A 72,089-nucleotide genomic window follows, 5' to 3' on the forward strand; every position below is an offset into this window, starting at 1 on the left:
GGACTGTATCCACCTTTTCCAGCCCACCGGAGCACCTGAAAGCTGAACTAATTTATGCAGGAAAAGTCATCAACTGCCGAGCCGAGAAGTTCGCTCATCTCTATTACACATCTTGCCCCCAAAACATTGTTGAATAGTTAATGCTTTTTGTGTAATCGATAAACAAGTGATGGCCCTGACCCAACTTTTCATTTTTTGCAAAACTTTTTACCGGTGTTTGCAGCCTCAAAGTGGGGCTCTTGCGTGAACCCTGATTTGAGCAATCAAATGTGGACAGCAAGGTCAACATATTTTTAGTTCGGAGATCGAATTGATTTTCCCTTCCAATACTTTGCATCTGATATCTCCTTTTCTCCCATTTAGATTTTCTCGGTGTTATCTATAATCTGCTAAGTAATGATTATGTTTTGTTTTTGGAATCTAAATTTTCCCGACTCAGAAAGGTTTTAATTGTAATAAAAATAGAAACACAAGAAGAAAACTTTTACGTTGGTTAATTTACATTAACCTCTTAGCTAATATCCAAAGGAGAGTGGCCAAGATGCCTAATTATGTGTGTTTGCAAGTTTGTGCCACAAGGAGGTCACTAACCCGGACTCACCTGATTCTCATCTGGCTTGTTGCAATTGCCACTAACACTTGGCTCCTCCTCATCTGTACATTTTGCCTGCAACTGTGTGTCTTCCTTTGGCTCATGTTCTGAAAATTAGGATTGTGGATTATATATTATTTAGTTGAAAGGATTGATTGACTAACCACTTAAAAGATTGGCAAAATACGTTGCCAAAATTCATATGCATTAATGTTTAAGCCATGTTGATTTTTCTGAAATACGTTAACCATTTCTGGGAATGTTTTTTCGCCTTAGTCTCAGTCAGATTTCCACACTGTGAAGGGTGGTTCATCATCAGGCATTACATCATCTCAAGCCATAGAAGGGAGAAATTCCTCACTTACTATGATACACCCAGGCCAGACCAGTTCACTGTGAAATGAGATAGGATTGGCTAAGGCTGCACACACCATCTCTGCACTAATAGCTTTTGGACTTCTGCGAGGCAAGCAGGAGTCCAAAGTCAGGACAAGAGATGTGTGGAAATGTGCTCGGGACCTGGAGGGAGACACCTGTTGTTCCATTTCTTAAATAGGTCAAACATATGTCCAATGTTTTGTGCCTTAAAAATAAGGCATTGCTACTAAGTAGAAGTGACCCAAAGGCTTTGAATCCCAAACATTTTGTGCCGCAAAGTTAACCTTTTAATTAATATAATTGTTCCCATCCAAATTCGATTGGCGGGTTTATCACCTGTAGGGCACACTGCTATCCTGTACATGCCACTGGAAGTCTGCATGAAGTGTTGTTTGAACTTTCTCACTGGAATTACCAGCCAACATACACCCTACATGCATCTATCTGGGATATACTTCAAAAGAAGCTTCTTTGTTTCCAGCAGCGTGAGTGAACATACAAAATGGTGCAGGTGCCCAGACAACCGCACGAGCAACGCCCGTTTTGCACGTAAAGTGCTTCTTCCAGTTTGTTGTCATACTCCCATATCCTCCCTTAATTACCTGACCCTAATCCTGACGTAAAACAGAGGTGGGGACTAGCTAACAAGCATCCGCCGCCCTAACATTCCTCATATATTACGTCATACAAGTGCGCTCACGATGCTCCGTTGCCGTGGATACTAAAGGGACGCACACGCTGGTGCCGGAAGTGACGTGGATAAACACTCCGTCAGCTAACCTGTCGTGGCTTCCCCCGTCTCCACAGCAACTCTGCATCATGTGACATTCTTCGCACTGCGGGAAAGGAAAAATAAGAAGGGGGATACATGGTGGGGGTGTGTTGGCCGATGGGGGTGTGTTGTCCCTTTGTTGGAACCCTTAATGCAGACTTACCTTACATGACCCTGTACAGGAGCTAGCGGGGTTAGCAGGATTGGAACACCCACAATCACCTACTTAACCTATCTACTTTTGGGAAATTCAAAAGTGTGGGTTTTCCTGACAAACTCCTTTAAACTTAAAGATTTCTTTTGACACCTTAACTCCACGAACATGGCCCCATAGTTCAGAAAACAAAGTAATCCTAACTAGTTTCCCCAACCCAACAAAAACTTGGCTTACTTACTTTTTAACAATCACATATGAAATTAAAAGAGTGCGTCAAATTTGTGCTTATGGGCAACATATCCTTTTCACATGTTTTTAACAAACTCCCCTAGGCTTTACTTCCCTGTTTTGCCTAATTTTCATTTTTTTTATTCAGTGTTACTTAGCATAATATATGTACTTACCTTCAGCAATCTGTCGGCGAATAGACCCCAGTCTCCGAGTTTCGCGAACCTTTAAGTCGGAGAACCGTTTTTTTACTTGTTTGGGAGTGTGGAATGTTCCATATTTTTCCTTAAGATAGCTGGCTACTTGAGACATTATGTCATGTTTTTGCTGGTTCACCTGCCCTCTTGGGGCACGTGTGGCACTCAGCTCATCAATGAGCCGAACCATATCCACAAGTTCTTTATGATGGAAGGTTTGCCCCCGTTGTCTGGCATTTGTGGACTGTCTTTTCTATGAAAGAATGAAAAGTGGAATCATGAAATATCTGGTATATATGTTGTGCTTCTAATTTGTTACATATTTTTCTAAGCTTTTTAAAAGCCAAAATACCCACACGCAGAGGAACAGTGTTGCACTTGCCAGTAGCAATTTTTGTGCAGACCACCAACCCAAATGTTGCAATGTCCAAATGAAATACTCTTGCTCTGCACATGTTTAAAAATTGTCAAAAGAATAGGTCCAACACATATTTTACTCCCATATCATGTACAGTAACCCCCCGACATGCGATGGCCCCGACAAATGATCAAATCGACATACGATGGCCTCTCAGAGGCCATCGCATGTTGATGTCAGCATCGACATACGATGTTTTTAGATGTCGGGGCCATTGCATTAACTGCTATCCGACAGCGCAAAATGCTTAAGCTGCTGTGGGATAGCAGTTTAAGCATCCCCGGCAGCTTCACTTACCTAGCCCCGCTGCTCCAGGTCCTCTTTGCGATCCTCCGGCGTCTCCTGCATCTTCCCCCTGGTCCGAGCCTCGCTTTCTGGTGTAGTTATTACGTTGCTGCGCATGCCGCATGCAGAAAGCGAGGCACGCACCCCGTAGAAAATGCCGGAGATGCCGGAGGACCCCGAAGAAGATGCCGGAGCAGCGGGACAGCAGCGGGAACCCATGGGACAGCATCAGGAGCGGCGGGGACAGGTGAGTATATAATGTACTTTTTACATTGCAACAATCCCTCAACATACGATGGATTCGACACACGATGGGTAGTTTGGCTAAAATTACCATCGGATGTTGAGGGACCACTGTACTGTTTCTACACTTGTTACAATTACTTTCTCTGTTTTTGAACACAGCCACATTCCATGTTAAATCTGAGTGTTCGTTCATCTAAATGGATACCCAGCAGATTTGATGCTGTTTAGATGCCAATTAATGACCACTGTATGCTGCCTTTAGATGTGCCTGCTTGGATTGTAACGGTATGTTCCCACTACGGACTTTGTGCGGAATTCCGCAATCGTAAGTCCGTGTTGTGAACATTACATTATTGCAAATGGGTCTCCCCGAGACCTGTTCACACTGTGGAATTTCATTTGTGCAATATTTTGCCGCTGAATGTAAAGAGCATCAATAACATGTTATTACAGTCAATGTTGATGGGGCAGTGTGGCGCGGTCCTAAAGCGGCTGCCTGGCAGTCTGAATCTCCGCTGGCTCAATTAAGCTATTGGAGATTCTGTTCACACTCTGAAGAGGGTGAACATAACCAAAATAGGTAGCACCAAGCAGACCCACTGCAATGTGCGAGCTGCTGTGTGCATGTGCAGTAGCCTCAAACATTGCCTCAGCCATCTGCCTAGCTACACATTGTTGTAGCTTTTTACAAACCGGTACAGAGTAGAAGTTGACCCATTTCTAAGCACCACCAACAGATTGCAGTTTTCATTTTAAACAATGCCTCCACCAAATTCAACCATCCCGAACATTTTTTTCTCCGTCAACCTGCGAAATTGGACATCTAGGCAGGTTTTTAGTCATCTCCATCTATGTGTGCGAGATTTTGGCATGTGCCTTGCCTCGCACATTGGTAAAGTGTGTCAGCTCATCGTGGTCATTTTAGGCTTCAATCAAGCACTTCCAAATGCAGCATGCTGCGTAACATCACACGACCATTTGGAGTTTTTGTTTTGTGTTGTATGAAATAATGTTCTCATCTCAGTATGGAATGTAGCCTACCTGACGTGACACTTTTGGACTGCTCAGTGCGTGGTTGTTTGGACATCCTCACCCATGTTTTTGAATTCTTGACAGATCTGAAATATGATACCAAAGAAGATCAGGCATGGATTTATCTGACTTAAAGGGAAGTAAGAAACATCACAGTGTTCTATGTCTGAAAACATGTCTCCATTAATATTTGTAAAATTTACCCTAGCCATATGTAAAAAATTTTTAGGGTGGGTCCAAGGCATTGGGCCAACTGGGCAAAATTTTATGTTAGAAATTATTTTAGATGGCCATGTTTGCACTAATAAAGGTAATGTATCCTTAACCAGCTTGAGGTCTGTTTCCCAAACCACCACCCACCCCACCTGGAAGAAATGCTTCCCCCGCCCAGCCAGCACAAAAATTTGGGATCCTAAATAGTTTTACAGAATTACATTCCATTAAACTACAGGGCAGTCAAATAATGTGTTGCTAATTATTTGATGTGCATGCCAAATGACATAGGGCTACTCACAAGTGACGTCTTCTCTGAGTTGACAATCAGCTTTTCGGTTTTGGTAAACACCGAACCTGGGAGAGCACACCACAAACATTTGGTTTAAAATTCACACACAAAATGCTGCCTCTTTACCAAACCTACATGTTTTTTGCCAAAATACCTAGTGACCCTTTGTGCACAACTATCAAATTGTATGGCAACATAGGTAGCTGTATGCCGTCTATCAGGGTCTTTCTAATTAATTTTGGGCCAACAATAAAAATAAAACATGGAGGCACCCCCTCACCACATGTGTCATTATATGTGAAGGTCACAGGACAGGGGTTATTCGAAGTGATGGGCACATCAGGGTGGCGTTAGATGTGAGGGTCACATGTAAGGGGGGGCATTATGTGGGAGGGGCACATGACAGGGGTGAATTCTAAGTCATGGCCATTATATGGGCAGATGACGGGGGAGGCCCTGTCATGTGCCCCTCCGAGCTAATACCCCCTGTCCTGTGCCCCATGTCCTCTGCCACTCACATCTAATGGTACCATCATGTTCCCCTCCCATATAATGCTTCCTTTCCTGCTTCCATTCTACACAAGTGGCACAGGACATGGGCCATTCTAGGTGAGGGGCAAATGTCAGGTGGTCATTCTATGTGAGTGGAACATTAGTGCCCGCATGCTCATTGCGCAGCAAGGGCCTGGGACATCCCTGCATCATGAAGATCTAATTTATGACGCAGGGATGTCTCTATTACACTGTCCGCCAGTGAGTGACATTGTTGACTGTACCAGTGCTCCTTCCAGGTGTCCCGCCTGTCTCCCCCCTGATGGTCTCCCTGCTTCAAACTGTCTTTAACGGACCTCCTTACTTGCATCCTGGACCATGGGATAACGAGCAGTAGGTTTTTATAATCTAACTTACCTAAGTTAATGTTATGGAGAAATGTTGTTTGCTTTTGGCTGAAACATACCTTCCTTTCGGTTGCAGCTCCGCAGTGGCGTTCTTTACTGTGTCCCAGCGGCGTCGTTGCGATCACATGTCCCCCAGGCATGATAGGCATTGGTTAACTGGTTTGGGCTCTTGCTATTGGTTGGCGCCGTGCATTAGTTTGTTTTTTTTGCGCAACTGCGCAATTTTGAAACGGACTTGCGCCAAAAATAAAATTACCAGGGACCAAAACCCCGCAAAAAAAACAAGAAATGGCGGAGCTACTCACACTTACACCGAGCAACCTGGAGAGACTGAGGTAAGGCAGCCTTCAAATGGTATAATGGGGAATCAGGCCAAAAATTGCAAACATTAACAACAATGTAAATGAGGTTTAATGTTATAACCTGTATGTATTGCTAGGCAGGGCTGCCATCCCAAATAGTGGGGCCCCTTAAACAGCTAAAGGCCTGCCTGCCCCCCCAACAAAATCAACTTATTATGCTTTTTATCAAATGGTGATTAAATCAATAAAACTAATTTGATTTGGGTTGTGGAAGGGGGTGCTGATTAATTTACAGTAAGACGGTAAGGCAAAACTACAACTCCCAGCATGTGGGACTATATAGTAGGAGATCGTATATATCAGTGTTTCCCAATTAGGGGTGCCTACAGCTGTTGCAAAACTCCAGCTCCCAGCATGTGGGACTAAATAGGAGTATGTAATATAGGCTAGACTAGATACTAATATATAGTCCAACATGCTGGGATTTGTAGTTTGCCAACAGCTGGAGGCACCCCTGGTTGGGAAACATTGACCTATACTATATATTACTGCAATTTCATCAGCAACCACCCACCCCCCTCCCCAAACCAAATCTAATTAATCTGGATTCGATCTAATTATTTTTAGCTAATTTAGTAGTTTGCTAAATTTTTCAGATAATGTTGGGCCATGTAAATGTCTGTTCATTTTTGGCGATTTTGTTATAGGCAATTTTGCGGATACATTTTTTTTTTGCTGTGGTTAAAGTTTCGGCAACATACCTTGCAATGTCCAGTAGGTCAGTAGCGTATAGGCTTTTTGAGGCTTACATTCAAGTGTTACGGCCATTTTTTTTTTTTGGTTTCCTTCGCCATAACTTGGTGTATTCCACAAAGATTAACATTTTTGTTTAGGGAATCTTCTTTGTTGACATTTTGTAATAGTGTAAATGCTTTTTAACATCAGAAGCATTCCAAACTTGTTTTGCACTTAATTTTTTGGGGTAACACATCTTGACCAAATTGGGGAGAACTACTAACAGCATGGAACACACAGATTTGGCCCTGGGGTCAGTCCAAACACCCAATGCGAGAATCCATAATAGAGCAGAGATGCATAGCGACTGGATCGAGTGCGCGCATTATTTTTACAATATTGGTGTTTGGCTTGTGCAGGATAGCAAAGGAGGAGTCTGGACCTTGAAATCCTCATGTTAGATAAAGATTTAAGTGATATGTAGATTAGGTGAAAATGGAGTACCCCTTTAAGAAATGTTGGATCTAGCTAACCTTTTTTGATTTTTTGTTTTCTTACAGTCTCACTAAAACAAGATTACAATGGAGGCACACTTACCCATAATGATGATGTGGCAGAATGAGGAAACACAACCTCAGTCCTTAATCACAAAACGTCGTCAGGCAAGAGTGTTCAGAGAGCGTGTGGCACTCAGTTCTTTTTCTGAAATGGAGACAAGACAGCAGTTTAGATTAAGTCGACAAGCAATTGAACTCTACAGCAAAATCCAACCTAGTTTGGAAAGAAAGACAAAACGTAGTCAAGCCATTCCTGGAATGACAAAGTTAATAGCTGTGCTGCATTATCTCGCATCGGGCTCCTTCCAATATTGTGTAGCTTCCAAATTTGGAATTAGTCAGTCAGCTTTCTCAAGGATTGTTCACGAAGTGGTTGAAGCCCTTTACAATGTTGTAAATGATTATATTAAATTTCCGCTAACCAGTTTGGAACAGAGGCAAATGATGGCAAAATTTTATGCAAAGGCTGGATTCCCAAACATTCTTGGCCTTATCGATTGCACACATGTGGCATTGATTCCTCCGGCTCAATTTGAGGCAATTTACCGCAATCGTAAACTTTTCCACTCCCTCAATGTCCAAATTGTGTGTGGGCCCAATTTTGAAATTCTGGATGTAGTGGCATCATACCCAGGCTCAAACCATGATTCCTATATTTTCCAACAGAGCTCGTTAGGAAACAAGTTTGCAAATGGTTCCTTTGGAGATGGCTTGCTTCTAGGTGGGTTCCGGCACATTTCTTTACAATCATGTAAAATGATGTTCATTCATTCATGTGTGTTTGGTGTAAAGGGACTAGTTCCCTGTTTTTAGAGAGCCCCTCTGTATTCTGAATTTTGGGCCAGTTGCACACATTCAAACACGGATAGCTTACTTGCATTGGCCGAAAGTTGTCCATCGCATCTTAGCCCCTTTCCAAAGGATAGGGGATAAGATGTGTGATTTCATGTATGGTGATGCAGTTAATCCCCAGGATCTCTCCTTCAGCTACCCAGGTCATCTTATGCAGCTATTGTGTGGTTTGTTGATAAGTAGTATTTGGAGCCAGATGGCCTCTACCGTTTCCACATTATTATCCTTTTTGAAAATAGCAAAAAAGGGGGACAGGAATTAAAATGTTTTTACTATGGAATTATTATATTCTTGCAGGTGACAATGGGTATCGTTTTCAGTCTTGGCTGATGACCCCATACTTAAATCCTTCAACAGCTGCAGAGAAAAAGTACAATAGGGCACATGTTAAAACACGAACCCAGGTCGAGAGGCTTTTTGGCATACTAAAAAGCCGTTTCCGGTGCCTGGATATCACTGGTGGTGCCCTACTCTACAAGCCAGAATTTATGGGTAAACTTGTTATTGCATTCTGTATTCTACATAATATTGCAAATACTCATCAAATTCCTATTGAAATAGCATCAGATTTACGCGAACATATAGCATGTCAAGGGGAATATAGACAAGAAGGCACGCATGAAGGTCGGGCAAGACAGCAGGAAATTACACATCGGTTCTTTAGAAACTAATTTTTGCAAAATTCTTTTGGAAATGTGTTAGAGCCTTTTACATATTTAATTTTACAGTAGTGTCTTTCAGAATAAATGTTACCTTGGAAACTCAGTTGGCCAGATTAAATGTTGTATTTTCCTGCTGTGGACTACTTGTTTTGTTTTGTGTTAACTGACTCCTGATTGTTCCCCCCCACATTTAATTTTTGGGATTTTCTTGGTATAATTGAGCCAAAAATGGCAATCATTTAGGAATACACAACTATGAGAGACAATTAGGTAAACCTGGATATTATACTAAGGAGTTTACCTTCCCACACATTTGTTTTAATTATTTATATTTTATCAAAAAAATAACACACCACACAAGTTAAGACTCAAATCAGATTAGAGTTGTACATATCTGTATATATTTACATATGGTATTATCTTCGCCAAAAAAAAAACATAGCAGTTATATGTTTGTGCGATTGTTTCACATTTATGGAAGCAAAAACAAAAAAAAAAAAAAAAAAAGGAGGAAGATGCCTTTCTGTCTTTTTTTTTACATGTTGGTAAAATTTTTAAAAATAAGAACATTACCTAAATTTCCAAGGAAAACAAAAATGCACATGGGATAGGTAAAGTGTCATGTTTAAAGGGACATAATCTACGCCTTTTTTTTTAAACAAACTAGAACAAGTCCACAACAACTAGATGTAAACACAAAACAAATTGTTAGCTAACAATCAAAATTTGGAAAAGATTTTAGCCTTTTTTTAGGTGGAAGGGAAATACAGAGAACTGACCCCATTTCTGTCTTAACATCCATCAAATATTCAGCCCTAGTAGAGGAAGGATTATTGGTCTGTTGTGAGGCAAGAACTGGTGGTGTGGGGCATGTTACCCTGTGTGTGGACAAATCTAGAACTGAGGACTGAGGAGAGGATTGAGCAAATTAATCGGACTGAGTATTTATGTTTGGTGTTAATGAGCGAGAACGGGGGAATAAACCAGAACAATTTGAAACCGAATGTAAAGTGAACCCAGATGAGGTTGAGGCCACATCTCCTTCAACAGACAAGTTTAATGAGGCAGGTTGTGGTGACACACTACCCAAACTAGTGCTTGGATGTGTCTCAACATTAGTGTTAACAATGGTGGGTGGGTCAACTGCTACTTGGCTGACACCTTGGCTTTGTAGACTTTGGGCATAGAGTTGACACATTACTTTCAAGGAATGATCAATATTTACGACAGTGTTAGCAATCACCTTAAGATTCGCATGGTTTCGCTCAGTATAATCATTTAAGAAGCGAGTTTGAGCTGGAGTGAACCCCTATGTCATTGCTGATATCTTCCTCAATTGACCCAGTCTCAATTTCTTGGGGAATTGTCTCCTGTGCTATGTCCGCAGTTGGTGGTTGATCAGCTGGTCTTTCGGGCTCCTCAACTGGTGGTGCTATCGGTGAAGTATTGTCTTCTCCAAAGAACAACACCCAAAAAAAAAAATTATGAACACTAAAAAGAGTTAGTACAAAAAAGGACAGCAGTAATAACCGTAACGCAATATATACGCCCAGTGGGGGAGCTTAGTAAAAACCTGTCCAGAGGCAAAGTTGCTGAGTTGCCCATAGCAACCAATCAGATTGCTTCTTTCATTTTGTCAAGGTCTTGTTAAACGTGAAAGAAGCAAGCTGATTGGTTGCTATGGGCAAGTCAGCCACTTTTTGCGGGACAGGTTTTGTCCAATCTCCCCCTAAGTGTTTGTTAAGGGGATATCAGGTATGTAACACACTTTGGTATGTGCATAGTGAGGAGCCCTTATTGTAACATATGTTGTAGTATGTCTGAATTTGGAGATCACACATGTCGTGAGTTTTACTTTGGTGCTCCAGTACGTTAAATGTTTAGAAATAATCTTTTCACTTGTGTTTACGGACTTTAGGTGTGTTTGTGTTACATTTTGCTAAATCATCATTTATATTTTAACAGACTTAATAAAGGTTAATTGAAAATTTGACTTTGTGTCCACAATTTTGGAGAACACAAGGGGGGAGATTAGCAAATACCTGACCCAAGCTAAATGAGGACATTTTCTTGGGGGGTCAAAAACAGATCACTGTAGTGATTTGTCACATGCATATTTTAAACTTAAATAATGTCTGTGATTGTTTGCTATGGGCAACTCACAATTTAGAGGGTTACACGTTTGGCAAAATAGACTACAACATGTTGGAGAAGCCATTTGTGTATTAAGACACTGTTTTTGCAAATGTTTGCATGAGCATTAACCCCTTAAGGACCCAGCCATTTTACACCTTAGGACCCGGCCATTTTTTGAACATCTGACCACTGTCACTTTAAACATTAATAACTCTGGAATGCTTTTAGTTATCATTCTGATTCCGAGACTGTTTTTTCGTGACATATTCTACTTTAACATAGTGGTAAAATTTTGTGGTAACTTGCATCCTTTCTTGGTGAAAAATCCCAAAATTTGATGAAAAATTAGAAAATTTAGCATTTTTCTAACTTTGAAGCTCTCTCCTTGTAAGGAAAATGGATATTCCAAATAATTATATTTTTTAATTCACATATACAATATGTCTTTATGTTTGCATCATAAAATTGACATGTTTTTACTTTTGGAAGACACCAGAGGGCTTCAAAGTTCAGCAGCAATTTTCCAATTTTTCGCAAAATTTCCAAAATCACAATTTTTCAGGGACCAGTTCAGGTTTGCAGTGGATTTGAAGGGTCTTCATATTAGAAATACCCCACAAATGACCCCATTATAAAAACTGCACCACCCGAAGTATTCAAAATTACATTCAGTCAGCATTTTAACCCTTTAGGTGTTTCACAGGAATAGCAGCAAAGTGAAGGAGAAAATTCCCAATCTTCATTTTTTACACTCGCATGTTCTTGTAGACAAAATTTTTGAATTTTTACAAGGGGTAAAAGGAGAAAATGGATTGTTATTTTTGTAGCCCAATTTCTCTCGAGTAAGCACATACCTCATATGTCTATGTAAAGTGTTCGGCGGGCGCAGTAGAGGGCTCAGAAGCAAAGGAGCGACAAGGGGATTTTGAGTGTACGTTTTTCTGAAATGGTTTTTGGGGGGCATGTTGCATTTAGGAAGCCCCTATGGTGCCAGAACAGCAAAACCCCTCCACATGGCATACCATTTTGGAAACTAGACCCCTTGAGGAACGTAACGAGGAATAAAGCGAGCCTTAATACCCCACAGGTGTTTCACGACTTTTGCATATGTAAAAAAATATATAATTTTTTTCACTAAAATGTGTGTTTCCCCCCAAATTTCACATTTTTGCAAGGGTTAATAGCAGAAAATACCCCCAAAAATTTGAAACCCCATCTCTTCTGAGTATGGAGGTATCCCATAAGTTGACCTGAAGTGCACTACGGGCGAACTACAATGCTCAGAAGAGAAGGAGTCATATTTGGCTTTTTGAGAGCAAATTTTGCTCTGGGGGCATGTCGCATTTAGGAAGCCCCTGTGGTGCCAGGACAGCAAAATAACCCCAACATGGCATACCATTTTGGAAACTAGACCCCTTGAGGAACGTAGCAAGGCGTACAGTGAGCATGTACAACCCACTGGTGTCTGTCAGATCTTTGAAACAGTGGGCTGTACAAAATGTTTTATTTGCACAGCCCACTGTTCCAAAGATCTGTCAGACACCAGTGGGGTGTAAATTCTCACTGTACCCCTTATTACATTCCGTGAGGGGTGTAGTTTCCGAAATGGGGTCACATGTGTTTTTTTTTTTTTTTTTGCGTTTGTCAAAACCGCTGTAACAATCAGCCACCCCTGTGCAAATCCCCTCAAATGTACATGGTGCACTCTCCCTTCTGGGCCTTGTTGTGCGCCCCCCAGAGCACTTTGCGCCCGCATATGGGGTATCTCCGTACTCGGGGGAAATTGTGTTACAAATTTTGGGGGTCTTTTTTCCCTTTTACCTCTTGTCAAAATGAAAACTATAAGGCAACACCAGCATGTTAGTGTAAAAAATTTATTTTTTTACACTAACATGCTGGTGTAGACCCCAACTTCACCTTTTCATAAGGGGTGAAAGGAGAAAAAGCCCCCCAAAATTTGTTTGGCAATTTCTCCCGAGTACGGCGATACCCCATATGTGACCCTAAACTGTTGCCTTGAAATACGACAGGGCTCCGAAGTGAGAGCGCCATGTGCATTTGAGGCCTGAATTAGGGACTTGCATAGGGGTGGACATAGGGGTATTCTACGCCAGTGATTCCCAAACAGGGTGCCTCCAGCTGTTGCTAAACTCCCAGCATGCTTGGACAGTCACCGGCTGTCCGGCAATACTGGGAGTTTTTGTTTTGCAACAGCTGGAGGCTCCATTTTGGAAACAGTGGCGTACCAGACGTTTTTCATTTTTATTGGAGAGGGGAGGGGAGGGGAGGGGGGCTGTGTAGGGGTATGTGTATATGTAGTGTTTTTTTTTACTTTTTTTTATTTTATTTTGTGTTAGTGTAGTGTAGTGTTTTTAGGGTACAGTCACACGGGCCGGGGATTACAGCGAGTTTCCGCTGCCGCGCAAAATTTGCTGCATCGCAAACTTGCAGCCTGATAATCACTGTAAGCCCCCTGCCCATGTGAATGTATCCTGTACATTCACAGGGGGGGACCTCCAGCTGTTGCAAAACTACAACTCCCAGCATGCACAGTCTATCAGTGCATGCTGGTAGTTATAGTTTTGCAACAGCTGGAGGCACACGGGTTGGGAAACACTGAGTTAGGAAACAGACAATGTTTCCCAACCAGTGTGCCTCCAGTTGTTGCAAAACCACAACTCCCAGCATTCTCAGGCATGCTGGGAGTGGTAGTTCGGCAACATCTTTAGAGCCAGATGTTGCCGAACTACAACTCCCAGCATGCTTGTAGTTGTAGTTTTGCAACATCTGGAGGACTACAGTTTGCAGACCGCTAATACAGTGGTTCCCAATCTGTGCCCTTCCAGATGTTGCAAAACTACAACTCCCAGTATGCCAAAACTGTCCAGGCATGCTGGGAGTTGTAGTTCTGCAACATCTGAAGGGCCAGATGTTACAGCACTACAACTCCCAGCATGCCTGGACAGTAAGGGCATGCTGAGGATGAGTAGTTTTGCAACATCTGGAAGGGCACAGTGGTCTCCAAACTGTGGACCTCCAGATGTTGCAAAACTGCAACTCCCAGCATGCCCAGACGCCAAGGGCTGTCTGGGCATGCTGGGAGTTGTAGTATACAGGGTCCCATTACAGCAATGCATGTCGCTTTACGGCGACGTGCATTGCTGTAAAGGGCCCGACCGCGGCTGAAGAACCACTCACCTGTCGCCGCCGCCGCCATCTTCCTCGCCGGGATCCGGGTCTTCAGGGACGAGGTAAGTACCGGGGCCGGTCCCCAGCACTCCCCCGTCCCCCGCCGCGTCCTCCGGTCTTCCTCCCGTCCTCTCCGGACTTTCAGGGGCCGGGCAGGACGGGAGGAAGTAACCGCCCCCCCCCCTGCGATTGGTCGGTTAACTAACCGACAGATCGCAGGGTATAGGAGGAGGTGGCCGGCTTGCCACCTCGCTCCGATACTTCAGCATGGTCCTGGCTGTCTGTGACAGCCGGGATCATGCGAAATTACCGGGCGGTCGGGTCCCAGAGACCCGATCAGCCCGGTATCGCCGCAGATCGCAAGGGCGATTTCCCTTGCGATTTGCGGCGATCGCCGACATTGGGGGCCTACATGGCCCCCCTCGGCGTTTGCCCTGGATGCCTGCTGAAGCATTTCAGCAGGCATCCGCTTCCGATCTCTGCCCGGCGCGCAGCAGGGACCGGAAACCGCCAGGGCGTAAGTTTACGCCCTGGGTCCTTAAGTACCAGGGCGCCCTGGGTCCTGAACAGGTTAAAGGGGCACTCCACTGGAAAACATTTTAATTTTTTATATTTTGAATCAACTGGTGCCACAAAGTTAAACACAATTGTAAATTATTTTGATTAAAAAATCTTGATTCTTCCAGTACTTATCAGCTCTTTACTGACACCCCCTGTCCGTGTCAGAAACTATCACGAAGAGGATAGGTTTTCTAGGGGGAAATGCTTCTAATCCGGATAGTTCCTGACACGGACAGGGGTGTCATTAGAGAGCAATGTTGTCAGACCAAAAAACTAAACGAAAAATTTATTGGTTTTATACAGCAGCTGATAAGTACTGGAAGGGTCAAGATTTTTGAAGAGAAGCAATTTACCAATCTATTTAAAGGGTTATTCCAGGAAAAATATATATTTTTTTTAGAGATATATCAACTGGTTCCAGAAAGTTAAACAGATTTGTAAATTACTTCTATTCAAAAATCTTAATCCTTTCAGTACTTATGACCTTCTGAAGTTAAGGTTGTTCTTTTCTGTCTAAATCCTCTCTGATGACACCTGTCTTGGGAAACGCCCAGTTTAGAAGCAAATCCCCATAGCAAACCTCTTCTAGACTGGGCGTTTCCCGAGACAGGTGTCATCAGAGAGGATTTAGACAGAAAAGAACAACCTTAACTTCAGAAGCTCATAAGTACTGAAAGGATTAAGATTTATTTAATAGAAGTCATTTACAAATCTGTTTAACTTTCTGGAGCCAGTTGATATATATAAAAAAAAGTTTTTTCCTGGAATACCCCTTTAACTTTCTGACACCAGTTGATTACTTAAAAAAAAAAAAAAAATCCAGGGGAGTACCCCTTTAACATTTGACTAAGAAGATGCCAACATTAAAGGGGTATTCCGGTGCTTACACATCTTTTCCACTATCCAAAGGATAGGGGATAAGATGCCTGATTGCGGGAGTCCCGCAGCTGGGGACGGCCGTGATCATGCACGCGGCACCCTGTTTGTAATCAGTCTCCGGAGCGGGTTGTCTCCGGCTCTGATTACGGGCGACTACAAGGCCGGCAGCGTGTGACGTCACACCTCTGCCCCCGTGTGACGTCGTGCTCCGCCCCTCAATGCAAGCCTACGGGAGGGGGCGCGATCACCAGCAATTTAGATGAGAAGTAGAGAACAAATAGGAAATAACTCACCATGCCTCTGGTGTGCTAAAGCCATCACATCCAGATCAGCAACCCCTTCTATTTGTTCAGTGGCAAAAGTTTTTCTGACCAGTTCCTCCATGGTGCTAAATTGTATGTTAACATGAGGACCAACAGAAGTTCCTCGCCTTTGCTTGTTTAAAATACCCATTTTTTTTTTACTTGGCTTCGCAAGTCATTCCATTTTTTTTTTATTTGCCCCACATTCCTCTTATCCACTCCAACTGCATTAACACAAACGAGAACTTCCTTCCACAGATTATTCCGAAAACCAAGAGTCGTTTGTGACTTATTTACAAACAGGTCGACAAATCGCAAAACAACCTACAAAAAAAAAATAAAAAAAATTGGTCATTAAGATTACAATCTGCAATACATTTGAATTAACCACCAACCAAAAAAACAAACTAAACCAGACCCCCCAAAAAAAAAAAAAAAAAAAAAAGGGCAAATGTGGGTAAGGAATATGGCTAAAAAAAAGGATAGGTAATGAACACCTAAAAGCTTATGTTCACACAAGTCTTGCTTTTAAGGGAACTTAACAAGATAGATACCGTATTTATCGGCGTATAACACGCACTTTTTAGGCTAAAATTTTTAGGCTAAAGTCTGTGTGCGTGTTATACGCCGATACCCCCCCCAGGAAAGGCAGGGGGAGAGAGGCCGTCGCTGCCCGCTTCACTCCCCCTGCCTTTCCTGGGGTCTAGAGCGCTGCTGTCGGCCCTTTTCACCCCCTGGTTATCGGCGCCGCTGCCCGTTCTGTCCCCCTGACTATCGGTGCTGGCGCCGACAGCCAGGAGGAGAGAAGGGGCAGCGGCCCCGTTGCCTCCCCCCATCCCCGGTGGCATAATTACCTGAGTTGGGTCCGCGCTGCTCCGCTGCTCCAGGCCTCCGTCGTTGCTATGCGCTGAACGGCGCGGCGCATGACGTCAGAGCGCCGCGCCGTGCATAGAAACGACGCTGGTCCCCAGCGTCGTTGCTATGCACGGCGCGGTGCTCTGACGTCATGCGCCGCGCCGTTCAGCGCATAGCAACAACGGAGGCCTGGAGCAGCGGAGCAGCGCGGACCCGAGCAGCGCGGACCCGACTCAGGTAATTATGCCACCGGGGATGGGGGGAGGCAACGGGGCAGCGGCGCCGGCAATGGGTGCCGCTGCCCCTTCTCTCCCCCTGGCTGTCGGCGCCGGCACCGATAGTCAGGGGGACAGAACGGGCAGCGGCGCCGATAACCAGGGGGTGAAAAGGGCCGACAGCAGCGCTCTAGACCCCAGGAAAGGCAGGGGGAGAGAAGCGGGCAGCGACGGCCTCTCTCCCCCTGCCTTTCCTGGGGGTATATCGGGGTATACAAGCGCACACACGCACCCTCATTTTATCATGGATATTTGGGTAAAAAACTTTTTTTACCCAAATATCCTTGGTAAAATGAGGGTGCGTGTTATAGGCCGGTGCGTGGTATACCCCGATAAATACGGTAGTTACAATTGTTCCAAAGCTAGAAAAGCAAAATGGTTGAGATTTAGCAACACTTGTGTAGATGAAGAGTGGTGCAGTTGCCCACAGCAACCAAGCAGATTGCTTCTTGGAGTTTTGAAGATGAAGTAAGCTTTCTTATTGGTTGCCAGGGGCAACAGCACCACTTCCTCTGCCCAGGTTTGGATAAATCTCCACCAATGTGCCTACAAGCTAAAATCAGACACACAGCAAGCACATGTGTACAGGCTCTAAGGGATTTGGAACCGGAGATAATGGATTGGCCAGATTGAAGGCAGCGTATTTTTAAGAGTGCAACCTGGGCCATCATGCTTTTGTTACAAATCAATAACACTGTGTAAAATACCCATCAAAACACATATACTTTAATGGTCCGGGGGTATTAGATAACACAATGTAACTTATAATATGAGACGTACCGGTGTGGAAAGCACACACATATTAAAACACTACCAAGTCTATGTGGACAACATTTAACATAAAACAAGAACAAATAGGTTAACAAACAAGAAAGCAGCGGGCTTCAAACTGGGGCCCTCCAGATGTTGCAAAAAAAAAAACTAACTCCAGGCATGGCCAGACAGCCAACAGATGTACGGCCATGCTGGGAATTGTAGTTGGAGAACATCGGGAGGGCCCCAGTTTCAAGAAGACTGCAATAAATACTAGCTTTAACCACAAGCAGCATTGAAGGTTAGCAAAACAAGGAAAAAGTCTAGTTTGCAACGAAAATACTATATCCTACAATATCAATCACACCAAAATGAAAAATCAAACACGACGAATGACAAATTTTAAACACAAAAAAAGATTAACCCATAACCTCTTCAACCAAAACCAACATTTCGCGCTGGGAAAAGTTTTTATGCTCGCTATACCCTAAACGACGAGTATTCTAAACACACACATTAGAGGGATCCGGTGCACTAGTATCTCCCGCGAAGGATAAATCCTCTGCAATCTCCTGGGACATTATCTAAATGTTAAAGGAAAATGCAGAAAAAACAGCCTTAATATAAAGAAAATGCCTTGGGAACAACAGACATGTATCACTGAATAGACCAACGTACCTTGATGCAGGATAGACCGCTTTGCAAGGCAACGTCCACTCTTGTCCACCTTGGATCAATCGTGACCTTTCAGCCCAATTTATCAAGGGACCTTGCGCTAAAATGGTAAATTTGGCGCAATTGCGCCAAATTTGCACCACCTGAAAACGTCTACATTTCAATCTATATTACACCAACATTGATACATGCCCCCCTATGTCCTTAGGGAATGTATGTAGGGACGCTCCGTGTGGTTTACGTCGCCATGAGGTCGAACAGCCTTTCACAAAGCAATATGACATTTTGATCCTTGATAGGTTGTCTAAAACAAAAAATAGAGGTACCGTATTTTTCGTCCTATAGGACGCACCGGCGTATAAGACGCACCCAATTTTTAGGGGCAAAATCTTAAAAAATAAAGATTTTGAACCCAATAGTGGTCTTCAACCTGCGGTCCTCCAGATGTTGCAAAACTTCAACTCCCAGCATGCCCGGACAGCCGTTGGCTGTCCGGGCATGCTGGGAGTTGTAGTTTTGCAACATCTGGAGGTCCGCAGATTGAAGACCACTGCAGGAGGAGGTAATACTCACGTGTCCCCGCCGCTCCGGACCCGTCACCGCTGCCCTGGATGTCGCTCCATCGCTGTCGCCGTGTCCCCGTTGTTCCGGAACGTCTCTGCTGCCGGCCGGGTATCCTCGCTCTCCGTCGCCGCCATAACGTCGTTACGCACGCCGACGTACGTACGCGACGACGTGATGACGAGGAAGGAGAGCGCCGGCCATACAGGGGATCCCTGAACGGAGAAGACACCGAGGAGGCAGGTAAGGTCCCTCCCGATGTCCTGTAAGCACTAACCCGGCTATTCAGTCGGGCTGTTCGGGACCGCCGCGGTGAAATCGCGGCGGTCCCGAACAGCCCGACTGAACAGCCGGGTTAGTGTCACTTTCCCTTCAGACGTGGCGGTCAGCTTTGATCGCCGCGTCTGAAGGGTTAATACAGGGCATCACCGCGATCGGTGATGTCCTGTATTAGCCGCGGGTCCCGGCCGTTGATGGCCGCAGGGACCGCCTCCATAGGGGTGTATTCGCCGTATAAGATGCACCAACTTTTTCCCCCCAGTTTTGGGGAAGAAAAAGTGCGTCTTATACGGCGAAAAATACGGTATATTTAAACATGGACACGTTGTTGGCTAAGTCCCATCACCAAGTGCATTGTGTTTGGCCAAAAATACACCAAAGAAGTCCAAACCAAAAATAAAAAAAGGTGAGTTAGGCAAACCAGACCCTCCCAAACGTTGGAAATTAGCAAAAAGTAAGCCATTTGGCTCCTCAAATCATTTCCTAAAAGCCTTGACAACTTCTTTATTCCCCTAAAATCTTGTCCATAAGGAAAATGGAAATTGAGACAATTTAGGGCAAAAGAACACAAGTGACAAATATTGATGGCATGTGTTTCCCAAATATATTATGGCGGAACCATTTCTCATGGCTCAAGCATATGTCAGGTAAGTCAAAAAGCCACTGGCTTGGTGCCCCACCCCCCAAAATCTGCCAAAAAAAAAGGGCCATTCCAAACACGTTTGGGCTTATATGGGACCACATACAGGTAAGGAAAGGGGGTGTTCGCGCAAAAAGCATTCTGCTGGATGCACTTTTGTATGTAACATTTTTCAATCAGCCAACCAAAGTGAAATGCGTCCTCCACTTTGGGGGGGGGGGGGGGGGGGATTGTGCTAACTATGTGTTAGCAACGCAACGTTTCTGACTGGTTGTGCCAACGCATACGCGTTTGTGATTTTACTGCAAACCCCAAAACAATAACCTTTCTGAAAAGTCGAATCCGGGAAGGACATTACATATTTGCCAGACACACCCATTCTCAGTAGCCATATACATTACCCAAGCAAACCTTTCATTTTGGGAAGGCAACAGTAGACATCCCAATTAGAATCTTTGTATGGATCCTTTTTTGGATTTGGAATATTTTGACACCACAAAATGCCCACCAAAAATGCAGACAGGCCAACCTAAAAGAAGGGGACCTTAACACATGCATATTTGTTGGCTAAGGGCTTGTTGACATCTGGGCTGCATCCTGCACAGTTTCCATCCGTCATGACACAGAGGGAAACTGGGGCTCAACCTGAACCCATTCATTTCAATGGTCCAATTGCCAATCAGCCAGTGTTTCAAATTTGACGCTGGATGTTTGGCCACGCTTGCTGCGGTCCCCTGGCCATTGTCCAGCAGCAATGGACACAGCATACCATCCCACTGATGACAAGTGCACCTTAGTTGTGGCCTCAGGTGCGTCGAAATTTAGTCTTAATTTACCTATGTCGGATGGCCGACATATGTGAACCCAGCCTTCAAAATTCTGGAGATGTGAGGATCTTTGTTTTGTGTGGAAGGCCAAAAACGTAAAATCTACATTGTATTGAACCTAACTGCTTTTTTAAAAATGTTTGCAGAAATGTACCCTTAGGGTACATTCACACATGCAATTTACCTTATTTTTGGAATAAAAAAAGGTGATCAAAAAATCACATGTCTAAAATTATGAAATGTGTAGGTCAAGCAAAGTCTGAAAATCTGCAGCAGATCTCCATCCCTAAATACGCATGTGGGACTGGGTGGCAAAGTTGCCAGTACCCTGTGCATATTTTAGAGCCAGATGTTGCTGCAGCATATTGGGCTAACCATTGGCTGCAATGGTTGAAAAGCCATAAATAAACCTCTGCTGAGATTCTGCAGATGTTAAAAAACAGGGGATAAATCACTCTGACACTGTCACCCTGAAACACATAATGGGAGATTTTAGGAAAACGCCTCTTTTTCGACCCACTATTAGCCCACTGCCAAAAATGCTGTAAAGACAGTCACACTGAGGGATTTTTTACAAAACCAGTGCGGAGGAAGAGTGGTGCAGTGGCCCCTAGCAACCAATCACATTGAAGTTTTCATTTTTCAGAGCCCTGTAAAGAGTCCTGTGAAAAATGAAAGTAGCAATCTGATTGGTTGCTGTTGGCAACTGCACCACTCTTCCTCTGCACAGGTTTGGATAAATCTCCCCCTATGTCCATGGCTTTGAAAAAATGAAGCAAGGGATCTTCTTGGTTGCTATGGACAACTGTTCAACTTTTAGTTTGGACCGGTTTGGAACACAATGCCACATAATGTATGTTTGTACTGTGAGGGGAATAATGGGTGAGAATTAGGTTACCCTGTCCATATTAAAAGTGGTGGAGTTGCCCATAGCAACAAATGGAAGTGTTTATTTTTTTTAGACAAAAGGCCAAAGACAAATAGACTAAATAATAGGATGGTTTGCTCGGGGCAACTGAACCACATTGCCTCTGTACTGGTTCGCCACAATTTGGTTTTGGAAATCGCCAGGTAGTTTTTGGGCAAATGGTTTAGAGGAAAAGCCCCTAGCAACCAATCTTAGCGCTTCCTTACCCAAACAAATTTCCAAAATGTTGAAAAGTTAAAAATGGTTGCTCTAGACCAGTGTTTTTCAACCACTGTGCCACGACACACTAGTGTGCCGTGACATAGTGTAAGGTGTGCCGTGTGAAAAACACCCTCCGGGTGTTTTTGTCGCGGGACATCTCTGTGTCCCAAAAGTTTCTTGCGGGACACAGGGATGCCTCTATGAAGTCCCTGCTGGGCCGCATTTTCTTTCCAAACGCAGGGAACGCCGTGAGGTAGCGCACACAGGGATGTCACTGACGCCGTGCGTGCGCACATAGCAACAATTGCGGAGGAATGGAGCAGCGTGGACACGCTCTGTCAACATGGTAAGTGTTCCCATCGGCGCCACTCCTTTGGTGTTCCGAGCAATGCTCCGCCCGTCCAGGGACCTACTGCTATAGCCGGACGGGAGGAGCGGTGTTTGGAACACCAAAGTGGGGCAGTACACAGGCATACAGCCTTCAGTAAAGTAATACACTGTATGGCTGAAGGCTGTATGTCTGTGGGGGAACTATACAGCACCTAATGTTGGGGGACTATACTGGACCAAATGTGGGGAGAACTATACTGGACCTAATGTGGGGGAACTATACTGAACCTAATGTGGGGGACTATACTGCACCTAATGTAGGGGAGCTATTCTGCACCTAATGTGGGGGAACTATTCTGCACCTAATGTGGGGGAACTATACTGCACCTAATGTGTGGGCACTATACTGCACCTAATGTGGGGGAACTACAGCCTAATGTGGGGCATAATAAGATATATGCCAGATAAGATATATGCTGGATAATTACTTTATATATAGTCAATATAGGCATGTATTTCACAACCAGTGTGTCTCCAGCTGTTGCAAAACTACAATTCCCAGCATGCCCAGACAGCCGAATGCTGGACGTGCACGCTGGGAGTTGTAGTTTTGCAACAGCACGAGGCACACTGTTTGTAAAATACTGATATAGACACAGAGTTAAATTTTTTTGCACATTTTCAAATGATGGTGTGCCTCGTGATTTTTTGCAATGCCAAAAAGGTTGAAAAACACTGCTCTAGGCCTCTGCAACATTTGGACTCCAAAACGGTGGCAAAAATACACCAACATCATATGGAAAGAATAAAAGGAAATCCTTCCTGCTTACTCAGCATACACCAAGGAGAAAACCAAAAGAGAAATGTGACCCAAAAATGACCCATAATGAGAAATGATCGGTTTCTCCATGAAACCAATACTATCACTACTTTCAGTAATCATGTACCTTGGTTACAGCAAAATCAGTTATCAGATTGGCTGCTTGGGGAAAATTCACAAGTAAATCAGGGCCATTATGTACCAACAGTATAGACGCGTGCCACAAAACAGAGGGAAAACTTACAAAGTTGCTACGGGAAACAGACCAAATTAAATAAAAAACATACTATACAGTGGATTTTCACACTTATTTGCCAAAGGTAAATGTGACCCGTTGCCCATAGCAACATAACCTCAGACCATTTACATTTATGCATACAATAAAATAAAAAGGAAAAAGGAAAATGGAGTGAGAGTATTGGAAATACAGATTTTATAAGTGTGCGGGAAATATAAAAGCCAAAACAGAAAAAACAATATCCTGTGGCCCCAACAAACCCACCACCCAAAATAGATAAAAAGATACTAACCAAGAAGAAGAATTGATCTGCGTTATCCAAAGTAAGGCACAGGGATTCACAAACACACATAGAACAAATTCCAAAACAGCCACAAATTGGGGTAAAAAAAAACCCCTCTATTATATAGACACAAGCAACAGGTGCAAACAGGTTATCAAACATTACAAGCAAAGACACCTGAAGAAACATATGTGCATAGTAAAAAATCGGACAGCCGTGATTACAATAGAAAGGCGAAATAACAAATCAGCAGCAGACAAATCACAGAATGGATAAACAGCGCATGCGCAAGGATAGCCCAATCACGTCACCAGGACTGCAGTGAATGGCGCACGAACAACCTAACTTTGAACCAAACACAAGTGCGGCTGCGTGCTGGCTCCGCTGTGATTGGATCGCAAGGAGCCAATGAGGAAGTGCCAGGAAAAAAAAAAAAAAAAAGGCAGAGCTACGGACATGGGTGGAAATCTTCGGCCTCAAGGAACGCCGCCCCACAGCAGCCGCCAACGTCATGAGCACAAGATGGCGAAGAAAAATGCGACCGCCAGTCAAGAAAAGCCCCAAAAACTACTATACAACCTGAATTAATAAAAGGTAAGTTTAGACACAAATGCAAGGCGTAAAAAAAAAAAAAAAACGAACAATAGGGACGCAAAGCCAAACATAAAAAAGCTAAGCACCGGAGTACCCCTTTAACCTCCCATTCATTCTTAATTATCAATTGACCTACATTTGTCAATCATAAGTAAAAAAGTTAAACCACAACACTAACACTGTAACACTCTGTCCCGTCAAACCACCACAAGGGTCTCCCATCCACTGTACTGCCAAGACCCTCCTGCTTATCTTACAGTTTAACATACTGTGAGATCCCCATAGACCACAAAAGGCAAAAAATCACAGTTAATGCACTAATGCAGTGGTCTCCAACCTGCGGACCTCCAAATGTTTCAAAACTACAACTCCCAACATGCTCGGACAGCCAACGGCTGTCCGGGCATGCTGGGAGTTGTAGTTTTGCAACATCTGGGAGGTCCGCAGGTTGGACCACTGCACTAGCCCATTAGTTCCCTATACCATTAAAGAAGGGAGGCTCAATATTCGGGAATATAGTATTAGAGCCTTCTTTAGAGAACACAAGCTGGAAGCAGAGAGGGATGATCAGTGATCACTGTGATGTGTACTGTGAAAATAAATAAAAAGAAAACGAATATTCGTAATTGCGCATATATAGTGCTATATTCGCAATATTCGTGAATTCGAGAATATGCGATATTCGCAATTAAAATTCTAATTGCGAATATACGCGATCAACACTAATCCGCACCTGACTATCACACTACATAATGTGCTTAATGTGGAGATGAAGCTTGTGCCACGATGTTAACCTGTGATTAACCCCTTGTGTGGAATGTGCTAAGTTTATTGCTTGGCTATACTTGATTTAGCGTACATGGATATTGCATTGGCCTCAGATGGTTTACTAGATTGAGGTTTATAGTGCGAACAGTAGCGCACCTCTGTTATATGGTTGTCCCCTGATGAAGTGTGAGGGACCCATCCTGATTTGTTCCCCACACGGAAACGCGTTGGGACAGGGACAGTTATATCCTCTACATTGATATTTGAAGCTAGTAGCACCTTATGCTGCTGTACGCAGTTTAGCACTAGTGTTGATCAGTTGGCACTAATAAAGCAATAGGTCCTATGAGTAACCGATATATTGAATTTTCATTTTTGAGTTTTTTATATATTAGGGTATTTGATTATATTTAATCTTATGTGATTTTACCGAGCACATATATTAAAAAGTTAAGTTTTAGATGGTACCCCTGTTCCTTTGGAACAACATTTGCTTATCTATTTAGGTTGCCGAGGGGGCTCCTTCTGTACCTTGCTGGTATATGGCAATACTGATATATACATATTATTTTGCTGTTTGATAATTACTCTGATATGGTTAATTTTGTTACGGGGACTATTAATGTTACTGATTGGTTATCAGAAGCCAAAAGACATATTTTCTGAAAAAGCCTTTTCTCAACCTAACCCGTCACCATCATTAAGATCTGCATTTCGGGAATTACAAAATTGTCAGAAATCATTTATTACCTCATTCTGGGAAATTCAATGTTTTGAGAACTATCTAAAAAAATCAAATTGTTCCCAGAGGTTTACGGGTCCCAATTTTGCCAGCACAGAGACTATGGTCCACCACTGTCCTCAAGAAATGGGAGGATGCCGCTACCAAATGCTCGCTTGAGTTCATTAATATCCTTCTAGAGGAGGAGAGGGTGCACCTTGATCTGGCTGGCAAAAAATTGGCAGAACAAAAAGCGATTGTACTTAAATTTAAGTTTGATCCTGAATTTGCTAGTAAGGAGACACAACTACAAACTACTATAGAAAGGTTCCAATTTTTTCTGAAGGGAAGGAAACATTCCCACTATATACGGGATTTGCAGGACTTTAAAGAAAACAAGGCTTGTACCGTGATTTCTAGAAATCCCACACAGAGAGATACAGAAACAGAGGTATCTACGTTCCGAGACAGAAAGGAACACATCCTGCACAGACAGGACACGAGGTAACCAAAGGGGGTGCCGATCTAGGGGCTCCTATAGGGCAAGATATTACAATAGACCCCCCACCCAGGACTATACAAACACGTCACATCAATCATGGAACGGAGGACGAAATATACCAACACAAGTACTAATACAGGGTTACAGGACAGTCATATTCATCATCAGTACCTGCCTCTTTGTCCTCTTTTTTAGAGGGCCCCATATCCAGACCCATATCAACTTCGAGTACCACCGTACCGAGGGAGATATCCAGCCTAGATGGGCATCATACTTCCCAAATAGTGAATCTCTCTAAACATATCCTTACGCAGCGAGAGGTGGATGTCTTGAGAAGGGGTCTGTCTTTTGTTCCAACCACGTGATATGATCCATTTATATGAACAAAAGACATCCACCTCTTCGCTCGTAAATTGAGGTGACAAACTTCAAGATGAGAGATAGATTTGCAAGAGAGCAGGGCCTTTCTGTAGATGAACTGTCACTCTTGGAAGATAATGAAGCTATCTTAGGGCAGGGACCGTATACTGATTGCAAGCCCAAAAGCAACCTTATGCCCCCTATAGGTGACGTGTCTTGTATAGATATCTTTATCGAACTGGTGACGAAGGACCTGCGCTCCATTTCCACCCTCTATTTTCAAATGTCTAATAATTATCATATAATGAGAGGATGGTAATGGAGAGCTTGGAGAGAGACAGGGATCTCTTTGTAAAACCCTCAGATAAGGGAGGCAACATAGTACTCCTATATCATGATGAGTATGTAGAGATGTGTTCTCGCCTACTGGAGGATCCCCTTACATATGAGGTCCTTCCAGCCAATCCTACTCAACAATATTTTATTGAACTTAAGGACATCTTGATTCCAACTAAGGCCAATAATCTCATTACACAGGATGAGTTTGATTTTCTTTCTTCCAAGACCCCCGTGGTACCTACGTTCTACGCCCTTCCCAAAATCGACAAGGGCTCTCTCCCCTCAAAGGGTGCCTCATTGCGGCTGGGATTGGGCAAAATATAGGTGTCTTTAGACACCTCAGGGAGTTTGTGACATCACTACCTTCATATACTCGTGATACCCTGGACCTATTGCGCAAGCTGGAGGGTCTTACTGTAGATGAGGTACTATTGGCCTCCAATGATGTAGAGGCCTTATATTCCTCAATACCCCATGTTGTTGGGTTACAGGCTGTCTCGTACTATTTCTTATCGTGGAACCCGCCATCAAGCCCATAACCATCTAGTGCTGGACCTCCTCAATTACATCCTCACCCACAACTTTTTTCTATTCAAGGGGTGGTACTTTCACCAGCTCAGGGGTACCGCTATGGGGAGCCCCTGTGCCCCATCATATGCGAACCTTACCCTGGGCTGGTGGGAGGCAACCATCGCCTTTGTGGGTGAGCAGGAGGTCCTGGCCAATACCGCAACCTTTTGGTTGAGCTATATAGATGATATATTCATCTTATGGGCAGGGTCAAAGGCAAATTTTGGCCTTTTTGTACAACATCTTAACAAAAATGATATAGGATTGACTTACACTTTTGAGATCAGTGAACAGTATTTGGCGTTCCTTGATGTTTGCATTAGCAAAAATGCGCAGGGGAGCCTAGAAACAGCAGTATATAGGAAGCCAACTGCAATGAACAGCCTCCTGATGTGGGAGAGCTGCCACCCGGTTCCCCCCCAAAAGGGGCATACCGAGGGGCAGTATCTCTGCCTCAGGAGGAACTGTTCAGAGAGGGCAGAATTTATACATCAAGCCCAGGATTTGAGAGACAGTTTCCTCCAACGGGGCTACCCAGACTATATTTTGAGACAGCACTAAGACAGGATAGGACCCAACTTCTTGTCCCACAACCTAGGGCCACACGGACAATATCACGAGAATTATCGGCACATTTGATAACATGTCTATGCAGGTCAAAAAGATAATAGAGAAACATTGGAACGTTTTGCAACTGGACCATGACCTTTTGGAGGTAATAGGCCCAAGACCCTCTATTACGTATCGGAAGGGACAGAGTGTAGGTAATAGGTTGGTTCACAGCAACTTGCAGAATCAAACATCAAATACATGGCTGGGAGCTACTTCCACACAGGGCTGCTTTAAATGTGGCCATTGCAAGGCCTGTAATAAGGCCGGCCATTTTGAATCCAACTTTTGTTTTTTCAATAGGAAGAGGGTCATGTGACACATCAAACTTATTGGGAATTTCACAAGAAAAACAATGATGTGCTTGGTTTTAACGTAACTTTATTCTTTCATGAGTTATTTACAAGTTTCTGACCACTTATAAAATGTGTTCAATGTGCTGCCCATTGTGTTGGATTGTCAATGCAACCCTCTTCTCTATATACTGCTATATACTACTATATACACCGCAGGAGAAATGCTAGCACAGGCTTCCAGTATCCGTATACACTGCTATATACTACTATATACACTGCAGGAGAAATGCTAGCACAGGCTTCCAGTATCCGTATACACTGCTATATACTACTATATACACCGCAGGAGAAATGCTAGCACAGGCTTCCAGTATCCATATACACTGCTATATACTACTATAGACACCACAGGAGAAATGCTAGCACAGGCTTCCAGTATCCGTACACACTGCTATATACTACTATATACACCGCAGGAGAAATGCCAGCACAGGCTTCCAGTATCCGTATACACTGCTATATACTACTATATACACCGCAGGAGAAATGCTTGCACAGGCTTCCAGTATCCGTACACACTGCTATATACTACTATATACACTGCAGGAGAAATGCTAGTACAGGCTTCCAGTATCCGTACACACTGCTATATACTACTATATACACTGCAGGAGAAATGCTAGCACAGGCTTCTGGTATCCGTAGTTTCAGGTGCTGCAGAATGGGCAAAACAAGAATGTGAACAGGATCCTCAGTTTACGCAGAAGATTTTGTTCAGTGATGAGACAAACTTTTCTGAGAATGGTGAAGTTAAACAAAACCACCGCTATTGGTCTGACACTAATCCACATTGGATAGATCCCTCCAAGACTGTTGGAACACAAAAAATGATGGTATGGTGTGGTATATGGGGTACAAAGATAGTGGGGCCATTCTTCATCAATGGAAACCTCAAGGCCGCTGGATATGTGAAATTGCTCCATGATGATGTGTTTCCCTCTTTATGAACTGAAGCTGCACGTTCCCTGAGTTTATACAGCATTATGGGTGTCAGGTCGGAGCATTCCTAGATGAACAGTTTCCTGGAAAGTGGATTGGTCATCGTGGGCCAGTTGAATGGCTCCCAAGGTCTCCCGATCTGACCCCCTTAGACTTTTATGTTTGGGGTCATATGAAGGCAATTGTCTATGCTGTGAAGATACGAGATGTGCAGCACCTGAAACTACGGATACTGGAAGCCTGTGCTAGCATTTCTCCTGCGGTGTATATAGTAGTATATAGCAGTGTATACGGATACTGGAAGCCTGTGCTAGCATTTCTCCTGCAGTGTATATAGTAGTATATAGCAGTGTATACGGATACTGGAAGCCTGTGCTAGCATTTCTCCTGTGGTGTATATAGTAGTATATAGCAGTGTATACGGATACTGGAAGCCTGTGCTAGCATTTCTCCTGCAGTGTATATAGTAGTATATAGCAGTGTATACGGATACTGGAAGCCTGTGCTAGCATTTCTCCTGTGGTGTATATAGTAGTATATAGCAGTGTATACGGATACTGGAAGCCTGTGCTGGCATTTCTCCTGCGGTGTATATAACAGTGTATACGGATACTGGAAGCCTGTGCTGGCATTTCTCCTGCGGTGTATATAGTAGTATATAGCAGTGTATACGGATACTGGAAGCCTGTGCTGGCATTTCTCCTGCGGTGTATATAGTAGTATATAGCAGTATATAGAGAAGAGGCTTGCATTGACAATCCAACACAATGGGCAGCACATTGGACACATTTTATAAGTGGTCAGAAACTTGTAAATAACTCATGAAAGAATAAAGTTACGTTAAAACCAAGCACATCATTGTTTTTCTTGTAAAATTCACAATAAGTTTTATGTGTCACATGACCCTCTTCCTATTGAAAAAGCAAAAGTTGGATTCAAAATGGCCGCCATGGTCACCACCCATCTTGTTTCCCCCCTCACATATACTAATGTGCCACAAACAGGAAGTTATTATCACCAACCATTCCCATTTTATTAAGGTGTATCCATAGAAATGGCCCCCCCTGTAGTTCAGGAAAAGCATACTCCCATGAATCCACATTTACTTTGAGCGATCATGAGCTACCTTTTGAGGAACACAGAGGTATCCTGTGATGAGGGAAAAAATTCAACAGAAATCTACCATGATCTTTGTGGGGAATCTCCTGATGTTTTTGATGCAAACTTTATTGTTTTTGAATCTTCATAAAAAAAAAATCTGCTGAAAATCATTCCCTGCCCCAAAAAAGCAACATGGAGTTGCAAACTTGTGGCTTGTACCAAAAAGTGTGTGGGTAGTTCGGTGACAATAAAAGTGAGATGTGATGTGGGAGGTGTCATCCATTTGTGGGAGAGTCAGCCTAAAATTGGTAAACAGCCAGTGGGTAATCTTTTGATCTCAGCTAGCAGTCTTGTAAGTGGAAACAATTTAAATAAAAATCCAAAGCTTTTTTCAAGGTTATGAATTTGAGAGGAATCCAAAAAAACACTCATAAGAACCCAAAAAAATCTCTGTAGTAAAGGTAGCCAACCCGGCACAGCTCATGTACACCTGCTGGAGTATCCCTCCGTGGACATTTGTTAGCAGCCAGATATATGGAGTTGGTGCTCAACTTGTGTAGTAGTGCAAAGGTATATATTATACATAGCGAGAAAGAATACAAGTGCACTCACCACGTTAGTTGCTCTTCAGATGAGATTTATTCCATATCACAAACCATGTGCAGGGAGACAGAGGTAGGGGAGTGTTCGTGGGATACGGACCCGTCTCGTGCCACAAGCGCTTCATTAGGCCGGATATGAAGGCAGTATAGAGGCGGGAGGAGTAGTCACACAGAGGGTATTATGGGACATCATGGAGGCATCTGGTACATTCAATTGAAAGGAAAAAATGCCGGGAACACGAGTCCATAGTAAATAATGTATAGTGCTCACCTATAGATTGCTGCGGAGGCAGGTGCGGGGGGCCTATAGCAAGGAGAAAATAGGAAGCCGGTGTTGCGATCAAGTGATTGCGTAATGTGGGGTGGAAGAAGCAGAGGTCCGTTTTTAATGGCGACCTGACCGGACACGACGGGACCCACTTCCGGTACGTCTGCCCTCCACATTCGGAAAGGGCCGGAGAGAGAATGTGCATAGTGCGCATGTGCGACACGAATATCTTGTGGAACGCAGTTATGCGTTACACGGGACGTCACGTGGCTGGAAGTGACGGAAGAGGCGACGGGAAGGTCCGGAGAGAGCAGTTATAAAGATAGATGTGGAAAATAGAGCGAAACAGGAGGAGATAGAAAAAAAATGAGAAGGGGAAAGATTAGGTAGTGGAAAAGTCGGGAAATGGATAAGATATGCAATGTATGATTGGAGTGTTCATGATTCCATGGGTGTAACATAACAGATATAGGTGAAGGGGAATAAAGAAGGAATACGGAATATAATAATAAATAAATGTATGATGGGTAGAGATGAGCGAATCGAAGTTGACGAACCCGAATTCCTTACGAATTTCATGAAAAATTTGATTCGCAATGAATATGAATATTGCCGCGATTCTATCGCGCGAATCGCTTCATTAAACTCCATTTTACAGCATTCCAGGCTATTGTAGAGCTAAGATGGCGGATCCACATGTGAGTTTATGGGGCAGGGGATTATGGGAGGGCGGGAAACAGCGGCGGGAATGAAGGTAGGCGGGCTGACCCTGAATCACATGTGAGATGCAGCCTATCAGTGTTCACTGACCCCCGTGATGTCACAGCCCCTATATAATCGGCCATCTTGCCTCTCTTCATTTCATCTATGCAGTCAGATGGAGAGGACGGGACTGTGTGTGTGTGAATAGCTCATACCACAGCGTTACACTGCAACTGCTAGTCACATCAGCATTAGGGAAAGGCAGGAGTGCAGAGTGCTGTGCTGTTACTCTGAGAAGGATCATTGATTGCTAAACCTCCTATTCACGTTATTGAGCATTGCAGCAGAGAGGGGCAGATAGCTGTCAGCTAGACATGTGCAATCCGGTGAGGCACGAATGTCTAATTTACTGAATTTTACCGTTTTCGGGCATTCGGACCGATCCGAATGCACGAAAACATAATTTGAACATTCCCGAATAGCCACGATAATACGAATAGCAAAATAACGAATGCATTCATTATTTCCCGAATGCATGCGGTAAATAACGAATGCATTCGTTATCCGTAAAGAATTCATTCTAATAGCAAAGATAATAAAAAGGATACAGATAGTTTGATTTTTTTTTCGGATACATTCGGTATTTGGGTACATTCGGTAAATGTATTTATTCTTTTTTGGACTTTAGCGATCCTAAAAAATTATGGACATGCCTTTTTTATTAAAATTTCGTAGGGTACCATAAAAATTCATAATAAAAAAGATACAGTAGGGATGGAAAAAATTGTATCTAACGAAATGTATCTTTTTTTATTATGAAGTGTTTATAAATTTTTAAACAGGGATCAAATTATGTGAGCAGGTAAAGCACTAAAAATGTAGCCGACAATAATAAAAATGTTGTGTGTGCATGTTTTTTACTTAAATTTTTTTTTTTAAGGTAGTACTACTACTCCCAGCATGGAACACACTCTTCCATGATGAGAGTAGTAGTTACCTGTAATAATTGACAGATCACCAGGTTCCCTTGCGATCCTCCTATATAATGTATAGATGCGGCGGCCGCTCTTCTATGGTCCCCTGCACTCACGTATATATACACATATTCATATTTCCCGCAGAGCTGTGATTGGCCAGATGGTTCCAGCCAATCACAGCTCTCTGTGAGAAATAGGAATATGTGTATATATACGGCCGTGCAGGGGACCATAGGAGAGCGGCCGCTGCATCCATACATTATACAGGAGGATCACAGCGGGTGTCAGGAGTGATACCCGCAGGGATCTTTCCTTTACTACAAGTACTACCACTCCCAACATGGAGTACACTCTGCTCCATGCTGGGAGCTGTAGTACCTGCATTAATACAGATCACAGCGGGTGTCAGAAGTTACACTCGCTGCGATATGTCTATTAATGCAGGTACTACAACTCCCAGCATAGAGCAGAGTGTGCTCCATGTTGGGAGTAGTAGTACCTGCAGTAAGGGACAGATCCCAGCGGATGTCACTCCTCCTGACACCCGCTGCGATCCTCCTGATGTGAATGTCGGGATCAGCTGTTCTCAGGGCTACAGAGTCGGGAGAACAGCTGATGCTGAGCCGTAGGTATACATCATATATCTACTGCCCAGCAAGAACTTACAGTGATCCTGCAATGTGTATACAGTATACATCGTATATCTACTGCCCAGCAAGAACTTACAGTGAGCCTGCAATGTGTATACAGTTTACACATTGATGGCTCACTTAACCCCTTGCTGAGCTGTGCACTATGCGCAAGCCCAGCAAGGGAAGAGTTAACTTACACTGCTGGACAGTGTAGATTAACCCTTTGGGCAGTATACACTATATACAGCTATCTATAGATAGCTATATATAGTGTATACAGAAGACGAAGTCCGCTTACTTCCCTCTAGTCCCGGGCAGGTCCGTGTAGCTCCGCCCCCTAGTGATGAATTAATTAGGGGCGGAGCTACAGAAGGGAACACGGCTAGTTAATCTGAAGCTCTGTTCACATTGTCCGTTTTGTATAATGTGAACAGACCCTTCTGGCAGTGTTTACCCAGACAGAGAGACTCCAGCTGTTGCTAAACTACAACTCCCAGCATGCCCAGACAGCCAAAGGCTGCCTAGGCATGCTGGGAGTTGTAGTTTTGCACCAATTGGTGGCTCCCTGTTTGGGTAGACATTGCATCTTTTCGTTTCAGATCCGTGTATGCAGAGGATTACTGCGGATTCGATGGATTACGGCGGATTTTTTTTAACGATGGTTAACGAGGGCTGTGGGGGAGTGTTTTTTTTAAATAAAATAATTTTTCCAATGTGTTGTGTTTTTTTTTTATTGAATTTTCAGGCTTAGTAGTGGAAGCCGGTCTTATTGACTGAATCCTTTACTAAGCCAGGGCTTAGTGCTAGCCCCAAAAATAGCTAACCCCCAAATATTACCCCGGTACCCACCGCCACAGGGGTACCAACAGGCCCGGAGCGTCAAAAATGGCGCTCCTGGGCCTAGGCGGTAACAGGCTGGCGTTATTTAGGCTGGGGAGGGCCAGTAACAATGGTCCTCGCCTACCCTGGTAACGTTAGGCTGTTGCTGTTTGATTGGTATTGTGCTGAGCATATAAATACGGGGAACCCTATATGTTTTTTTATTTATTTAAATTAAAAAACGCATAGGGTTCCCCGTATTTTCATTCTCAGCACAATACCAACCAAACAGCAACAGCCTGACGTTACCAGGGTGGGGGAGGACCATTGTTACTGGCCGTCCCCAGCCTAAATAACGCCAGCCTGTTACCGCCTAGGCCCAGGACCACCATTTTTGACGCTTCGGGCCTGTTGGTACCGGCTCTTCCCGACAACGGGAAGAAAAAAAACACAAAAAATTGGTTACAACATTTTTGGCGCTGTCCGCTGGGGAGAGGACCCATGATGCAATGTCTACCCAAACAGGGAGCCACCAATTGGTGCAAAATTACAACTCCCAGCACGCCCAGACAGCCTTTGGCTGTCTGGGCATGCTGGGAGTTGTAGTTTAGCAACAGCTGGAGTCTCCCTGTCTGGGTAGACACTGCCAGAAGGGTCTGTTCACATTATACAAAACGGACAATGTGAACAGAGCTTCAGATTAACTAGCCTTGTTCCCTTCTGTAGCTCCGCCCCCTATTGACGCCATCACTAGGGAGCGGAGCTACACGGACCTGCCCGGGACTAGAGGGAAGTAAGCGGAATTCATCTTCTGTATACACTATATACAGCTATCTATAGATTTCAGTATATAGTGTATACCGCCCAAAGGGTTAACCTACACTGTCCAGCAGTGTAAGTTAACTCTTTCCTTGCTGGGCTTGCGCATAGTGCACAGCTCAGCAGGGGGTTAAGTGAGCCATCAATGTGTATACTGTATACACATTGCAGGCTCACTGTAAGTTCTTGCTGGGCAGTAGATATAGGATGTATACCTACGGCTCAGCGTCAGCCTGGCGTCACGAACTCTAGGGTTAACATTAACCCCTTATATATCTATACCATACCACCACTACCATACACCCCCCCCCCCAAGGGCTACCACAGTCATAATTGTATATTTTTAAGCCATATTTCATCTCCATTTATGCAACCATGTTTGTTGTAGGTGATTCTGGATATTGCAGTGTTAGTTCAGAATTCTGAGAGGTCTTCCTTGAGGATCAGTAATTTCGTCTAAGCGGTGATATTCTGGCACGCATTTATGGTTAATATTTTTCTTTTACTATGTATAATCCCCATATTTGTCGCAATACATTTAGATATAATTGTCCCATTTAGGTATTGTCCCTCTTCGTCCAGGCTTTTGAATGATTCCCCATTGGTGTTTGCAAGTTGGTCAACGACATTAAGCGTAGGTTATATTCAGATTTCGCATTTTTTCTCAGGTCAGACACTTGTAGAAATTGTGTAAGTAGCCAGTAAATTCAGAGTATTCTTATTATTGATTACCTCCAGATCGTGTGCCTTTGTCTGTAGGAGCTACCCAGGACATGTATTTCAGCCTCATTTGTTCTCCATAATACATTTCGCATCGGTTGAGGATTTATTCAGGACATTGTTTCGGGTAAGCTAAGTTAAGTCTTTAGAAGTGACACATGCAGGTAGAGCACTGTGGTGATCTAGATTTGTGCCATAATTATAGTCTCTGTTATAGTGGAAGATTTGGGTGTCGGTATCGCCTGCCAGTTCTGATCGTCAGCTAGTTCAGCTTCCGTTCTTAGGTAGGAATTGTTTGCGCTGAAATGCAAAACGGCATAATGGTAATAGGAGTTGGTTTGTATTTTCAGGCAGATTGGAAGGCTTCAAAATTTCGGGTAAGACAATATATATTTCCAAAGTAATCGCCTCATGAACCCAACACGTCTTTGGGTTGCGATTACTTCTCTTCATCATCGATGCACATCCTCTTTCTGACATCCATGTAACTGACGTATTCATAAGTGGTGTAAGTCAATTAATTAGGTTAGGCTTGCACAGTTAAGCACTGTCACTTTCTTTTCAGACCTGTCATGCCTACAGGTTGCTTCAAAGTCATGGTACATTCCGACACGTCTTTGGTTGTACATTATGCATAGTTCATTGTTTCAGGTTCTCAGGTAAGATGGTTCAGGTAAGCCACGGGTTTCTGGTGGTTAGTGGCGATAGAAGGTTTTGGTTATTGGTTTTATTAAAAATCTAGTACATAATTTGGTTTTGGTTGGATGTTTTCTAGAAATGTTGCACGTATCCGATATAGGAGTCGGCTTCGGTTTTGGAGAATGTGGCCAGGACTTCAGACTAAGCAAGCGTTCCATCATTAAGGGGTTGGACTGTTCCTAAGTTGACTGCCGAGCTGGTCAGGAGGGGCGTACCGTTCTCAGCCTCTGCTCGTAAGGCAGAGCTGTACAGACTGTTGATGGCGGATTCGGCAGGTCACAGCACTGAGGAAGTGTCAATGAATACACTTCACACGTCATTGACACAGCTCCACGCCCTGATTAACAGCATGGCTTCCAACATGAATAATATGCAGTCAAGGGTGGAAGCCCTTGAAAGTAGGAATGCTGCTGCTTTGCCTCCTTCAGCTGGTGCACCACCACCAGCTATTGTACCACATCCAGCCATGGCGCCACCTCCGGCTGTGGTACCACTTCCAGTTATCCCATCTTATCCTACACCTCAATATAGCATGACAGGTATTTCATCAGTAATTCCTAATATAGCACCAGCACATTTTATCCCGGCACACATTAAGAAAGATTAGATGGGAAAGACATTAACTTAGCTTCTTTGCTCGTAGCTACACACAATCTTAATGAAAATAAGACAATAGCTTGTGGTGACGTATTAGTGGTGCTCAAATCCAAAGATGTCGGATTAAGCAGGAAGCTGACACGATCAGAATTCATCATGGCATTCAGTATTTACCGAGACATAATCTGTACTGCCAGGCCTGACAGAAGGGAGGAACTTGACCTTTACTTGTATAAGGTCACGAAGTTGAGTCACAAATATAGTGGCCATACTTTTTACGAGTATCACAAATCATTCTCAGCTAAAGCGGAAGCAGCCTTGAGCCAATTTAATTATGCCATCAGCTGGACCACCATAGATACAGAAATCTACTGTAATCACTTTGACTGTCTCAAGGCTCCGGTTTGCGGCAATTGTCAGGCTTCATCTCATACAACGGAATGGTGTGTCTCGGTCAATACTGATGAGGCAGGCAATTCACCTAGCACCTCAGGGGTCAGTCAGTCGCAAGGGTCCAAGGTTTCTGGCATGACAGATAAAATGGGCAGGCCAATCAGGTATTTGGGCAAGTCCCAAATTTGCAACAATTATAACTTTACATCTTGTACTTATAACCAGTGCAGATTATTGCACATATGTACCATCTGCTTTAGAGCACACTCAAAAACAGCATTCTCTCAGAAAGCAGAAAAATCCTGACTAGCAGTGGTGGATACGGTATTTCTGGGTCAGTTCTTGCAGGACCATCTGGATCAACAATTTATGTGATTCCTAATTACAGGTTTCGAAAATGGCTTTCATGTTGGTCTGGTGGCCCTGCCGGAGGAGACTTTCGAATGTAAAAATTTGTTATCGGCATCTGCTGATCCAGTGACAGTATCCACTCTTATCCAAGCAGAAGTGGATAAGGGTTTCGTTATAGGCCCCTTTTCAGAGTCACCATTTGAGTCGTGGAGGGTTAATCCTATCGGCTTGGTCACAGGCAAATTCAATAATAAAAAACGTTTGATCTATGATTTGTCCGCCCTACATTCTTCTCGAATAGCCAGTTTAAATTCCCTAATTTCTGCTGAAGAATTTGCATTGAAATATTCTTCCATCGATGAGGCTATTGCTGACATTCTCAGTATGGGGCTGGGAGCCTGGTTATCCAAAGCAGACATCTCCGACGCATTTAAGCTCCTTCCTATCCTGCCCCAGCTGTGGAGATGGCATGGCATCAGATGGCAGAATTCATATTATTTTGCTACAAAGCTGACATTTGGAGCACGCAGCAGCCCATGGCTTTTCAATCGTTTCGCTCAAGTGTTACACTGGATCTTGGAGAACCGGTTTTTATGTCATCACACAATACATTACCATGATGATTTTTTGCTTATCGAGCCGGCTGACAATTTTCCCAGAGACTCAGACCTGTTGCTGGCTGCGTTTGAACAGCTAAGAGTCCTGGTATCTGCAGCAAAGGTCGAGGGTCCATCCAAAGTTATCACCTTTCTCAGAGTCGTGCTCGACACACAAAAAATGGAGGCTAGGCTGCCTGAGGATAAATTGCTGAGGATTAGGCAAGCCATACAAAAAATCAGGGGAAATCCTTACGTTACGAAGGTTGAATTACAGTCCATTCTGGGTATGCTAAATTTTGCCATGCGCATCATTCCACAAGGCCGTACCTTCATATCCCGCCTGCTTGCATTGTTACCGTCAGCTCCTGCTCAAAACAGCATAATTCACTTAGACTATCATGCAATGGCAGATCTGGCTATGTGGGAATCTTTTCTAAGCAATTGGAATGGCATTTCCTTTTTTATCCCTAAGGTCCGTGATCAGTCAGTCACTCATGATATTTTCTGATGCTGCATCCACTTTGGACTTTGCTGCATTTTGGGGTACCCATTTGTTTGCGGGCCACTGGCCGGCTGAGATTTATCAATTAGAAGTATTCAAGCGCAATTCTGCATTATTTGAACTTTACCCCATTGTAGCGGCCGCTCAGGTGTGGGGGCATGCATGGCAGAATTCAACGGTTTTATTTGTTTCCGACAATGCTGCCACGGTAGACATCTTGTTGAAGGGGAGGTCTAATAATCCAGTTATGATGTTAGCTAGATGGCTGATTTGGTTGTCTCTTCATCACCATTTCAATTTCACATATACACACAGTGGGATTCAGAACGTGGCTGCCGACGTACTTTCTAGACATAATTTTCCCCTTTTCTTTCAGATCATGCCAGAGGCAGATGTCACTGGGGCTCAGCTACCATCACACCATTTACTCATCCTGAATTAAATGAGCACTTCCGGGCAGCACAGCATCTTTTCATTGATTCATTATCAAGCAATACGCATAAGGTGTACGATATGGCCTGGAGCTCATTTAGTAAATTTCTGTCTAAGTATCCAGAGGGTAATTTTCATTCAGTACCATCTGTTTTAGCTTACATTGGGTTTTGCCATTCTACTTTACATCTTACCCACAACACTATAAAGATTTACATAGCTGGCATTCAACATCACTTATCGTTAATCATCCTACTAGTCACTCTCTGTTTTCCTCCCGGTTGGTCAAGGCAGCCTTAAAAAGGTGCTCAGAAAAACAAGGTGCCACAAAAGCCTACTCGTCAGCCCATATAAGGAGAATTATTCAGAGAGTTATCTGATGTATTAGACGCTGCCCCTTTTGGCATGAAGAATAGTTTGGTTTTGAAAACCGCCATGTATTTGGGGTACTATGGGTTTCTGCATCCAGGGGAATTCACATGTAGGACTCTAAATCAGCTGCAGCGTGTCCCTACGCATTACGAATTATCTTTAGTGGACACAAAGACAACACTACCAGGGCAAGTCGTCACTGTACGTTATTTCCCCACTATGCACAAATGGTGCCCGGTCAAACTACTTGATGAATTGTTACTTAAGTGCTCATTTGTTAATCCAGAAGCCCCTTTGTTGTTATTTAATGGTAAAGCGCTTACCACGGCTACACTTGTCAAACATTTACGCACCCATGTCAGATCCTTAGGTGGTGACCCCTCAGCGTTATCGGGTCATTCATTCCGTATCGGTGCCGCAGCCACAGCTTCGCGGAATGGAGTCCCAGTACACATTATTAAGAAACTGGGTCATTGGAGATCTGGATGTTATGAGATACATACCTAATCCTCGCCAAGAGATGGCTAATGCATTTCAGTCTTTGGTTTTGCGATTGTATTCTGCTAATAAACAAGATTGTTCATATATCTGGGTTTTGCCCTCTTATTTCAGGTATACTACATACGCTGCGGTTATGGCACAACTCAAACCGCTAGTAATATTAAGGTTAGCTGGTATCATTAGGTTTAGGTTAGGTAGGTACGCATGTCGAGACACGAGCACCGAACACAAGCATAATTATTTTGTCTTTGATCAAAAAAATTTTCTACAGGTGACGGTGTGCCCCCTCCTATGCCAACCTCTTTTTGGGTTGGTGGGAGCGGGCCCACGTGTACCTGTCGCGGTCCTTCAACCATGTTTTAAGATGGTATCGTTTCTAAGATGACGTTTTCTTTCTGTGGACAGGGACCAGGGAACAATGTATGGAATTCATCAGGGAATTAAACAAATGATTTGAACATCTTTCTTACATCTAACATTTCTGACTTTACAGTTGAATTCCAGGACCTCCAGATCAAGACTGAAGGACATCAGCTCAGCACAGACCTCTACCATAAGAAGACTGCTACAAACAGCCTACTCCACTTTTCCTCATTTCACCCTTTTCACACACGCAGAGGTATCCCTATTGGCCAGTTTATGAGGGTGAAAAATAGTGATACAGTTAAATCCTTCAAAACACAATCTCAGGATCTTACCAGCAGATTCCGCAACCGTGGATACCCCAAAAAATTTGATTTCTCGAGCATACCAAAGAGCGGCTGGATCCAGGAGGGAGATGTTATTGAAACCAGCTACAATGATACCAGATGACAAACGCAGCATAATATCAACTTATCACAACCAATGGAACCAAATAAAGAACATATTTGAGAACCATTGGAACATCTCAAATCAGACAACAGAATCCGAGCGATCATCCCTGAAAGACCCCTGGTAGGGTCTCGGAGAGCCCCCAATTTATGGGACATTTTAACATGCAGTCATTTTCAGAGACCAACTCTGAATACAGGCAGAGGAACAAGGTACCACTAAGACTTTCACTTACCTTACCCGGATAGTGGCAAGCAGCTCCGGATTAAGGGATTCATTAATTGCAAGACCAGCAATGTGATATTTGCATTAACCTGTCCGTGCCAGAAAATTTATGTTGGCCAGACCAGCCAACAATTGTGTAAACGTATTCAAAAACATTTATCCCCCATTGGATTAGCCAGAAGGGATGTTGCCCTGGACAGAACTTTGACATCGGTTGCCTCACACTTCCACCGATTTCACTCCTGACGTGGGGCTGGATTGAAAGCGGTGGGACTGGAAAGAATCAAGCCTAATCTGAGAGGTGGACCCATTACAAATATACTTCTCCAACGCGAGTCCACATGGATTTATGAGTTGAATTTGGAAGCTCCAAAGGGTCTTAATGAAGAACTTCTATTCACAGGATTTCTGGGTGAGTAACTAATTATTAATTTTTATTTGGTACACTTCTCATGGTTAATATTATATTCATTATTTTTTACAAATTTTTTAGTTTGCACTTTTTACTGTGGGTCTCTGTCTAGAGCATAGATTTTGGGGCTACTTAATCACTTTATCTTCCTCTATTTCTTCTTGTCCTGCACGGTTGCTGTTTTGCATTTGGATTTCATCACTTGCATGTCACCGATTTACACGTATTTCTTCTGCTACTTTCGCCTTTTTTTTTTTAAATATTTTTGCACCCACTGGGAGCTCCCCAGACTTACACCTCATTTCACTATGGTATATTTTGCACGATATTGGAGTCCACTTTTCCAGGTGGTAGTCTAGATCATCATCCCTCCGCACTTATATATGAAGGAAAAATTATTTTTATATTAATATATGTATTTTTTTTAATATAGTGTTCTTACACTCATACGGACCCTTTTTGAGCATATCAGCCATTACTGGTTTGGATTGGATCCACCTAGGAATCCCCATTAACTGGCTGCCATTATCCAGGGGAATCAGCACCCTAGCACACCAGAGAAAACCATCTAGAGTGGGAATCATCTTTTTCCACGATCGCCATTTATATTTTACATATGTATATACATATGTATTATACCAGTTTTCTTGATCCTCTTCCTTTCTCCATCTCCTCGCTCTTCTCTCACTTTCCTGTCTACACTGCTTGATACAGTCTTTTGGTTGGGGTTTTATTGGTTAGCTTCTGGATTGTTCCAATGTGTTAGCTCAAGCCTCTTTATATGTGGAACAAGTTACCTATATCCTATTATATATGGCCTTTAGCCCTCAGAACTAGGGTACCTAGTCGTATATAATATAATTGCCTTTACTTATATTGATGTGCAGGTACTCTAGTAATAGGGACCAACATAGATGTCTTTTTATACCAAATTTGTAATTAGTTTAGTAGTAGTTTAGTCTTTTTAGAATTGTATAATAGCGATAGATATTTACGGTTTATTGATTAGCCTTAATGATTGCAGCTGATGTGGAGCAATGCTGGGCCTCGTGCATGAGTTCCAGTTTAAGTCAGTTATAGTCAGCACTCTAATTTTGATTACATATTTTCTCAACAAAACTTTTTATAAACAACAAACAAACACATTTCTCTCCCCCCCCCCCTTTTTTCACACAATTATACTATAACATTCATCATTCTTCACTTTATTAGGGCACCTTCAATCAATTCACTTCATACACAACTCAGGTTTTTGTCACATTTGGATATTTTCTGCATCTTTGGTGAATCTATGCGCATGCGCCGTGACAAGCGGCACTTGTAATTCGTGACTATGGGAGAGCCGCGATCCTCCCTGTATCACTGTCATACAATGTACCTGCGCGTGCGCATAACCGCCGATGCCCTATTGATCCCAGTGGGGAAGCGCATGCGCAGATTTACGAGCGTGTGTGTTTTTATTAATGCTCTGGCTTTTGTATATGATCGTATGTGCATGTGCCATGTACACCTCGATGTACCAGTGACGCACTGATACTCTGTGCATTCGCCCCTTTGTACTCACGGACCTCTAGTTAATATATGACCCCTTCCAGTTGGGGGACTTGTAGAAGTAACAACTTTAACCTTTTTAATTATCCTTTTCCTTTTTTTTGAGTGGCTGCTGCTATGTCCAGCTACCTGGACTATGACCATGACTAGGGACATATGTTTTAACTATTTAAACTGTCAATATGGTACAGGTCACATGACCGACCAGAAGTCCATGCAGATAGACTTCCTGCCATGTAAACATGGAGGAGGGACGGCGTGCAGGGGGCACAGCAGCTGCAATCTATTTCTACACATAATATGGGTTATTGTTTATGGACACCACTCCCCTTAGGAAGTTGCTCTTAGCAACGGAACGCGTGGGGTCTGGTGGAGCACGGATCTATACATACCTCTATCCACATGCTTGTGTCTCTGTTATAGACACCAGGTATTTATGTTATCTATTTGATGTACCTTACACTCACTCTGCTAATATCCGCCACAAGCCAACTTACCTACTGGCACTGTTATTTATTAGATTGTTAGGGGTTAGTACAGCCAGGTTAGTGTTTTATATGATCTTTTCCCATATGTTTCACTACTTGTCATGTGGTTATGTAAATTATTGATTGTACACACACAAAAAATAAAAATTTCCATGCTCCAGGGGGGAGAGCGTCTTGCCCAACCCCCCCCCCCCCCCCGTGTGTGTAATTCTGTCCCGGTTATAGGGCATCTTTTTAAGTGATTTTACGGTTTTTGTATGTGATGGCTATTCAATAAAATTATACTGTTTGTGCTGATACAGGAATTCAGTTATCTACTTGTTTGGGTGTTCATGCTTATTGCAGTTGTGGCCTCTTTTTCTTTTGTGGTTTAACTGTTACTTTGCCCACTGCATGTACCCCTATATGTGTATATATATTTTTTTTGTGCGGAGCCCCCCCGACCCTTTCAATCCTTATCGTTCTTCTCCTTAATCCATTCTTTTGTCTCATCAGCATCCCTGTGGAATCTCTGCACTTCATGGGCACTACCCAGCAATTAGCTCCTCTCCTCTGCCATCTGCTGTAGGGATCGCCAATGCTCATTCAGTTCCTTTGAGTTAAGTGGCCACAGCAGGGTAGTCCTCACAGAATTTCATGGAGAGGCTCATTTAGCATCTGCTTCATCTTGGCATGCTGCCGTACACCACCTAGTGCTGTACGGCTTGTACTTCTTCAGTTATGAGCCCCTCAGACTCAAGTTCACCTGCAACTTTGTTGATATCCTTCAAGCACGATTTGTTTGCCTTCAAATCCTTCTGGAAGTAATCAAACTTCTTCTGTAACACCTCCACTTTCTCCAAGTCAGTCCCCACTTGCTCATTTGTGAGCGCAGCTTCCATCTCATTGATCCACTGCTGCAGCTAATTCGTCTAATGTGACATGAACTTCTTACAACTTTTCTCCAGCATCTCCTTGCGCTTCTCTCTCATCTCCAAAATGTTCTGATATAGTACTTCAACCTGATTCATACGCAGAGACACACTGCCAGCTTCCTTAGATACAAAAGTCTGGCCATCAATCTGCTCCTGTCGCAGCGCAATGCTTCCCTTTTCATCCAGTAAGTTCTCACAAGAAACACTGTGCCAGTTCCAGCTTGCAGAGCTTGGAGCTTCTTCAGCAAGTTCTGAACACCAATCAAGTCCTTGCCTCTGTTAGTGAAGGCTGATATTGGTTCATTTTCCCTTATCCACTTTTCTCATCTTCAATACATGGGATTTCTTCCCATAAGTTTAACACCGCATGCTGGGACGTGGCCACCTCATAAGTCCAACAGCCATTTGGGCCTGACACGGCCACTCTTTCAAAGACCGACAGGTAGGTCTTGTCATCTGCGGCGATCATCTGTGGCATCGCCATCAGCACCGCCTTCCTGGTGTCAGGGTTGGTCCGGGTCATCGCTGCACCTGTAAGCGCCGTCACCTGCTGTAGAAGTAGCTGGTTGGCCTCCAGCAGTTCCCGGTTGAACTCCTGCTGTTTCAAGTTGGCCGCCATGGGTTCCTTGACAACCGCCTCCATTTTGGCAATACTGCAAACTCTAGATCAGCACACCCGGACTGACAATCACTGGTCGGTAGGTTTGTTGCCCCTAGCAACAACTCTAGTGGCTCTTGGCAACCACATACTGCAAACTCCAATGCTGACCTCACTGCGTTGCCCCTAGCAACAACTCCAGCGGGTTATCCCAGGCTCAATCCTTAGCAAACAGCATGCTTGCCTCACTGTGTTGCCCGCATCCTCCACCAAATGTGATGACTCGCTCTTGCAGATAGGTGCGGTTTGCAGTAGAGGTAAGGAGACAGTGTTTTAAATCAGAGTCCAGTGTTTTATTCACACTCCGCATACAAAACAGTCTTTCAACACAGAGCAAAGGAAACCGTAATAACAGTCCACCTGTATTTCCTTAGGTGTTTGTTTACACCTGCATTCACGCCACGCAGCGTCAGCAAGTCTTTTCCAGGCCTCAGCTAGGCTGTCCAGCAGCTTCCACTCTTGGAGCTATCATGGGGAAGGCTCCACACAGCCCACCCTGGCACTGTGTGCTACAACTAGCAAATCCCCCTCAGCTGGTGAGGAAGCCTAGCTTTAAGGCCAACAAAAGCCGGCCTGAATTGTGGGGAATTTCCCCAACCCTGCACTTGGTCATTCCCAGTAAGAGCCATCCCGGACTGGCTTTCCAGCCATACTACGGGCACAGTATCACACTGAATAAATACCGGCTCTTACTTCACCAAGGCCAGGAACCTTGGTGACACATACAGTCCATCAATGACCAGACCATTCACCTTCTCACAATATATATATCTTGCACTGAAATCATGAGGCATATAATACTGCTAATTTAAATTTATTCATGTACATCTTTATGTGAAAGAACACGGCTGCCACTCAAAGTGCTTAGTGCAGATGGATACAGTATACAAAAATTGCAACAAAAATGTAGCGCTGGGGACCAACATGGTCTATTTTATAATGCCGGTATAGGGTTATGCCTGCTGCAGTTCAATATTATATATGTTACATATATTGAAGAGAATGGAAGACTATCGGTCCCGTGGTCCCGAGAAAAAAGAGAAGTGCTTCTGTGGGCGCTCACCTCCGTCACAGATGTAGTCCGTCACAGGTATGTGGAAGTTTCCGAGAACTTGGTAAAATAAAACCGCTTGGACACGGATGTATTTTGGAAAATAAAAAGAAGGTTTATTCCTTCAGCATGCAATACAGCAACGTGTTTCGAGGGGCAGGGACCCCCTCTTCATCAGGCTATCCTATCAGATAGCCTGATGAAGAGGGGGTCCCTGCCCCTCGAAACGCGTTGCTGTATTGCATGCTGAAGGAATAAACCTTTTTATTTTCCAAAATACATCCGTGTCCAAGCGGTTTTATTTTACCAAGTTCTCGGAAACTTCCACATACCTGTGACGGACTACATCTGTGACGGAGGTGAGCGCCCACAGAAGCACTTCTCTTTTTTCTCGGGACCACGGGACCGATATTCTTCCATTCCAGTGACCGTCCTACGCCGGTGAGAACGGGTCTAGTGCCGGCTGCACTCCTCCAATCTGTGTCCCCCAGAATATTGGGAAACAAGCGTCTACTGGTGTTGTGCCCACGGTACAACACAGAAAGGTGAGCAAACCTAACATAACTGAAAACACGAATCTGGAAACGGCTGCTCCCCCCCTTCCTTGGAGCCGACATCCATTTTTTATTTAATTTAATTATTTTCTTTTACACTCAGATTATCTATTATATATATATATTTTATTTTTTTTTTTTTTTACTACGCTTAGATGCACATTGTGTCTCCTCTGTCTTTTTCTATATATATTGAAGAGACCAATATATGGAGGGTAATTGCAGACACCCAGCATCACTCAGTTTATACATTAGTCCAAGACTGGCTAGTCAGGACATAATCAATAGAAAAGCGCCATAGGGCACTTGCATATTTTAATCTGTTTGTGCGGATACAGTAAATAAAGATTGCACTTTTAACAATACTCCCCTTTTTGTATATGGGAAAATAGGGTCTTTTGGGTTGCCGTCGGGCAACCTATAAGTGTCAATATTATATATGCATTCCTGTTAGAACATCAGTATCATGCGTTTTTCTGGACATCTTAATATTTTGCGTTTCGTTCACACTAGTATTAGGCAAAAATATGTCAACCAGGCAAAGTTGCTGGTATCAAAGTCCAACTGAACCTGTATTCAGACACAGGCCATTAATTGGTATATTCTGTATCAAGATAACAGTCCCAAAATTCTTAAAAATACAAAATAGATGACTCAATTATTCCTTAATATTATACTTAATATTAGAATGAACAATTTAGTAGAAAACAAAATTAGAAAACAAATATTTGAAAAAAAATATTTTTGTACATTATAGAACCTAACATTCCCTTTAAAGGAAACAAGTATAAGATATAAAGTCATTTAACCCCTGTGGTCGTACAGATTGCAGACAATATGTCCACTCAGCCTCTCTTATATAAAGAGCATGCCAGGACATGGTGGGAGATACATAGCCTAGATAGTTATCTATCCCAAGGCATAGTACCCAGGGGGCTCCGGATCCCCATTACACTGGCACCAAGGTTACAAACCGCACAAATAAAGGAAAGATGGGAAAGGGAAGCTACTGAGAGTTCTCTACGTTTGATGAAGGTGTTATTAGAAGAAGAAAAAATTCAACTGGAAATTCTAACTACCATGCGCAATACAGCTGTTGAAAAAATATACATATACAAAAGTGACCCCTCCTTTGACAAAAGATAGCTCGTTTTGTAGCGTACCTAAAAGAACGGAAGCACCAGCAATTTAAACGTGATTTGTCTGACTTTAAAGAGAAGAGGGAATGTGAAACGATAAGAAAAAGGACTTAATTCACAAGAAAGATATCTTCAGAATGTGAAGAATCAGAAACAGAGTGGGGGTCAATTACAACTAACCAGACGTTCTATAGAGGTAGAAACAGAGGGCGCCCATGGGGAAGAAGACCGTATTATAGGCAACCATCGGAGGGTTTTTTAGGGGTATACCCCCAACAATCAGTACCCCATGAGCAACCGCAAACATAAGACACACAAGGAGACTGTGCGTTACAGGTTATCAATTTAACACCTAGGACCCTTACACCCACAGAGATGAATTTACTGGCTCAGGGTTTGTCATTTGTCCCCGCGGTCAAATATAATTCATTTACATGGGTGAAAGATATTAATTTATATGCACGTACATTAAAATGGAGAAAATATTTCCTGTTGGTAAACATGAGGACGGCTTCAGCCCAAGGTCTAGAAATGCAAGATGTTCCTCTGTTTCAGGACATGGTCGCCCTCACAAGGGAATCACATCAAGTGGAAGGTCTGGGACCATTCACGTCACTTAAATGTAAAAGTACTAAAGGCACCCCCGATTGGTGATTATGATCGAATAGATACCTTTGTGGATGTGGTGACCAAAGCCCTGCGCAACTTGGAGACTAAAACAGTAACAACAGAATCTTACCTATGCAGAGAGAGGGGGCCTTCATAAAACTTGGTCATTAAACCTTCCGATAAAGGAGGTAACATCGTGGTTATGACCAGGGAGGAGTATAGATCCCTGTGTCTTGAGATCCTGAATCACATGGAATGCTATGGAGAGATTAAACAAGACCCTACATAAATCTTTAGTGCTGAACTAACAAAAATATTGCAGAAAGCTAGGTAGCACCAGCTGATTGATGATGCCGAGATGCAATATATGAAACCAGATTGTCCTAACATAGCATCATTCTATAGCATTCCCAAAATTCATAAGGGGACATCCCCCCCTTTTAGGAAGCCCAATAGTTTCGGGGATTAATAGTTTGTCTCAGAACCCTAGCCAATACGTTGACCTGATTTTGAGTCCATTTGTATATGGTTTGCCCTCATGTGTGACACTACTGATGGGTCTCCATGTCGAGCAAGACACCTTGTAACGCCAAGCGCTTCGGGTCCCGATCCCCCCCGGAGCGCTCGCAGCGTCCTGTTCTTGCTTGCAGTGCCCCGGTCAGACTCGCTGACTGGGAGCACTGCTCTGTGTCCCCCGGCGGGGATGCGATCCGCGCGGCGGGACGTGCCTGCCCGCGGGGCGCATCCCGTTCCTCTCACCTGCCCCGTCCTCCTGCTCAGTCCCGGCGAGCGCGGCCCCGCTCTCTAGGGCGCACGCGCCGGGTCTCTGATTTAAAGGGCCAGTGCACCATTAATTGGTGTCTGGCCCAAGCAGTTCCAATCACTCCCCACACTATATAATCCCACTTCCCCTTCCTGTCCTTGCCAGATCTTGTTGCCTTGTGCCCTGAGAAAGCGTTTGTGTGTTCCCTAGCCTGTGTATCCAGACCCCTTGCCGTTGCCCCTGACTACGAACCTTGCCGCCTGCCTTGACCTTCTGCTTTGTCTGACCTCGCCTTGCCTTGTCCTTGTGTACCACGCCTGTCTCAGCTGTCAGTGAGGTTGAGTCGCTATCGGGTGGAAGGACCTGGTGGTTACCTGCCGCAGCAAGTCCATCCCGCTTTGCGGCGGGCTCTGGTGAAAATCAGTAACCTCTTAGATTCCGTTCCCCTGGTACGGCCCATGCCATCGCCTCACTGACACAGAGCATCCACTCCAGTGCCCTTCCTGCATACCACCCCGGATCCTGACAGTAGATCCGGCCATGGATCCCGCTGAGGGGCCGCTGCCGAGTCTTGCTGATCTCACTGCCCAGCAGTCCCAGCAGATCGCCCAACAAGGACAACAGCTGACGCAGTTTACCGCCATGCTCCAGCAGCTTCTGCCAGCCCAGCGTCAACCATCTCCTCCTCCAGCACCAGCATCTCCTCCACTCCGACTTGCTGCAACTACCTCTAGAGTCCGCTTGTCTCTCCCGTAGAAATTTGATGGGGACTAAGTTGTGCCAGGGATTCCTGTCCCAATGTTCCCTGCACCTCGAAATGATGTCAGACCAGTTCCCCACAGAACGGTCTATGGTGGCTTTCGTGGTCAGTTTGTTATCTGGAAAGGCCTTGTCCTGGGCCGCACCGCTGTGGGATCGCAACGATCCTGCCACTGCTTCTGTCCAGTCCTTCTCTGAAGTACGCAGCGTCTTCAAGGAGCCAGCCCGGGCTTCCTCTGACGAGACAGCTCTTCTGAATCTCGTCCAAGGGAACTCTTCAGTGGGCGAATATGCCATCCAGTTCCGCACCCTCGCCTCTGAGCTAGCTTGGAACAATGAGGCCCTCTGTGCAACCTTCAAGAAAGGTTTATCCAGCCACATCAAAGATGTTCTGGCCGCACAAGAAATTCCTGCTACACTGTCTGAACTCATCCATTTGGCCACCCGCATTGATATGCGTTTCTCAAAGACGCCAGGAGCTTCGCCAGGAAAAGGATCTTGTTCACACCAGGTGGTTTTCTCGCTTGGCACCTCTCTTCCAGAGTCCTCTGCAACCTACCCCTGTGCCTCCCGCCGAGGAGGCTATGCAAGTGGATCGGTCTCGCCTGACCCAAGAAGAGAGGACTCGCCGCAGAAATGGAAATCTCTGCTTGTACTGTGCCAGTACTGAACATTTCCTTAACCCCTTAAGGACCAGGCCATTTTATACCTTAAGGACCGGAGCGTTTTTTGCAATTCTGACCACTGTCACTTTAAACATTAATAACTCTGGAATACTTTTAGTTATCATTCTGATTCCGAGATTGTTTTTTCGTGACATATTCTACTTTAACATAGTGGTAAAATTTTATGGTAACTTGCATCCTTTCTTGGTGAAAAATCCCAAAATTTGATGAAAAAAATGAAAATTTTGCATTTTTCTAACTTTGAAGCTCTCTGCTTGTAAGGAAAATGGATATTCAAAATATATTTTTTTGGGGTTCACATATACAATATGTCTACTTTATGTTTGCATCATAAAATTTATGAGTTTTTACTTTTGGAAGACACCATAGGGCTTCAAAGTTCAGTAGCAATTTTGAAATTTTTCACAAAATTTTCAAACTCACTATTTTTCAGGGACCAGTTCAGTTTTGAAGTGGATTTGAAGGGTCTTCATATTAGAAATACCCCATAAAAGACCCCATTATAAAAACTAAACCCCCTAAAGTATTCAAAAAAACATTCAATAAGTGTATTAACCCTTTAGGTGTTTCACAGGAATAGCAGCAAAGTGAAGGAGAAAATTCAAAATCTTCATTTTTTACACTCGCATGTTCTTGTAGACCCAATTTTTGAATTTTTGCAAGGGATAAAAAGGAAAAAAATTTTACTTGTATTTGAAACCCAATTTCTCTCGAGTAAGCACATACCTCATATGTCTATGTTAATTGTTCGGCGGGCGCAGTAGAGGGCTCAGAAGGGAAGGAGCGACAAATGGTTTTTGGGGGGCATGCCGCATTTAGGAAGCCCCTATGGTGCCAGGACAGCAAAAAAAAACACATGGCATACCATTTTGGAAACTAGACCCCTCAGGGAACATAACAAGGGGTAAAGTGAACCTTAATACCCTACAGCTGATTCACGACTTTTGCATATGTAAAAAAAATATATATTTTTTTTACCTAAAATGCTTGGTTTCCCAAAAATTTTACATTTTTAAAAAGGGTAATAGCAGAAAATACCCCCCAAAATTTGAAGCCCAATTTCTCCCGATACAGAAAACACCTCGCATGGGGGTGAAAAGTGCTCTGCTGGTGCACTACAGGTCTCAGAAGAGAAGGAGTCACATTTGGCTTTTTGAAAGCAAACTTTGCTCTGGGGGCATGCCGAATTTAGGAAGCCCCTATGGTGCCAGAACAGCAAAAAAAAAACACATGGCATACCATTTTGGAAACTAGACCCCTCGGGGAACGTAACAAGGGGTAATGTGAACCTTAATACCCTACAGGTGTTTCACGACTTTTGCATATGTAAAAAAATATATATTTTTTTTACCTAAAATGCTTGGTTTCCCAAAATTTTTACAATTTTAAAAAGGGTAATAGCAGAAAATACCCCCCAAAATTTGAAGCCCAATTTCTCCCGATTCAGAAAACACCCCATATGGGTGTGAAAAGTGCTCTGCTGGCGCACTACAGGTCTCAGAAGAGAAGGAGTCACATTTGGCTTTTTGAAAGCGAATTTTGCTCTGGGGGCATGCCGCATTTAGGAAGCCCCTATGGTGCCAGGACAGCAAAAAAAAAAAAAAAGCATGGCATACCATTTTGGAAACTAGACCCCTCGGGGAACATAACAAGGGGTAATGTGAACCTTAATACCCTACAGGTGTTTCACGACTTTTGCATATGTAAAAAAATATATTTTTTCTTTACCTAAAATGCTTTGTTTCCCAAAATTTTTACAATTTTAAAAAGGGTAATAGCAGAAAATACCCCCCAAAATTTGAAGCCCAATTTCTCCCGAGTACGGCGATACCCCATATGTGGCCCTAAACTGTTGCCTTGAAATACGACAGGGCTCCAAAGTGAGAGCGCCATGCGCATTTGAGGCCTAAATTAGGGACTTGCATAGGGGTGGACATAGGGGTATTCTACACCAGTGATTCCCAAACAGGGTGCCTCCAGCTGTTGTAAAACTCCCAGCATGCCTGGACAGTCAACGGCTATCTGGCAATACTGGGAGTAGTTGTTTTGCAACAGCTGGAGGCTCCGTTTTGGAAACAGTGGCGTACCAGACGTTTTTCATTTTTATTGGGAGGGGGGTTGTATAGGGGTATGTGTATATGTAGTGTTTTTTACTTTTTATTTTATTTTGTGTTAGTGTAGTATTTTTAGGGTACAGTCGCACGGGCGGGGGGTTCACAGTAGTTTCTCGCTGGCAGTTTGAGCTACGGCAGAAAATTTGACGCAGCTCAAACTTGCAGCCGGATACTTACTGTAATCCTCTGCCCATGTGAGTGTACCCTGTACGTTCACATTGGGGGGGGGGAACATCCAGCTGTTGCAAAACTACAACTCCCAGCATGTACGGTCTATCAGTGCATGCTGGGAGTTGTAGTTTTGCAACAGCTGGAGGCTCCGTTTTGGAAACAGTGGCGTACCAGACGTTTTTTCATTTTTATTGGGGAGGGGAGGGGGGCTGTGTAGGGGTATGTGTATATGTAGTGTTTTTTACTTTTTATTTTATTGTGTGTTAGTGTAGTGTTTTTAGGGTACAGTCACACGGGCGGGGGGTTCACAGTAGTTTCTCGCTGGCAGTTTGAGCTGCGGCAGAAATTTTGCCGTACCTCAAACTTGCAGCCGGATACTAAGTGTAATCCTCCGCCCATGTGAGTGTACCCTGTACGTTCACATTGGGGGGGGAACATCCAGCTGTTGCAAAACTACAACTCCCAGCATGTACGGTCTATCAGTGCATGCTGGGAGTTGTAGTTTTGCAACAGCTGGAGGCACACTGGTTGTGAAACACCGAGTTTGGTAACAAACTGTGTTTTGCAACCAGTGTGCCTTCAGCTGTTGCAAAAGCTACAACCCCCAGCATGTACGGACAGCGGAAGGGCATGCTGGGTGTTGTAGTTATGCAACAGCTGGAGGCATACTACTTTGGCTGGGGATGCTGGGGATTGTAGTTATGCAACAGCTGGAGACACACTGGTTTACTACTTAACTCAGTGTGCCTAGCTGTTGCAAAACTACAACTCTCAGCAGTCACCGACAACCAACGGGCATGCTGGGAGTTGTAGTTATGCAACCACCAGATGCACCACTACAACTCCCAGCATGCACTTTAGCTGATTGTGCAAGCTGGGAGTTGTAGTTACACAACAGCTGAAGGTACACTTTTCCATAGAAAGAATGTGCCTCCAGCTGTTGCAAAACTACAAGTCCCAGCATGCCCATAAGGGCATGCTGGGAGTTGTGGTGGTCTGCCTCCTGCTGTTGCATAACTACAGCTCCCAGCATGCCCTTTTTGCATGCTGGGAGCTGTTGCTAAGCAACAGCAGGAGGCTGTCACTCACCTCCAATGATCCAGCCGCACAGGTCAGTCCCTCATCGTCTCCGCCGCCGCCGCTGCTCCTGGGGCCCCGATCCCAACAGGGGCGCCGGGGATCGGGGTCCCCAGCACCCGGGGTGCACGTCCCGCACCCGCTCACGTCCTCCGGAAGAGGGGCGGAGCGGGTTGCGGGAGTGACACCCGCAGCAGGCGCCCTGATTGGTCGGCCGGTAATCCGGCCGACGAATCAGGGCGATCGTGAGGTGGCACCAGTGCCACCTCACCCCTGCTGGCTCTGGCTTATCGGGGCCGTCTCTGACGGCCCCGATCAGCCAATAATTCCGGGTCACCGGGTCACTGGAGACCTGATTGACCCGGAATCCGCCGCAGATCGCTGGACTGAATTGTCCAGCGATCTGCGGCCATCGCCGACATGGGGGGTCATAATGACCCCCCTGGGCGATATGCCCCGATGCCTGCTGAACGATTTAAGCAGGCATCGGGGACCGGCTCCGCTCCAGATGGTTGCGGGGGGCCGGTAAAACACATGACGTTCTCATACGTCATGTGTCCTTAAGGACTCGGAAATGGAGACGTATGAGAACGTCATGTGTCCTTAAGGGGTTAAAGACTGCCCTATTCGCCCTCCGCGTCAGGGAAACGCTCGCACCTAGTTAACGTGGGCGAGGCGTTACTAGGTGTGAACTCCTCTTCTCCACTCCTGACTATTCCAGTGCGGATTTCTCCATCCGCTAACTCCTCCTTCTCTGCGGTGGCCTTCCTGGATTCTGGTTCTGCAGGAAATTTTATTGAAGCCTCGTTCATCAACAGATTTAACATTCCTGTTATTCGTCTCATCAAACCCTTCCACATCTCATCAGTAAACGGAGAGAATCTGGACTGCACCGTGCGTTACCGCACTGAACCCTTGCTCATGACCGTTGGAATTCTCCACCAAGAAAAGATTGAATTCTTTGTTTTGCCAAATTGTACCTCGGACATTCTGCTTGGTTTGCCCTGGCTCCAGCGTCACACTTCTACCCTCGATTGGACCACTGGGGACATTGAGTCCTGGGGCTCTTCCTGCCACAAACATTGCCTTAAGTCTGTACCCATCAGCCAAGTCCCCATCGCTATTCCATTGCCTGACCTTCCTAAGGTCTACCAGGACTTTGCTGACGTCTTTAGTAAAAAGCAAGCGGAGGTCCTGCCTCCACATATACCCTACGACTGTCCTATTGACTTGCTTCCAGGCACCACTCCGCCCCATGGCAGAATCTATCCCCTCTCTGCTCCTGAAACCAGGGCCATGTCTGAATACATTCAGGAAAATCTTAAGAGGTTTCATAAGTCTTCTTCACCAGCCGGAGCCGGGTTCTTCGTTGCCAAGAAGGATAGATCACTATGCCCCTGCATAGACTATCGTGGCCTCAATAAAATTACAGTAAAGAACCGCTACCCTCTGCCTCTCATCTCTAAGCTCTTTGACCGTCTGCGCGGAGCAAAAGTTTTTACAAAACTTGACCTCAGGGGCGCCTATAACCAAAGAATTTTTGAAGGAGATGAGTGGGAAAACCGCTTTTAATACCAGAGATGGCCACTTCGAATATCTCGTCATGCCATTTGGACTTTGCAATGCCCCTGCAGTTTTTCAAGATTTTGTCAACGAAATCTTTCGGGACTTACTGTATACCTGTGTAGTGGTCTATCTAGATGACATCCTAATGTTTTCCTCCAACCTTGAGGAACACCGGCTCCATGTCCGTCAAGTACTCCAGCGCCTTCGTGTAAACCATCTTTACGCTATCCAGCGCTTCCTCGGATTCGCCAACTACTATCGTCAGTTCATTCCCCACTTCACCATCGTTGCCCCTATTGTGGCACTGACGAAAAAAAAGCGCGAATCCGAAGTCCTGGCCTTCCCAAGTGGATGAAGCTTTTACTCGCCTTAAGGCCGCCTTCGCTTCTGCACCAATCTTATCTAGGCCAGATCCACTGAAGCCTTTCTTCCTTGAGGTTGACACCTCCTCGGTAGGAGCCGGGGCTGTCCTTCAAAGAACCGCTGAAGGAAAAAACGTCACTTGCGGTTTTTTCTCCAAAACTTCTTCTCCTGAAAAGAACTATTCCATAGGAGACCGTGAACTGTTGGCCATCAAGTTGGCACTTGAAGAGTGGAGACATCTCCTGGAAGGGTCACTTCACCCTATCACCATCTACACTGACCATAAAAATCTGTCCTATCTTCAGTCCGCCCAGCGTTTAAATCCTCGCCAGGCCAGGTGGTCGTTTTTCTTTGCCCGCTTCAATTTTCAAATTAATTTTCGTCCTGCAAATAAGAATATCAGGGCTGATGCCTTATCACATTCCACCGATGCCTCCGAAGCTGAGACCCCTCCTCAGCACATCATACCTCCAGAGTGCCTGATCTCCTCTGCTCCTGCTTCTCTGGTGCCAGTTCCTCCGGCAAAAACTTATGTTCCTCCATGTCTTCGCCTCCAGACTCTCAAATGGGGTCATTCCTCCCATCTTGCTTGTCATGCTGGAATTAAAAAATCCATACAGTTGATTTCCAGACACTACTGGTGGTCTTCCCTGGAAAAAGATGTGACTGATTTCGTACGGGCCTGTACAGTATGTGCACGTGATAAAACTCCACGCCAGAAGCCTGCAGGTCTTCTCCACCCCCTGCCGGTGCCTTAACAGCCATGGTCCCACAGAGCCATGGACTTCATCACGGACCTTCCTTCATCTTATGGCAACACCGTCATTTGGGTGGTCGTTGATAGTTTTTCCAAAATGGCTCATTTTGTCCCGCTTCCAGGCCTTCCTTCTGCGCCACAGTTGGCAAAGCATTTTTTTCTGCAGATTTTTCGTCTCCACGGGCTTCCCACACCGTCTCAGATAGAGGTGATCAATCTATCTCGAAATTTTGGAGAGCACTCTGCACTCAATTAAAGATCAAATTAAATTTGTAGTCTGCCTATCACCCCCAATCCAATGGACAAGTGGAGAGGGTGAATCAAATTTTTGCTGACTACCTGCAACATTTTGTCTCCTCCTGTCAAGATAATGGGGTTGATCTGCGGCCCTGGGCCGAATTTTCGTACAATTTCAAGAATTTTGAGTCTTCCGCCAAATCTCCATTTTTTGTGGTGTACGACCGTCACCAGCTGCCCCCCCTTCCCATTCCCATTTCATCTTGAGTTCCTGCCGTAGATGAATTAACTCAGGACTTCTCATCTATCTGGAAGGCGACTCAAAAGTCGCTCTCACTGGCCTCGTCTCGCATGAAGAGACATGCAGAAAAGAAGTGAAGAACTCCTCCAGTCTTTGCCCCTGGTGACAAAGTATGGCTCTCTGCCAAATTCCTTCGGTTCCGGATCCCTAGCTACAAGCTGGGTGATCACAAGCAGTGATTCTAAGAGTGATGCCGGTAATCTGCATGCTATTCTGAATAACAGTATTATTTCACTACCCCAGCACTCTCCATATGCGTTTTAGGACACAGCAAAGTGTTCTATACCCCTATAGAGGCTGTATGTAGGCTAGAAATAGCCTTTTTTTAATATTGATTCGCCGCGAACAAATTCGGATCGAAACTAACTTTTTGGGAAAATTCGGCCGAATCGAATTTTTGAAAAGTTCGCTCATCTTTACTGCATATACCTACCTCATTATGTAGCAATATAGCATGTGGCACTTGCCAGTGTAGCATTATTATGCACTTTATCCAGGAGATGTCCTCTGTTTCAGCTGCCATTCCTCTTTGTCAATATGTCTTTTAGTCATGTTTTTTTGACAATAAAGTTGTCATTATTCGTTACATTAGTCTGCTACAGCTCTTTTATATATTGGTGTGTGCAGTTTTCTGCTGTTATAGTAGGCATTTCATGGTCCTACTTATGCCCTGGGAGTACTTAAGGGTGTTAGGTTTCCCCCCCTCTCTACAGGTAGGGCTGTCTGCTCGTGTTATTGTTTGGTATTCATAGTAATTCTATGCCTGATTCATTTATGTTTACTTTAGCTTTCTGTGGTGCATGTTCCCGGGGGGGAAATCTTTTGGTGATGATGATTTATGTGAATTTTATGTGTCACGCTCTGCGCTACGGCTGCAAGGAGGGGCCGTGAGTGCAGAGTCCCCGCGTCCCCATCTGCCAGCGCGGCTGGGATTTGCATCTCGGGGTGCGCCCGCATGCAAATCCCAGCCCGTCACTCACCCTGCTCCGCTGCCGCCTTCTCCCCTTTCTCTCAGCTCCGGCACGCGTGTCACCGTCTCCTAGGGTGCACGCGCGCCGGAGCTCTGAAATTTAAAGGGCCAGTGCACCCAGAATGTGTGTTTCCACCTGACACCATATTATAAGTCTCTGCACCTCCCACATTTCCCTGCTGGATCTTCAGCGCCCCATAGCCTGAGATTAAGCATTCCCAAGTCTGTTTGCCCGTGTATTAGACCCTTCCGCTACGTTTCTTGACTATGCCACCTTGCCGCCTGCCCTGACCCTCTGCTAAGTCCGACTACCTTTGTGGTTGCGTCATATCGGGGTAATGACCTGGGTGCCGCCTGCCGCAGCAAATCCATCCTGCCTTGCGACGGGCTCTGGTGAAGACTAGCGGCACCTTAGACTCCGCTCCCCGATACGGCCCAAATCATCTGTCTCACAGATCAGTGGCCCCATACCCAGCTCCGTTACTGTATGTGATTTTATTACTGCTGATTTTTCAATAAAGTATTAGTGTTATTTTGATTATTAAGAATGTTTAATTTGTTTATATTCTTCAGTGAGAACACCGACGTTATAAAGTAGTGAATAAAAGAAGGTGAGACCATGCACGTTAGGACCTCTCTGCGAGAATTACAGTTATACATCCAGTGACACCAATAATGTATACATAAAGACCTGATGAACCCCCACACCAATTGTCTCCGGGAGGGGGTCCATCACTAGTAAAATTTCAAATTTTTTTTGGATCAAGGGCTACGATCACATTCCACCCATGCACGTTCATATATTAGAGACACATCTAATTTTTTACTCAAACTACAATCTGTTTCTTTACCAGGAGAAAGTTACATTAATTTTATCATTACTACACATTGTACTTACCAAAAATTCATTTTATTTACAGACAGCAGGTACCGCCATGGGTACCAATGTGGCACCTACATATGCTAACATGCTCATGGCGGACCTAGAGGATATGTCAATCTATGTATCCTACCACTTCAGCCATGTGCTGAGGTGGTGGCGATACATAGATGACGTCTTCCTCATTTGGACAGGCTCTCTACAACAACTACATGACTGATTTCCTGAATCAGGTTAATTCTCATTCAATTCACACTTACAACTTCATCTGATTCTTTACAATTTTTGGATACACTTGTAACTGTCAAACAAGGAAAACTAGAAGCTGATTTATATATCAAACCTACTGATAGTAATTCCTGCTTGAGACAGCCATCATCCCCGTTCTATAATTAAATCATTGCCTACTAGTCAAATGTTATGTGCGCGGCGCATTATTCGTTTGGGAGAGAGAGTTGAACCAGCATTAACTAAAATGATGGATAATTTCAAGAGAAAGGGATATCCGAGAGAATTATTACAACAAAGCAAATTACAGGTGCAGTCTTTTAAAAGGGAGGAATTGTTACAGCCAAAACAAAAAGAAAAATATGTCCAGGGAAGCATTTTTTTCAACTTATGGCTTCAACTCTGGAGATATAGCAAATATTCTTAAACATTAGGCAATTTTACAAGAATCTTTACCTAACATTCCTGAATTTCAGGACAAACCTCTTATGTCTTACAGACACCCACCAAATTTAAGGGACAGGTTAGTGAAAACAGATGTGTCCCTTAGGAAAGTGGGTGGCACCCAGAAACATTTGACAGTTGCTAATAAGGGGTCCTACCCCTGCAGAAACTGTATCAATTGCACTTATATGGAAAAAGGACCAAGTTTTAAACATCCCATGACGGGGAGGAAATATGGGATCAGGTTTTACCTGAACTGTATTTCCTCGTTCGTCATTTATATATTGACTTGTCCGTGCCAACTCATATGTTGGAGAAACTACTCTTGAGTTTAGGACACAGCTAAACCAACACAGATCTAGCAAAAGGAAAAAATGCCTCGACCTGCCTGTATCAAAACATTTTTGTGTCTAAGAGAGGAGCGGACCGAGTAAGTTTGTTAAAAAGACGAGAACTATACTGGATCCATGAATTAGGAACATTAAAACCCAGGGGCCTTAATGTTGAGTTCACCTTCACTCCTGGGGTTAACAAATTAAGTTGAGATATTTATTGTATATATCCCTTCATTTGCCATCTATATTCTTAATACTATTTAACAGAGTATAATCCAGAAGGTTATGAAGTGTCTAACTACTATTGTTTTGTTTATATTTTTAGATCAAGCGGAAGACAGAATGCTCCACATTCACCACCAGCGCAAAATGAAAATGCACTTTAGTAACTTTTTTAAGAATATATTTTCAAGATCATTTTATCTCATTATTAGATTTGCAATACGAATTTCACATTTTTCACTCTGAATATCTATTAATAATGTGCATGCTGCCTCTGGGCACCTTTTCCCCACAGTAATATGGCCGCCGTGAATGCATTGCAGTTACTGCGCATGCGCAAACGTTCCGGTCACATGACGTGGGTGATCAGATACGCCATTGGCCAGCCTGTTACCTAGCCAACACAATACGATCCGGTACACGCGGAGACGCCGCAATGGCGGCTGATTGTGACGCTTCTCGGTCTTAATTGTTTTTAATCAACTTACACTGCTTGCACATGATTTGGGTTTTATCACTATGAATTTTTATGTATATGAATTTCGAAAGAAGAAAATCGGCACCTTATGTATGGCACTGGATGTGCTTTAACCTACAAATCACTAGTCATACTATATAAATATCACTAATTTTATTGTATCACATTTTTTATACTTATTGTTTGTAATTGGATTGATAAATTGATTAAGTCTTTTACCATATAAATATGTGGCACTTTGTATCTGATGTATGCTTGAAAAAGCCAGTGTGAGACCGGTGAAACGTTGTTTCACCTTTGCTATGGGATAATAAATCACCATTTTTTGCACAAATTTGGAGTGCTGCGGAACATCTTTTTCTACCTATTTTAGGAGTAATTTATAATCGAGTAAAAAAAAAACCATAACACTACAAAACTGCCCTTGCATCCTAAAAAAAAAAAAAAATGAATAGTACATCCTCCCTAAAGTACACAAGTAGCAGTCAACCTGCGTCAACCTCCAGGCCCTATGACTGAATACCTCTCTAAATACGCCAATTGGCTGCTGGCTGCACTGAAATACCTTCGTATCTGAAGGATAGAGGCAACGCTATACATTTTCTCTACGATTTTCATTGGCAAGAGAATTACTGCCTGGCCTCAATCGATGTGGAGAGCCTGTACAGCCGTATCCCTCATGATGCAGGTGTACAGGCAATTCACACCTACCGAAGTCTGTAGATTTTTGTAGACTTTTTAAGCGTTGCTTTCTTTATCCTTACTCATAACACTTTTTGTAATGAAAGTCAATGGTTCAGACAAAAAAACTAAACTGTTTGAAGCAAGTGAAAGAGCTCTGGGTAGGGAACCCCTAACTGAATTAAAACCAAGAGTAAAAATACACCACCAGTATCTGATATCTTTTTGGACTTAGTGACTCGAGAAATCTAGTCTATTCCTCAGGATATATCAAGGAAACATAATCTGAGTCCGGAAGAGACACAGGCACTACTCAGTCTTGAAAAGGATGACTCCATTATCATCAAACCATCAGATAAAAAGTTAAAATCCTTGTTATTTTACTTCATGATCGGCGCATGTGCTTAGATATCTTACATAATCTTGGATACTGACCCTACTGAAGAATTTCAAACTGAATTGAAGTCACTTCTAGAGGGGGCAAAAGATGAGGGTCTGATCAGCACTCAGGAATTCAACTTTATGTTTCCAAAATTCCAAGTTATGGAAACCTTCTATGGTTTACCAAAAATCCATAAGGAGATGAGTCCACTGAAAGGTAGACGGATAGTATCAGGGGTTGATTCCCTCACACAAAGCATCAGTGTATATGTTGACAGGATACTACACAAGTTTGTCACATTGTTATCATTTGTAAGGGACACTACTGATTTTCTATGACTGAGGACATACCAGTAGATAATTCCACATTACTAGCGATTATATATGTTGAATCCCTTTATAGTTCAATTCCGCACGACAAGGGACTTCAGGCAATAGAGTATTTCCTATTGACGAGAGGGAATCATTTTTCTGCGTTGTCTCTTCTCAGGTTCATCCTAACCCACAATTTTTCTTTTTTGACCGTCATCTGTATCACCGGCTCAGGGGGACCGCGATGGGGAGCCCTTGTGCCCCCACTTACACAAATCTACTCCTGGGCTGGTGGGAGGACACATTAGTCTTCGGTAAATTTGCATGTGGCAGCTGCGTGGCGTGTCCTTACATGTCTAGGTCAGGACGTTGGAGGAGTTTGGCAACAGAAGAAATGTTCTCAGCTAGGGATGTCACAAATTGTAAATCTAAGGGGATGGGGAGCCCTTGTGCCCCCACTTACACAAATCTACTCCTGGGCTGGTGGGAGGACACATTAGTCTTCGGTAAATTTGCATGTGGCAGCTGCGTGGCGTGTCCTTACATGTCTAGGTCAGGACGTTGGAGGAGTTTGGCAACAGAAAAAATGTTCTCAGCTAGGGATGTCACTAATTGTAAATCTAAGGGTCTTATTTATCTATGCCAATGCACATGTCTGCTGGACTACGTTGGGAAAACCATTAGGGAAGTGAAAAGGATCAGAGAACATATTCAGTTTATGGTTGTTGAGATAATACACACACCACCAAGAGGTGGGGATTATAACAGAATTATGCTACAGAAAGAGCTACAGTTGATTTACAGGATGCCCTCTTTTCTTTTCCTTTGGCAGCTTAATTTAGACCTCCTTCCTGTGAACAATTGTTCTGTCCATTGGGGTTATAAGTGATTTTTTATTGTTTCTTGAAAAAAAAAATAGTGTATCGGTACCAAATTTATGACGACATTGTTTTTATCTAACTTACCTTACCTTATTATTATCATAAGTGTATCTCTGTTTTATATTTTTAAGCACTTTATTTCCCTCCGTCTTTTTTTTATTTTTTACAATAGTGTGTATTATTGGTATTACCCTTCTCGTATTATGGCCAAATTCCGTATGCATCTGGGTCTGGTATCAAATTATGGTGATTACTTATCATGCATTAGGTTCCTGGCCATTACTAGATTCATAGCTATCCAATTAAATTCCAGCATAAAAGATGATTCTTTATGTACAAGAATATTATTTGTTCTTGGGTACTCCCGAAATGTCACTTTCAGTTGGTCTGGAAGTCGGAGGACGGTTGTGTTCCATGGCGGGCCAATAGGAGGATAAGCGTGCACTCCACAGCAGTGCGGATGGACATTTAAAGGGGTACTCCGGTGCTTAGACATTTTATCCCCTATTCAAAGGATAGGGGATAAGGTTCCTGACCGCGGGAGTCCCACCGCTGGGGACCCCCGTGATCTTGCACGTGGCACCCCGTTTGTAATCAGTCCCCGGAGCGTGTTCGTTCCGGGTCTGATTACGGGCGATGTGTGACGTCACACCTGTGCCCCCGTGTGACGTCACGCTCCGCCCCTCAATGCAAGCCTATGGGAGGGGGCGTGACAGCTATCTGATTACAAACGGAGTGCCGCGTGCAAGATCACAGGGGTCCCCAGCGGCGAGACTCCCGCGGTCAGGCATCTTATCCCCTATCCTTTGGATAGGGGATAAGATGTCTAAGCACCGGAGTACCCCTTTAAGCACGCTTTTGCCCTCCAGTCGTGGCAACTGATGACTCCAGTCTTCATCATGGACGGGCAGTGGCACCCTGCGCTCCGATCATGTCCTAACTCTGAATCAGCTGGATGAAACGTGTTGAGATATAATGTGGTTATTCTAGTCTAGCTAGAGGGTGACTTAGTATAATAGGAGAGGTCCTGGTATGAGGATGAGAACTCTGCCTAGGATCAGGTTTATCTAGGGCTATTGTAGGGACGATACAGGTCCTCTTGCCCTGTCCCCTCTTGAGTCCCTACGTGTGCCAGGGGGTTAGGGTCAGCCATACTGGTACTTTGGTCTACTAATCGTGGCATTGTATTATTATTGTTTGCTACACTTGATGTTGATTTTTGTTTGTCCAACGGTTTTAAATGATCAATAAATGCTAAGTTTTATGTCTACAATCAGTGCTTCAGTTTTGGCAGTAGACTTCGTGACCTGTACTTACAGTAAGATTAACTTTTTTTAATAGAAAAGGAACATGATATAAAATCGGATAACATACATTGCTTAACCCCTTAAGGACCAGGCCATTTTACACCTTAAGGACCAGAGCGTTTTTTGCAAATCTGACCGCTGTCACTTTAAACATTAATAACTTTGGAATGCTTTTAGTTATTCTGATTCCGAGATTGTTTTTTCGTGACATATTCTACTTTAACTTAGTGGTAAAATTTATGGTAACTTGCATCCTTTCTTGGTGAAAAATCCCCAAATTTGATGAAAAAAATGAAAAATTTGCATTTTTCTAACTTTGAAGCTCTCTGCTTGTAAGGAAAATGGATATTCAAAATATATTTTTTTGGGGTTCACATATACAATATGTCTACTTTATGTTTACATCATAAAATGTATGAGTTTTTACTTTTGGAAGACACCAGAGGGCTTCAAAGTTCAGCAGCAATTTTGAAATTTTTCGCAAAATTTTCAAACTCACTATTTTTCAGGGACCAGTTCAGTTTTGAAGTGGTATGAACACTAGCTGCTGTTACAATAATGGGTCCAGCAGTAAGGACCAAAATAATAATGTGAACAAAACTCCCAAAGAAAATAGTGAAAAGACAGGTCTAATGACAGGTCCCTTGCACTAATTATAAGGCAAGGGAGGGGAGAAACTAAAACTTAGCTTTTATTAATTATAGATAATAAATCAAATAAATAAACCAAGTGCAACAAAGTGTATAGACCAAAGTCTAAAATGGCCAAATATATTCAAAAGAAGGTTGTAACAGTCCTTCCATGGATATAGTTTATGGAAAATGGTTTTCAGGAGGCTATAAATCCAGCCTCACCAATGATAACTCAAAGGAATAGTATCAAAAATTACAAATCTCAACATAAGGATGCCCTACGCGTTTCTGTCACAGTGCAGTGACGTCATCAGGGGTAAAGTTTACGTATATAGTGGCCGAACTAGTGTGGTGCTATAATACAAAAAGCCGCTTACTTAGGTTCGGCCCAAGAACTCAGTATTAAACATGAAAGATACTAGTCAATGATTGACTAGTACAATTTGTAATTTTTTTTACCTAAAATGCTTGGTTTCCCAAAAATTTTTAATTTTTAAAAAGGGTAATAGCAGAAAATACCCCCCAAAATTTGAAGCCCAATTTCTCCCGATTCAGAAAACACCCCATATGGGGGTGAAAATTGCTCTGCTGGCGCACTACAGGTCTCAGAAGAGAAGGGTCACATTTGGCTTTTTGAAAGCAAATTTTGCTCTGGGGGCATGCCACATTTAGGAAGCCCCTATGGTGCAAGAACAGCGAAAAAAAACCACATGGCATACCATTTTGGAAACTAGACCCCTCGGGGAACGTAACAAGGGGTAATGTGAACTTTAATACCCTACAGGTGTTTCACGACTTTTGCATATGTGGAAAACATTTTTTTTTTACCTAAAATGCTTGGTTTCTCAAATATTTTACATTTTTAAAAAGGATAATAGCAGAAAATACCCCCCAAAATTTGTAACACAATTTCTCCCGAGTACGGCGATACCCCATATGTGACCCTTAACTGTTGCCTTGAAATACGACAGGGCTCCAAAGTGAGAGCACCATGCGGATTTGAGGCCTAAATTAGGGATTGCATAGGGGTGGACATTGGGAATCACTGGCGTAGAATACCCCTGACAGGGTGCCTCCAGCTGTTGTAAAACTCCCAGCATGCCTGGACAGTCAGTGGCTATCTGGCAATACTGGGAGTAGTTGTTTTGCAACAGCTGGAGGCTCAGTTTTGGAAACAGTGACGTACCAGACGTTTTTCATTTTTATTGGGGAGGGGGGGGCTGTGTAGGGGTATGTGTTTATGTAGTGTTTTTTACTTTTTATTTTATTTTGTGTTAGTGTAGTGTAGTGTTTTTAGGGTACAGTCGCACGGGCGGGGGTTCACAGTAGTTTCTCGCTGGCAGTTTGAGCTTCGGCAGAAAATTTGCCGCAGCTCAAACTTGCAGCCGGATACTTACTGTAAACCTCCGCCCATGTGAGTGTACCCTGTACGTTCACATTGGGGGGGGGGGGGGGGGGGAGAAACCTCCAGCTGTTGCAAAACTACAACTCCCAGCATGTACGGTCTATCAGTGCATGCTGGGAGTTGTAGTTTTGCAACAGCTGGAGGCACACTGGTTGTGAAACACCGAGTTTGGTAACAAACTCAGTGTTTTGCAACCAGTGTGCCTTCAGCTGTTGCAGAAGCTACAACCCCCAGCATGTGCGGACAGCGAAAGGGCATGCTGGGTCTTGTAGTTATGCAACAGCCGGAGGCATACTACTTTGGCTGGGAATGCTGGGGATTGTAGTTTGCTACTTAACTCAGTGTGCCTTCAGCTGTTGGAAAACCAACTCAGCAGTCACCGACAGCCAACGGGCATGCTGGGAGTTGTAGTTCTGCAACCACCAGATGCACCACTACAACTCCCAGCATCCACTTTAGCTGATTGTGCAAGCTGGGATTTGTAGTTATACAACAGCTGAAGGTACACTTTTCCATAGAAAAAATGTGCCTCCAGCTGTTGCAAAACTATAAGTCCCAGCATGCCCATAAGGGAATGCTGGGAGTTGTGATGGTCTGCCTCCTGCTGTTGCATAACTTCAGCTCCCAGCATGCCCTTTTGGCATGCTGGGAGCTGTTGCTAAGCAACAGCAGGAGGCTGTCACTCCCCTCCTGCTCCACGCCGCCGCCGCGCAGGTCAGTCCCTCGCCGCCGTCGCTCCTGGGGCCACGATCCCAACAGGGACGCCGGGGATCGGTGTCCCCAGCTCCCGGGGGTCGTCTTCTTACTTCTGATCAGGATAATCTTACTGGTAGAGAACAAAAGGCATTTAATGAGCTAAGCAAAAATGGGAACATTATTGTCCGAGTAGCAGACAAGGGAGTGGGGGGGCTGTCATATTGGGTAGGTTGCTGTACAAGAAATTAGTGCTTCAACCTCTGGATGACTCGCAAACTTATAGGAAAATCAGTTCTGATCTTATCAACAATGTAAAATCCAGATTTTTCTCTGGGAATTATTTCCAATTCTCTTCTGAACATCTCAGGTGCCCAGTCTTCCATCAGCTGCTATCACAGGGTCCCAGGAGATAGAAGTTCTGTTCTGATATGACAAAGATATGGGAGAAAGGAAAGATGAGGACTACAGTGCATCCCAACCGGCTCCTCTTTCCTTTCTCCCATATCTTTATATCCTGAGGTGGGAGCCTTGTCACATGGCTTCCCTTAAAAGGGGGGGGGGGGAATCTATTATTTTGCACTCCCAAAATAATGGAGTGCAAAACACAAGCCAGTATCTGAAAACAACTCATATGAAAACTGGCAGAAAACAACTTATATGAAAGACTGCCCTACCAGACACCTTGGGTTTGGTTATGGTGAGTTGCTCCCTAGCAGGGGACCACCACTATCAGGGTCATAGGGATCTATTCTGTCTGGGGTGAATTTCAGATTATTGGGTACCTACCCCCAGAAAAATGTATCAGAGGGGGTGTAACATCGGGGACAGATTTACAGAGCCGCCTGACCTCAATATCATCCTGTTTAATACGTTGTGGGTGGAGAGTATTTAACAGGTATACGAGCAACAGGAAGGTGTCACCGGGACCTGAGGAAACGCCAATCGGCGTGAAACAGCGTCTGTCGTCCCGGTGATCGCTCCTGCCTCGTACTTCTTGGTCGTGTCTGTCGGGAACATGTCATGCTGATGTTCTATACGAACTGTGAATAAAGCCGTGGCAGCAGGAAATTACAGGTGTGTGCCCCGTTCCTTCATTCCTTTCCTTGTGAAGTTATATCTTGTACTTTGTTCTACGTGAAGCACCTCTGTTTCCCTCGTCTGCAAAGACTCATACCCCAACTTTTCTTCAGCCAGTCTAGCAGCCTTTGATGTCAGTAGTGCCCAGCCCCTCTGTTTTGTGGATTCATTTGGACTTTTTCCTTTTGGGTTGTGAGCATACTGTCTTGGGTCCAAATTAGGATCCTTCACTATGGAGACTGCAAGTGAAATGATCACAGCTGAATCTGCAATTAACATGGGCAGGAGCGTTCTTTATGCTATGTGAACAGAGGGAAGAACTCCAGATGATTAGCACTAAAGCTCTGGAATGGAAGATTTCTACACTAGCAGTCAAGGAAACACGCTTGTTCTGGACGATCTACTCACTCAGAGCCTACACTGAATGTGGACGAACCCCTAGAGGTTTAAGATCATATAAATCCTACTCAATTTACAGACGATCCAGAATTTATTACACTATGGAATGAGGCACATTTACAGCACCCTTGGAAACTAAAACAATTAGTGCTTGAGATGAGTCAAAAAGACTATGAAAAAGTCACCATAGAATTATGCAAATCAAAACACGAACTTCGGACAAGAGTGTCTGAGTGACAATATTCTACCTTTCTACAAAATATGGAGAAAAACTTACTCCAACTGCAAATTATTCTCAAAGAAACAAAAAAAGATAATTTCTTAAGAGACAAGAAAGACTTTGAAACTAACATCTTTATTTGGGGAAAACAGCCTCAACAGAATAAGGCAGGGTCCTGGAAGAAAGTGATTAAAAACAGGAGACGTCAACCGTATCAGAACAGAAAAAGGAAAACTAATCAATCAAATTTTCTGACTACAGAGTCAGATACCTCATTATCGGATGATTCCAAGGAGGGATCCGCAGGTCCAAGTAATCAAGTAGCTCCACCAGTAGCCCCTTTAGAAAAAAAGATCAGGAGAGGTGGCAGAAGGAGGCGGAAGAGGAGACGACAACAGGCGAAACCCATGGAGACAAGTGAAGAATCCCAAAGCAGTGTCATGGGACAGGACTCTAGCACCTCGTTAGTGATTAACCTCACAACTCTTCCTATCTGAGGACTGTTAGGGTTCTAAACAGAGGCCTTAATTTTTGGACTGAATGCTAAACTTGATCCTACTCAGTTCGAAATTGATTTTGTTTCAAGGGGTTAGGAAATTGAATCTAATTTTTTTTTTCTGAATACAATAATAAAGATTTTGGGTCACATGCAAGCAGTTCCAAAACTAATTCAGAGGGTGAGGATCCATGTTGTATTGGTCCTTAAGGTTTTTCAATAGTTAAAGGAGTTTACCCCTAGTGATGTCTCAGCCACCCGGGTCCTTGCACATTTGGAGGAGGAGAGCAACGAATTATTGTTGTCGAACCAATATATACCAAGGGGTGAAAATGCAGAGCCCTTTGTAGGGGGGAAACAAATCTAAATTCAATCCACCTATCACACCAGGTACCTCGATAGATTTATTTTATAAATCAGTATTAAAAGATACAAGAGCTCTAATATACCCAGAATCCACTCCAAATATTTCTAGAGGCGAGAGACAAGCTTTAGAGTGGGTCTCCACACATGAAGAACTTATGGTTTCTAAAGCTGATAAAGGTGGAGGAGTAGTGGTGTGGTAGAAAAAGGATTACAAGAGAGAAGCTGGGAACCAACTGGGAAACCCCATGGTATATGAAAAATTGAAAACCAACCTCACCCCCAAAATTAAAGAAAAACTGTGCACTTCTTCGGAAGTACACGGACAAAGGAATACTATCTAAAAAACTGCCTTAAAATTGATCCCAGATAACCCTAAATACCCGTATTGGTACATTCTTCCTATAGTGCACGAGTCACTGAGCCAGCCCCCTGGCTGCCTAATTGTGGTGGGGGTTGGCTCGGTGATGGAGGCACTATCCAGTCACCTTGAATGGTTGCTGTCCCCCCTGTTGAAAAAAAGGCCCACTCACCTCAGAGATACGGGGGATCTCATCCAGGTGCTTGACAACTTTGATTGGCAGGAGGATTTTCACTTGGCCTCGATAGATGTGGAGAGCCTGTATACCTGCATCCAGCACGATGCGGGTATACAGGCAGTCCAAGAATTACTCCACAGCACTACCAAGTCAATTGACTTCATTGATTTTGTAGGAGAAGCACTGTTTATTCTATCTAATAACACCTTCACATGCGACGGAGATTGGTTCAGACAAAAATACGGCACGACGATGGGCATGCCCATCTTGTGCACGTATGCGAATCTGTTCCTTTCAATATTCAAAATAACTTAATAAATTTTTTCATCCACAAATCGCTATACCAGAAACAGCAAACTGTTCATGAGATTTGTGGACGATATCTTCGTCGTGTGGAAAGGCACTCATCCGGAGTTTGATAATTTTGTTCTGGAGCTGAACAAGAAAAAATGATGTCAACATGACTTTCACTTCCCACTATGGTGATCTATCATTGGAGTTCTTGGATGTAAAGGTATATATTGAAGAAGGTCGACTACTTACCTGTGGTTATAGGAAACCTATATCCAGAAATGCCCTTCTACATTATGAGAGCTCCCATCCCCAATATATTAAGTGTAGCATCCCCTATAGTCAGTTCATAAGATTGAAGCGTATCAACAAGGATCATAGTTCTTTCCTGTCCCAGGCCCTGGACATGGAAAATAGACTATTAGATAGGGGCTATCCTATTAAATTAATAGATCTAGTATTTGAAAAAGCGATCAAAAAGAATAGGCATACCTTATTTTCACAAAACAAAAGAAAGAGCAGTAGAAAGAATTCTAAAATCGTGTTTACCTTTGCTAATTCCCCTATGAACCATGCCATCAATAGTGTTATTCGTAATAATTGTTACATGATTGAGCAAGACCAGGACCTAAGTGGAGTGGATGTCTCTCATCCATTTATTACATTCAGAAGAAGTAGAACAATCGGTAATATGTTTAAAAACTATTGAATGTAAAGATCTTGCCAAGAAAAATTTGAATTGGTTAGAAAAACTAGTCCCCACTGGAAATAAACAGTGTCAACATTGTAATATTTGTAACATGAATTTAGCTAATTCTAGCTTCATATTAGGGCCCTGTCTAAGAGATCTATATGTTCACAATAGTTGTATGACTAAGGTTGCAGTACGCAACCAAAACGCGTCACATTTGTGCATCTGTCATGTCCTGTGAAGTTTAATAAAAGACACTTTTTGCATTGGAGCAAGCGCTGGACCTTCCTTCTCTTTTTGGATATGCGTTGTGGGAACATGGTCTGTTCCAGTTCGTGCCGCTAAGAGGGCTGCAGGGGTGAGCTGATTACCGACTTATACTTGTGGGCAAATAATATTGTTCCTAAGGGTCTAAGAATTAACAACGTCCTGGTCCAAAGATCTCACACCCCTGAATTTATGCCTAAATGGGAACAGGAGGCCACTATGTGTTCTCTTAGGTTTATCCACTTATTGTTAGAGAAAGAAAGGAAAACTTTGAGCATTACTACATCAAGGCT

The 72,089-nt window shown here is 43.8% G+C and overlaps 1 protein-coding gene across 1 annotated transcript; it reads left to right on the top strand.

Annotated features, from left to right (window-relative positions):
• The first annotated feature begins 7,348 nt into the window (after nt 1-7,348).
• On the top strand, nt 7,349-36,829 carry LOC130283079 (putative nuclease HARBI1). The gene is made up of 3 exons (XM_056532269.1): nt 7,349-8,024; nt 8,453-8,647; nt 36,723-36,829. Exons 1-3 carry the CDS (start codon nt 7,349-7,351, stop codon nt 36,827-36,829), a joined length of 978 nt encoding a protein of 325 aa, XP_056388244.1.
• The last annotated feature ends 35,260 nt before the right edge of the window (nt 36,830-72,089 follow it).

Source organism: Hyla sarda, chromosome 7 (genome assembly GCF_029499605.1).
Source record: "Hyla sarda isolate aHylSar1 chromosome 7, aHylSar1.hap1, whole genome shotgun sequence".
Classification (NCBI taxonomy): Eukaryota; Metazoa; Chordata; class Amphibia; order Anura; family Hylidae; genus Hyla; species Hyla sarda.

Coding starts and splice junctions, on each gene's coding strand:
- LOC130283079 (XM_056532269.1), top strand. CDS start 7,349: ATGATGATGTGGCAGAATGAGGAAACACAACCTCAGTCCTTAATCACA. Junction 8,025..8,452: donor TGGAGATGGCTTGCTTCTAG/GTGGGTTCCGGC, acceptor ATATTCTTGCAG/GTGACAATGGGTATCGTTTT. Junction 8,648..36,722: donor CTACAAGCCAGAATTTATGG/GTAAACTTGTTA, acceptor GATGTTTTCTAG/AAATGTTGCACGTATCCGAT.